Source organism: Arvicola amphibius, chromosome 13 (assembly GCF_903992535.2).
Source record: "Arvicola amphibius chromosome 13, mArvAmp1.2, whole genome shotgun sequence".
NCBI lineage: Eukaryota > Metazoa > Chordata > Mammalia > Rodentia > Cricetidae > Arvicola > Arvicola amphibius.
This window is the reverse complement of record NC_052059.1, coordinates 60961350-61032364: the sequence shown is the minus strand read 5'-3', so window position 1 is coordinate 61032364 and position 71015 is coordinate 60961350. Positions and strand designations below refer to the sequence as shown.

Genomic DNA, 71015 nt, shown 5'->3' with positions numbered 1-71015 from the left:
TCTGGTTCAGGATCCATCTGGAAGCCTGCATTGCCAAGGCCACCCTGGTTGTCTTAGTGAGCAGAGAGCATCATACGGGTCTAAAAACTGTCCATGCACAGTGAAGAACTGTGGGGGTGAGACACAGGACAGGATCAGGACCCACAGGACAGGATCAGGACCCACAGGACAGGATCAGAACCCACGGGACAGGGTCAGGACCCAAAGGACAGGATCAGGACACAGGACAGGATCAGGACCCACAGGACAGGATCAGGACACACAGGACAGGATCAGGACACAGGACAGGATCAGGACACACAGGACAGGATCAGGACCCATGGGACAGGATCAGAACCCACAGGACAGGATCAGGACACACGGGACAGGGTCAGGACACACAGGACAGGATCAGGACACACAGGACAGATCAGGACCCACGGGACAGTATCAGGACACAGGACAGGATCAGGACACAGGACAGGATCAGGACACAGAACAGGATCAGGACACAGGACAGGATCAGGACACACAGGACAGGATCAGGACACAGGACAGGATCAGGACACAGGACAGGATCAGAACCCACAGGAGAGGATGTTCCAGTCCCAGCCCTGCTGGAAACTCTCTAGGTGGTCTGCTGTGTTAAGTCCTTCCTTCCAGCCAGCCTCTGCTTCCTCCTCTGAAGGTGGAAGGGATGGGGAAACTGGTCAGCGAGAGTCACATTAAAAACAAAATCTCTCAGAAAAAAATATAAAGAATTGTCTCAGCACTGAGGAAGGGTCCCCGTTTCCTGGAATAGACAGTGTGATGGGTTTGTTTGATTGTGTGTTCACGGTGAAACTCTGGCACATTTGCTGAGTGTTGTGTGCTTGATTAGTTTCATCTGACTTGGAGAAATACTCATTTCTCAAAAGAGCCTGGTTGGAAAGGTTGGTGAAGCAACGTGTCTATTTTATAGGTGAAAGTTCTGAGACTTCAGCTGCCTGTTGATCTAATCAAGGCTGTCAGTGGTAAATTAGAGAGTCGGGACTTGGATGTGCGTGTTTTGGTTGTTACTCATTACATTTACCAATGAGAGAGAAATCGCCTGGTGATATGATAGATTTTCAACTTGATATCTAAATATCACACACCTGTATTTCCCACCAGTGTCCAGCCTACTTGGGGAAGAGCACTCGAGAGAACCAGCTTGGTCCATTTTTTTTTTTTTAGCTTGTCTTCATCCTGCCAGAGCAAAATTGTTGGCTAGAGTTACTGAGTTTGGAAGATGCTATTAAGTCAAAGCATGGCCAGAGGGTTTAGTGGCCCCACTTTTCAGATTTTCCAGAACGCCAGACAGGACCTCGTGGAGAGCAACTACTAAGAGCTTGACTTGTCCAGGACTCAGGATTTGTGCCTGTCCCTAGCCCATCATAAACAGCTGGTTTCTAAGGTGTCACTTCTGGTCTAAAGCCTGAGAACACCAGCTAACCCAGAGTGCTCTATTTGTGCCTGTCACTGATATCTGAGTTCTGGCCTATGTTAGGACACAAAAGGTTAGAAGGGAAAAAGAGAATCATCTCACATCAGTCCTCTTGGCCCACAGACATCCCGGACCCAAAACCAGCTGTGTACCAGCTAAGAGATGCTCAGGCCAAGAACAGCACCATCTGCCTGTTCACCGACTTCAGTTCCCAAGTCAACAAGTCAGAGGACATGCCACCTGAAGTGTTTGTCTCCAAAAACACCGTGCTGGACATGCGGTCTATGGATTCCAAGAGCAATGGGGCCATTGCCTGGAGTGACCACAGTAGTTTGAACTGTAAAGACGCCTTCAGACAGAATGCCTCCTACCCCAGCTCAGGTGAGTGCCACCCAAAGCTGTCCCCTCACTTCAGGAGAGGCCTAGCTCAAGTCTGTGGTCTAAAAGCTGCTTTGGTCAGGTACTCATCGGTTGTCAACAAGATCCACATCCTGTTTTACTAGTGTCCTGTCCTAGCAGGCCACAAATGCCTGGCCCTACAGCGGACGAGAGAACAGGACACAGGGCATTGGCCCAGTATTGGCCTCAGCTGGTCTCCCTGTTTTGAATTCTCACCCACCTTCCTGTCCTGTTGGAGCCACACTTGCCCTCTCTGTTCTCCCAGGCACAGTTCCCATGCCCTTCCTGCCGCACAGCTGTCTGCCCTGATTTCTATGTCTGCCTAGAATGTGTGGGTACAGAGTCCCAGATGCTGGAGCGACGTAAGATGTCAGATGTGGAGGGAGCACCCTAGGGAGCACCATTCTGATCAAGGAAGATCAGCTCTCAGCAGAGGGACATGTCAGCTATGTCGGGCTGAAATTAATATATTCGTTAACATAGAGTTAGGGAAACAGCCACCTCAGAGAAGGCTCTGAGGAAATGCGTTCACTCTGCGATGTAAAGGATAAGAAGGGACCAGCTGTGCCTCGGCCAGAGAGGACCCTGTGAAAGCTGTGAAAGGGGAAGGCTAGGAGCAAGGAAAAGCTGCAGGGCATGAGTAGGAAGATGTAAATCAGGGCCAGACCTCAGGTGGAGGCAAGAGGATCACAAGTTCAAAGTCGTCTTCACCTACACAGCAAGTTCAGTTTAAGGCCAGCCTGGGCTACCTGGGACCCTGTCTCCAAAATTAACTAAATACCATAAACTGTAAGGCTGCTTGCTGTACGGAGGGCGGACTGTAGTAGGTCCAGCAGGAGAACGGGAATGCAGGAGAGAGATGGCGGGAGCTCTGCCAGGTGGTGGTAGGGACTCCAGTGGCCAACACTACTTGGGCTTCAAGAATAGAACCGTACAAAGATGGCAAAGCAATGGGGCTTCAAGGAAGGAGGCAGAGCCTCTGAGTCAATGGGCTAGATACTAAGAGATGACAAAGGAGAAAATTTGGGCACCAGAACTTTTTTGGAATACATGAAAATATATGGCCCTAGTCACTGTGAATATGTCTCACTGCCTTTACTGGTCTCTGGACTGAAACCTGCCCACGTCCAGGGACTATTTTGACTCTGGTCCATGTAACGTAGCATATACTTTTACAGCCCATATTTGATGAAAGAATGAAAGAGTGTCCAGAAGGCGGGTGTTGCCCCCATTAGGACTTTTGTGCAGTTAAATGCCCCTGAGCAATATGTCCATTCCCCATTCTCTTCCAAAGAATCACGTAAAAGTCTGCATGCTTTAGACTCTAAGAAAATTGGTTTTTTTTCTTTTAGATGTTCCCTGTGATGCCAAGTTGATAGAGAAAAGCTTTGAAACAGGTAAGAGAAGGACCTGCCCAATTTTGCATGATGCTGGAGGAAATCGAGAGCCCATAATAACCTTTAGTGCATAGGGGAGGAGAAGGGATGAATCTGGGGATGGGAACAGCACTCCCAAACCTACTCCCAGCTGCCCATGATCTGTCTTGAGTCCCTCTAGCATGGTCAACTTCATTTTCCATTCTAAGTACTTAGCAAGATGCGTCTTCAGCTTCACTAGGCCAGGGAGCCAATCCAGGTCTCTGCACCTCCTTTATTAGCTCCTCTGTAAGGACAGCCAATGAAGCTGCTTACTGTGCAGCTGGGAAGTTGTGAGCCCTTCAGAGCAGCCTGACTAACCATGTTACTCTGAGAGCACTGTCCCTCGGCATTTTGGGAAGCTTTGCTAGAAAGGTGGTAGAACCCACACAGCCTCAGGTTTGTCTTGTCTCAGGGCCATCTCATTCCAGAGTTGTTGCTCCTGCAGTGTCACTGAGGGGCCCAGGCCCACAGGGTGTGACAGCCACACTGAGCACCCACCCCAGCCCCATCCCAGAGCCTACAGGGCCTCAGAATATTATGTGGCTAAGTTCTTTGGTAATTGTTGCCTTAAAACACGATGCTCGCCCTGGAGGAATACACAAAGACCTTTGCCCTGGGATGTGTGCAAAAGCTCAAAGAAATGGACCTTGGAGCTGAAGTCACCCACACCAGCCTGACCAGCTCTTGGGAAAGTCCATAGCGCCTTGCTGTACAGACCTCTTGTGTGCACACCCTTAACACCTATGACTTCTTGGTTTCCCAGATATGAACCTCAACTTTCAAAACCTGTCAGTGATGGGGCTCCGAATCCTGCTCCTGAAAGTGGCCGGATTTAACCTGCTCATGACGCTGCGGCTGTGGTCCAGTTGAGGTGAGACAGCATCAAAGCTTGGAGAAGGGGTGGGGGTGGGGGGTTCAGAGTAAGACCCAGCCCCGAGAGCAACCCCCCCCATGGGAATTTGCTTTTGAATCCTAAGACTGAACTACGGGCAGAACTTTTCTGTCACTTCCTGTCACAGCCGCTGTTGTGATGGCCTAACGGGAGTTTACCAGAATCCTCAGCTGGGCCCCGCCCCTCCTGAGACAGATGAGGAACAGCTCTGATCATCCTTATTTAGAAATGAAGAAAGTGAGGCCAGGTCACACCAAGGGCCACGCGGGCGATAAGTAGAGGAGAGATTCCGACTCCGATGCTTGTGTACCTCGTGCCTCCCTCAGCTTGGTGCTGGAAGACGCCATATTCATTATCCCTAAGCCTGGCTAGAGTCCTCACGCTTCTACCCTGACAAGGTCCCCAGTTACTTTGCACAGCCCCAAACACAGCCATCCCCACGGCATCCCTGAATCCTAGTCTTCAGGACCAAGCCTGACCTCTGCTCTTCCTCACTCCAGGTTTCCAGACTGAAGGAGGCTGAACTCCCAAGCTCTTTCCTCTCATCACCCCTCCTCGCCCTCTTCAAGTGAAAAGGAGCCCGCCCACCTCCTAAAGAAGGCTCTCGGGTCTGAGCAGCTCACAACCCCATCAACTCTGTCTCCTGAATCTGTGATGGAGACTGCTGAAGATCCGCTACTACTCCACTTCCTCACTGCTGCCGGCCACTCAAGACAGGCAGTGGCTGCTGCTTCTCCTGGATGTGAAGACCCTTCACACACACCCCTGCTCGCCCCCACCCCCAACCCTACCCCCACCCCCACCCCCACCCTCGCGACTGCAGCTCTAGTGAATGTTATAAAGAACAGGTTTTTGGTTTTGTTCTTTTAAAGCAACCATAAAGAAATACACATTATTCTTTCCTCAAGGTGTAAAAAACTTAACTCCTTGTCTAGACCCTCCCTGCTCCTGTGTGTATCTGAGCTGTACTGTATATCGTTCTGCTGTGCATGGCTTCATTAAAGATGACTCAGAAGAGCAGAAACTGTGACCCTATTTGACTGGGGTTGGTGGGGACATTTTCACGCTGCTTATCACCAGCTAGGCAGAGAGAAACCGAAGTGTGTGTGTCAAGCTGCCCAAGTTCTTCTTGGGATGAACTCTTAAAAATTCCACTAAGCAAGCTGTGCCAAGGGCCAGGAAGGTGTTTGAACAAGTGTGGGTCCCAGCTCATACCATGCCTTGGGGCCACTCATAACAGGCCAACAGCCTGGGGGAGGGGTGTCCTGACCTGTAGCTAATTTACCAGACAAGAATGACAAGTGTCCCCAACATTGTCACCCACTGGCTCTTGCTCTCCAGGGACTTTTTTTTTTTCTTTTTTTTTTTTTTTTTTTTTTTTTTTTTTTTTTTTTTTGCTGTCATGCTCAAAGTGTCTTGTCACTGAGAAGTGTTTCACCCTATAAATCTATGGCTGGGACTTGGCCAAGAGTAGATGTCCCAAACACTCAACTCTAGCGTAAGTGAGAGTCCCGGGGGCCTCAGAGCACCCAGCTCTCTGCCCAGCCTCTGCTGTCAGTCCTACCCAAGGGCGGGATTATGACGGGAATACACTCCAGAGACCAACAAACAACTGCTTGTCCAAGACCAAAAAGGAGTACTTCCTGATTCCCAGGACTGCCCCAGCCACCACCCAATCCTTCCACAGTTCGTGCATGTGTCTACAACCATGCTAGCCAGAAACAGGCAGATCCTCCCAGCTGTAACACAGGCCCGCCTCTTCTCATAGAGATGGGGCTACCAGCTTGAATAGGGGATGGAGGGCATGTCCCTCCCTTCTATGAGCTTCAGGGTCACCACCTATGAAGGGTCAGGTGGGACTGGAGGCCACCTATGGCAAAACCCATGTCCCAGAGAAACCACAGATTCTCATTATTCTAAACTGCCTCATCGCTAGCCTACACAGAATCCTTTCAAGATTACTAAAGGGAAAGGCCTCAGGAGACACCACCATGACAGGGCCACCCTCACACGTGGAGGAGGGGCTCTGAGGCCTCTTCCCCAAGCCCCTCCTCATCTGTCTGACACGATGCCAGGGAACTACCGCTGGGAATTTCTTTTAATTAAACCATTCTCTTCCCAGTATTAAATGAAAATGCCCCTGGGAAGGTTAGTAAAGCAAGCCTTTATCAACCATTAAAAACTTAGGGCAAATTAGTTTGTCTCCCTCCTCCTGGAAGTAGTAATTCACTTTGTTCTTATAAAAGAAAGGAAGGAAGGAAGGAAGGAAGGAAGGAAGGAAGGAAGGAAGGAAGGAAGGAAGGAAGGAAGGAAGGAAGATCCGGGCAAAGAAAGTGTGGCGGCTGGGGAGTAGGAGTGCTCCTGAAAATTGGCTACAGCTACACAGAAGCTGCAGGGGACCTGGTGAGCACGGGGTGGGCAAAAAGCCTGGAAGGCAACAGAGCAGCCAAAGACAGACCCCTCCTCTAGACCTGAAAGAGGCCCAGGCCTCTACTGAAGCCATCAGACAGCAACATCCAGAGGCCACTAGAACCCTAGGGTTACCTGGGAACCATGGTGAGATGCTGTGGCAGGGGCTGAAGATCCACCCACACCCCTGGAGTAAGGTTTCTTTCTTCCAGGCCCAACCCAAGCTAGGCTGGGTCAAGGCCCTGGCAGGCAGGAGGCCATCAAGAGATCAGTGTCAACTTCACTCCCTGTAAAATGGCCATCCAGTCAGAACATGAACATCCCCTCACGCTGGGGCTGTCTCCACAGGGGCTGAACAAGTGTTGGGAACAGGCAAGAGGCTCCTTCATGGCGGGTTCTAGGCCGACCACTGATTAGTCCAGAAGGAAGGGGTTAATGAGGACACCTGAAAACATGACAAAGAGACAATGTTCACAAAGCTGCTGCTGCATCCTAACCAGCCTGGACCAACTCACAGAGGGAGGGCACCCATCCGCAGCAAACAATTTGCCAGGGCCAGTTGTAAAATGTGTGCCTCCAGGGTCTAGACAAATGCCCTGCTCCTTCAGGGGAGTCATGTAGACCAACTCTGGCAGTGGAAAACTGGACCCCCATGTGTCAAGGCCAGAACATGGAAGGTGTCCTGAGACTTCCCCAGAGGTTTGCCCACCCCCTCCCCAGTGCAGCTGGGGTCACGGTTGAGCCAGACAGGAAGTGGACAGGCTGGACAGGCCTGTGTTAGGGAGCAACCACTCTGACCACCCAGGCAGCCGTCTGAGGCTTAAAGCTTTGTCTTGTTTCATATTGCTTTGGGGTACACCATGAAGTTCAACTCCCAAGTCTCATGTGAAACCCTGACACCACTTTCCTATCAGGTGACATCCGGGCAGGGAAGTGTGCCGGACTGGGTCTGCTACTGGGGCGGGAGGAGCGCCTTGCTCATCAGTATGTCCTCATAGAGCAGTACCTGGCACCTGACAGACACCAACAAATGAACCCATGAGGACCCGCACACTTAGTCCTGGGGGGAGCTGAGCTCCAGAGGGAAGAAGGAGGAAATTAATAGAGGACGTGGCTGGGTGAGCCGCCGCCGCCATTTGCAAGGCGTAGAGTAAGCCAGAAAATCCATCAGAATAATGAGAACTGGAGTGGTGGCCTCTTGAGGAGGGCGCTCCGTGCAAGCACCCACAAGCCCACTGAATCCTGGAGGACAGTTCCCAGGAAACACGGTTTCTAAATGTCTCAGCTCTGGTTTACGTGATCACTGACGTCCCAGGGCCAAAAGGTCACTTGGTGTCCACTTCAGTTTCTCCTGTGACCCATACTAGTCCCCTCAAACCTACTTCCCTCAAGTAACACGTGGGAAGAATGGCTTCTGGCTTACTCAGTACAAGGGGGTAAAGGCTATGTCCAGCCCACCCTGCCCTGGCCAGGATGTGAAGGCTGCCTCTGCCCACACACAGCTAAGGCTGGGTCCCCAAGGGATCCTTCCAGAGTGAGTGTGAGAGAGACTGTCAAATAAGGTGACTCTTGCTAATGCTTACGCTGGGGCAGTCTAAAGGACCACCAGCCCCTGCGTTGTGGAAGGCCACATGAGCCACACCGCCAGCTTCGGGCCTCTTCACACAGACACGAAAGGCGCAGGATCTCCTCCAAGAATCACAGACAGCTGCACCCTGAAATGGCAAGCTGGTCAGATACCGAATCAATAGCCAAAAGTAGAACAGGAAATGGAAAGAGCTTCCCACTTCCCTCCAGGTGTTTGGGGCTGAACAGCCCCCTCCCATTTCCGTGACGTCATGGTTGCTGACAGGGGCAAACAGGGCACCCTTTGAAGCTCTCCGCAGAAGCCACATCCTCTGGAAAGAGGAGTTAAAAATACAGAGTTGGAGATAGCATCTCTCCAGGCCACGTGCCCAGAAGAGGGAGGCTGGGCCGTTAGACCGCACCCCAACCACAGGTGCAGAAAAGAAGGCCACCAAGCACACTGGGAGGGGCTTGCAGGTCCTGGTGCTAACACCCATGCCTGACAACCGGCTGGGGAGGCACTGCTGCTCCATTCCCCAGAAATCACCCTCCCCAACCTCTACTGCCCTGAAATTAGACCGTTCGTGTATACTTAGTTCAAGGGAGAAAGCCTATTCCAGCCCACCTTGCACCAAACAGGATGCGAAGGCTGCATCTGCCCATACACACCCCTAAGGCTGGTTTCCCAAAGGTACCATCTGCAAGAATCCCCATGCTCTCTCGTTCCTACTCCAGACTGATACTTAAGTGTCATAGCCCTGGTGGACATCGTCTTTCAGGGTCCAAGGAAGCCGCAGAACCTGGGACCTGAAGTCTTCGGTACCCTGCTGTTGTAGTGTCGCAAGATACCCACACGGGGGCGGCAATGCTCCACCAAAAAAGTAGGCTCTCCCGTTTTCTGTTTTTATCTGGATAAGGAAAATCCCCACAGCCTAGGAAAAACTCTTTGCAAGGGAAAATAAAATGGCAGGTGACTTCCGTTTCACAAGCTCTTGCCCTGTGTCAGTAACTGCACCGGACTTCAGACTCGTGTGGTCCGGCTACCCTATAGAGAGCCTAGGGCCAGGCCCTCAGACAGCAGGGGGCACTGCCTGCCCAGGTTTCTGAGACTCACCTACAAGAGGCACCCAGAGAGAAGCCACCCTGCTGGAAGCCCGGAGGGCACAGTAGATGAAATGACTATGGGAACCTGGCTGGCCCAGGATCTGTGGCTTCACTCCTCCTAATCTATGAAGCCACAGCCTCAGTTTCCCACTTTGTACCAACATTGTCTCTTAGGTAGTTTAGGAACCAAGGCTCACGGTTCCTTTCTTCACACGGGATTCCTGTCAGGGAGCAGACACTGTGCCAGGTTTCAGGGACTCTGAGACTCCGTACAGATGAAGTTGAGGAACAGGCCAAAGGGATAGCCCATGACAGGCACTCACACGCGGTGTCCAGAGAGGAAGGAGTGGTGGGAATGGAGCACATGGGTTTGGAATTCAGGACTGCTGGCCTGGAATCTGGATGACACCTGTCAAAACGCATTGGGCTGAAAACCCTCAGTTTACTGCATTCCAGTGTGCATAAGTGAAACTCCGCAAAGCACCCGAAGCCAAGGAGCAAACGGTCCAGGCAGAATGTGAGCGACGCCAGTGGCCGGAATTCCACGGCTTCTGTTAACATCTCACTGGCATCCCCAGCAGGCAGGGGTTGTTCTGTAAGCTTCGCTGTCCTTCCTTCCTGGGGCTTTTATCTTTTCTCTGTCCCAGCTTTTCATTATTCTCTTGGAGACAGAAGCGCATGCCCACCTTCTCCTCACTGTTGTTGACGGGGCTGTGAGAGGTAATGGCTGTGCTAATGCCTGGTGAACTCAAATCCCAAGACAGACGGAAAGCAGTGGCATGTCAGAATGAGCAGGGGGATGGACCATAATCCTGCATGCAAGACTGACCTGCTTGGCCAGATGCGCCCATGCTCCCCCATGCTGAGATAAAAGCAGGCTACCGCTTAAAAACATCCATGCCCAGGTATGCTTGGGCTCACGGAGTCCCCGCTCAGCAGACGGCCACTTCTCCCGTTACCGTGACCCCAGCAGCTTCTCACTGCCACACAGGTTTGTCCTTCCACGGCTTCCAGGTCCCGGGAAGTCATGATGGAGAAATTTCAGGACCACAAGGAGGCCCCCACAGTGCTCCATGGCCTCCCTGACGCCTATCACTGTATCATCCCTGAGGAGACATGTCTTCCCTCCTCTCTGGTACCCTAGGAACATTCCTGATTGTAGGACTCCTTGAACCAGTAGCAGGACCCCCTGCCCTCAAAGTATCTCCCACAGGCAGATTTTCTTAGCAGCTCCTCAGGCCACGGATACCCCCATGTCATCCCAAAGGGCTCCCCACCTCTGAGAGAGGAGCCCAGGGTGTGCTTTGGGGATGTGAACAGAACCCCGTCCAGAGGCCACAGCATCACAGTTTCAAAGCCTCCTGAAATCCACTGTGGAGGTGACCAACCCCACCCTTTCTCTGAAACATCACATTAAAATCATCAACCAGGAAAAAGGAAAGCATTAGCTAGAGGAAGCGCATACAAATGAGAGGGGCGGCCCTGCTTCAGAGCGTGAAGGGGACCAAAGAGTGGGGTTTAGGTAGTGGGAGCAATGGTCTGCCTCACGGTCAGCCTAGGTAGAAGGAACTCAGTTGAGCCTCAAGAGATGGCTCTTAGTGAAGACTCTAAGACATTATAGGATGCTCTTCCTTCTCCTTGCTGACCCAAGTTATTGCGGTGATGCACCAGGTGACATGAACTGGCAGCATCCTTGTCTAGAACCCCTACTTTCAACAGCGTGTGCTGCTCAACACCAAAGCAAACATTCCCTCCTCTGAGCTTCACAAGCCTCAACAATAGGCAGGGTATTTATCTGCCCGGTTAAGAGCACTGCCTGCTCTTCCAAAGGTCCTGAGTTCAATTCCCAGGAACCACATGGTGGCTCACAGCCATCTGTAATAAGAACTGGTGCCCTCTTTAGGAAGAGACCTCATCAACTTAGACCATGAAACCCAATATGGACAAGTTCAACAGAACCGCCATATATGGGCTGCCCATGCATGCGTCAGCATTGCCAAAGCATAAATTTCCATTTCATTTCATTTCAATATTTTACAAGTTAGGAAGTGTGTGGATTGGCTTACAGAAGACTACGGTGGACCAGCCCTCATGCCCTGACTTCCCACCAAACACAGCGGACATGAAGCCTCAGGACTAGGTGCGGCCTTGGTGCAGGCGGGAGCTCCACCAGCCCCGGCATTCTGCTCCAGTGACCCCTATGTGACTGTGAGCAGCTACTTGTTCATCTTTGGGATTAGAACAGAGCCCTGCACACTCCACTGAGCATGGGCGGGAAGGGCTCACTGCTGAGGCGACATTTCCCTCACGTACAAATTGCACTAGCCTCGTGACGAAGAGGGTTGTCATGGTGGGGAGGGTGTGCCGTGGTCTATATGAAGGTCAGGGGACAATTTCGGGGGGCCAGTTCCCTACTTTCGCATGGACTCTTGGGGTCAAACTCGGGTCGCCAGGACTGCACAGAAGGTGTCTTTTACTCACTGAGCCATCTTGCCAGCCCTGTGTCAAAAGTTCAGTGATGAGGAAAAACAAAGACAAGCTGGCAAGATGGCTCTGCACATAAAGGTACCTGCTGCCAGCCCTGGTGCCCAGTTTGATCCCCAGTCCCTACAAGGAAGAGGGGAGAACCGGCTGCTACCAAGATGTCCTTCCCCTCACACCCTCAGACACGCATGCGCGTGTGCAGAAAGAAAGAGAACCATACCCTGTCAAAATGCCAGTAACAGCCATCACGGGATGCCCAGCCCCAGCTGATCCGTCTTCAACACAATTCCCGCACCTCGGGCTCAGAGAACATCTGAGAAGACGGGGCCAATGGGATTTTAAGACCCAGACAAGCAGTTAGTCTGTTTCCCTCGAAATGTGAGAGAAGCTATACCCGAAATCTCATCAACATGGCTGCCTAACAAGACGGGACCAGGACCGACACAGACAGCTGCGCTAGCAGAGGGAGGAGAGCACCCAGGCCCCGCCCTAGACAACGACTGACAGGCAGCTAAAGAACACTGAGAGGAGAAACCGTCTTCCTCGGGGAAGAGCCCCCAGTAGGCTATCCAACACCAAATGGTCAGCCCTGAAACCATGTATGCATATACACACATAGCAACAGTTAAAGAAAAGGAAGCCAGAGGCCATGACTTTGACAGAGAGTGTGAGGGATGGGGTGCACAGGAGCGGCTGGAGGGAGAAAAGGAAAAGGGGAAAATGATGAACTATTTTAATTTCAACTTTTTAATTTATAAAAAAATCTTTTAAATTGTTTTTAAAAATTAAAAACAAAAATTAGGGCTATCAAGATGTTACAGGGCACAAGGATGTTTGTCTTTCAGCCTAATGACCTGATTTCAACCCACATGGTAGATAGAGAAAACCAGTTCTGTAAGCTGTACACACACACACACATGCACACACACACACATACACACACACACACACACACACAAGGGTGCTTGTCTTCCAGCCTAATGACCTGATTCCAACCTACATGGTAGACAGAGAAAACCAGTTCTGTAAGCTGTACACACACACACACACACACACACACACACACACACTCACAAATCAACATTAAAGCATAGCTGATCGCCTCTGTTAGAGCAGCCGGAATAGGTCTCCTCTTGAGATTTCTCTCCTCCCACTGGCAAGCCGGGTGCTTGGCGAGAGCCCACAAGGCTGGATGTGCCACCGAGGGAGAAAAGCACACGTCAGGGTTCTCAGAGTTCCTCATTCCCATGAGAACTCACGTTTGTGGAGCAGCGACATGACAAAATGCCATCGCTCCCATGCCCGTCGTGTTAGCTCATCCAAAAGCCTAACGTAAACGCTTTCCTTCAGAAAGAATAAGATCACACCCTAACACTGGCAAACCAAGACTCCATGAGACTACCGTCCTCACGGGATTCCAGAACCTCATGGGGTCGTAGAACTTAAACGGCAGATGGGCACAGCCACTTAGTACCACGCCAAACACACATGGGCTCCATGTTGGCTCGCTCACCCTGGTCAGCAAGGCTGCTTCTTATCTTTACTGCCCCAGGCCCACTGAGCAAAGCCCAGGCGCCTAATTATTTACAGAATTTAGGGACAGAGGGCCCAGTAAGGTTCAGAACACGGTGTGTGGCAGAACACAGCCTCAGTTCAACACTCTCGACCACGAAAGCACAGCCCAGCACACTGCGCTGCCCACATGTGCCAAAGAGTTTTGTATGCATTCAGATCTATAAATCCAAAATTAAGCAAGTAAAATATTTTTGTCTAGTCTGACATAAGATTTCTTCTGGTTTTTTGTTTGTTTGTTTGTTTCTCACCGAAGTACGTGTACAAGGTAAAGGACTGCACACACCCAGGGAAAACTCGTTTTTATGTTAATTCTTTAAAAATTAGCTGTAGTCTTGTACTGGCTAGTTTTTATGCCAATTTAGCACAGTCTAGAGTCATTTGGGAAGGGAGACCCTCAACTGAGAAAATGCCCCTGCAGACTGGCCAGTGGGCAAGCCTGTGGGGCTCTTTTCATAACTGATGAGGAAAGTCCAACCATTGTGGGTGGTGCCACCCTGGGGCAGGTTGGTCCTGCTATATAAGAAAGCAGGCAGAGCAAGGCATCAGGAGCAAGCCAGGAAGCAGCCTCTGCATCCCTGGCCTCTGCATCCACTCCTCCCTGACTTCCATGGCTGACCAACTGCAAGCTGCAAACTGAAATCAACCCTTTCCTCGCCAAGGTGTTGCTGTTTGTTTTGGTCATGGTGTTTTATCGCACCAACAGAAACCTTAAAGTCATGGGGTTCTCAAGTAGTAGTCTAGACTCCAGAGCTCAGATCCCCGCCCGCCAGGATCAGTGAGCGCCCAGGAGCTGGAAACAAGCAGATGCTAGGGAGGGGATCTCTGACACTTCCGCCAGTGTTTTCCAGCCATCAGAAGGAAAGTGTTTTGTAGCCCCAGATTAAAGGCCATGATCAAAGAGCAAGACTGCTGAGGGGAAACATGAGAGACATTTCTATGTGAGGGAGACAGGAAGCGTGTAGGCAGAAGGCGCAAAGGGCGATGCTTCCTCTCGCTGCATGGAGCAGGGACAATGTACAGTGGTGGTTGTGGTAAATGCCTTGCAGTCCCACAGAAAGAGCACAGGAAGTGAAAGAAAACCACCCCAGAGAGGTGCCCTGAGCTAGAAGCAGCAGGGACCAGCAGGACATCCCTCAGTCCTTACAGTGGGGCTCCAAGCACACACTTTGACCTGAGTCAGCAAAACAAACCCTTCAGAATCAGGAACTGTGGGGAAGGAGGAATGCGGCATTTCCCTAACAAAGGGAACCCACTGCTAATCTTCCTGTGCACGTGGACTTGAGAGCCACAGAGCAAGCTAGCAGGCCTACAGCAAATTAGCAACCTATAGTGCATTTTCATATTTGAACTCAAGACTCCAAAGGTGATCTGCAGACTTTCATACTGTTGTAATTGGGGGAAATACACACCAAAGATGTGGCTGCCACCAAGGATACTTTGGGAAAATCACAACCCCTGAGACAAAAGCAAATCTGATACTTGGGAACTCAGTGCCTGTCCCACGTGGCGCTAAATCATTGAGAAATGCAAACCTGCGTGCATAGTAAAGACTGTCGTAATGTTTTCCTTGACAAAGTCATTACTCATTCCCAGCTGACTTGTTTTCTTGAAATCTGAGTGCTTTTATTTTGAAATAGCTATTTATCAAAACTAAACTAAACATTCCCCAGCTCTCCTGGTAGAGCTACCTGTGCGTGCATGAGTGTGAAACACGCTGGGCCTCTCAGGTCATCTTAGTGAATTTCTCCCCATGCTGTTCAGCCATGGTCCACAGAACCACTGCCAGGTTTTGTCATTATATCGAGCCCAGGCATCCTAAAAAGCTCGCTATCCCTGCCCAGCACCTCCCTCCATCCTCTCTGTCTTCTTCAGCAGAGCTGATAAAGAACGGAGGCTCAAGCTCTGCCAAGCTCCCAAGTGACTGCAGATAGACCAGCGCTCACGACCGGCGCAGCTAAGCTTCTGTGTGCACAGCAATCACCTGGGACCTTGTTAAAACACAAGCTTTACCTCTGTGCTTGGGTAAGGCCTGCGAGTTTCCTTTTCAAATAGCTCCTGAGTGAGGTCAGTACTGCTAATGGGAGAGTGCCCATGGAAGAGCATCCTGGCCACACCTTCAAATCATCTAGGTGACGAGCTGCCCCCGAGAGGGACTTGATCCAGTGTGGCCCAGGCAATGGAGCTGAGCTCCCCAGGCTGTGCTATGTACAGCCCACGGGAGACCTCGGCAGCGCAGGGGAACTCAGCAGGGCTGCTCCCAGATAAGGCAGACTTCCTGCTCCTCAGACGGAAGCAGAGCTCGGCTGATACTCAGTGCCCAGACTTCACCACCAGACCTGTGCTCTAAGCAAGCTCTGTCCTGAGATCTTCTGTTCTCTGTTTTCTCTAAGGCCGTGATCTGAAGTACAAATCTGAGCTTCAGTTCTTCACGTCCTTGATGGGAACGAGGGTCTCTGAAGACAGCTGTGTGATGAGACTGGGGAGCTCTGGAAGGCGACACGAGCTTGTTTTGAAGTTGGACAATGGCTCTGTACCTCTAAATCTAAGCATGTTATTAGAAGGACCATTCAGAGTTTCTGTCTCATGTCAGGAGCCATCTGGTATGGGACAGAAGGAAGACTTTAGGAAAAATTCCACTTTCTCCATGTCTATTTTGTCTATATCATACTCTCCTTTAGTGTATGTTTCTATGAATGATGTTTAAGTTTTCCACGATGAACAATAGACTTTCCTACAGATCCTTTTCCTGCAGTAACCTTTGAAGTTTCCAGGAAAAAGATGGGGCCCCACAGCAACAACTCCACCTGGTTGAGATGACATCGTGATGCTGACGGTGCTACTGTAAGAACGGTTTGGGGGTACCAGCTGCTGAAATGGTGCACCTTCTCATGGTATTCTGGCCAGAACTCCAAATAAGAACTTTGGGGAAAAAAACCGAGTCAACTACTTGGAAATCGTTTGCAACTATACTAGACAGTAATCTTGAAACTTAACCATCACTTTACTTTTGCAGGATCCCATAAAGAAAACATCGCCTCCATGACAGCAGGAAGCAATTCTAGAGGATGACAGCCCCTCCCAAAAAAGTTTGTTCTCAGGGTTGGGAACACGGTTTGGGGTGGTTGTTACTTGTATCAATCAGGTAGAGGGCTGGGGTGGAAACTATGTTTATTTTTAAAAAAACAAAAGGGGGGATAATAGTGTATAATAAAGTGAATATTTGTGAGCTATTATTTATGGATAATTTACATTGGTATAGTTTTTGTATATTGATACAAGTTCAAATTATATTTATTTCTGTTTACAGTATTTATACACCTATGCGAAGTTATTCTGTCACATAGTATATACATGCACGTTTCTACGTGTTTAGGACATTTTGTATATTGATACAATCTTTAGGATATATTTTTGTATTGTATTACATATTATTACCTCTGAACAAGATACTTATACATTGTTTACATTTTGAGGTCATTGCCCTCATTTGCACACAATTGTTTACAGATTATTTAATATGACATGAAGCCTTAGTCTTTAACTTATATAGGTATTAAATATTATAGGTCAATAATTGTTTGTTACACATACAGTCAGATTAATTAAATTCTTTAGATACATAGATTGTATTCTGCCTAGATAGGTAATCTTCAACCACTTCAAGGATCTGTAGAACATGGCATTTAAATAACTTAGGGTTCTGTTGACATGAGACATAATGGCTGACAGCATCGATCTATTCCCAAGAGAATTTTGAGCACCAAAGGCACTCCACTTGGAGTTTGTTTTCTTCTTGGCACAACTGGCACAAGTTTGGGCAAGGAACTACTCATGCCTCAACCACTGACAAGGTACATGGTATCCGGAAATGGATAAGCAGGATACAAGGATAAAGACTGTCAAATCTTGCCAAGACAGGGTAAGACCGTTCTGAAAAATTCCCTGCCTCTGAAAATGGTCTATCAGTTACGCTAGGCCTTAGCCAAAGTTGGTTGCTTCAATGTTGCAAATGAGACTTTGGGTGATTGCTCAGGTAGCTAATTGTCTCCGTCATATTAGACAGTCGTAGTTTCCTTTCTCTTATGATTTAGCCAAGCATTTCCATAATGCAAGATTTAGACTCCTTAAAATAGAATGTTTATTAAAACATTTGTCATATGTTCCTTGCTTAATAGTGCTTATGTTGTTTGTAATTTTATACTTGATATCTGTTCCTATTATATATAGTTTTGTATTGGGTTTGAATTGCTTTTGTTTAGACAAAAGGGGGAGATGATGGGGAACGTTGTTAGCCAACCATCTTTAAGAGGTGGGTCTTAGTTAAGGTGTAGCTTCGTGAAGACCCAGGGTAAAAGGTGTGCACCTCCAGGTGCTTGCTCTCTCTGCACCCTTTCCCACGGGACCTTGCTGTGCTTGGATTTCTCGTTTCCTGTTTCATGAGTGTTCCCCTTATAATGAATAAAATATGATTGTTTTATCCTTAGCTAGCCTGGTTATTTCAACACACATGCACATACCACAGTCCCACTCCACAGACAGACACACAGTCTCCCATACAGTCACACAGACACGTGACACTTGCGTCAAGTCAGAGACACACAGTCACACCGTCAGTTTCTACCTCTCTCTCTCCTCTCTCTCATGTGTGTGCTTGAGCATGTGTGCGTGTGCACATGCTCACACCCCTGAACAAGCATATGCATGCACTTTGCACCCGGCTTACACTGCCTAAGGGACACACGTTTCACCTTTCTCCAGAAGTATGTCCAAAGAGATGTTCTGAGAAAGCACACACGGCCCAGTTTCTGACAAAGCGCTCGGCGGTGGAGCAGCTCCAGTCAATGAAAGATTAGGAGAGGACATGGAGCTGAAGGGAAGCAGTCTCCACACGAGTGTGAGAAGAGAGCGTGTGAGCACACGGAGCTGAAGGGAAACAGTCTCCACACAAGTGTGAGAAGAGAGCATGTGAGCACACAGAGCTGAAGGGAAGCAGTCTCTACACGAGTGTGAGAAGAGAGCGTGTGAGCACACGGAGATGAAGGGAAACAGTCTCCACACGTGTGTGAGAAAAAAAATGGCAGTCGGAGGCATGGTGAAGCAGCAGAAAAATTGTTTAATTTGGAAAGTAAGGGTTACACTTAGGGAAGGCCGGTTTTGCATTAACAGGTGTGCACTGTGAAGCCGGACTGGCAGCAAAGGGAGGTCTCTGGACTCCCATTTCATACCCAGTCAGAGTTGTCGTCAAGCACAAATCTGAAGAATCAATGTTCAATGAGCTGACATCTCAAGAATTCTTATCCAGGGGTCATCAAAGAGTGAACCTGAAAGACAGAAGCAGAAAGGTAAAATGTCACGTCCCAAATCCTTCCATCTAAACTCTCAACCCGCGAGGCAACTACAGTACTCACTCCTAAGCATAAGACAGCATTTCAGCCAAACTACAATAACCAAAATGAGGCCAACTGTTGTCACGAGCACTGTGTGAGAGTAGTGTCTATAAAGACAGTGCTCACACCTCCATCAGCAGGAGGAGCTGAAGAAAGCAGCCTCCAGCTCTCCAACTCAGCAATCCTAGTTCTCGTCAGCACCACCGTCCTGCCCAGTGAGAAAACACTCAGGACAGAAGGAAGACTTCTCAAAACTTCACAAAGGGCCAAGGTCTTTAGAAGAAGTGATCTCATTTTTACTTAAAGTTACTTTGGGTGAGGTGGGAAACGGCTGCAGACATGGCTGGGTTGCTGCCCTGAGCTGGGCGGACTTCATTCTGATACTAAAACACTTGAGCCTGAGACTCCAAGGCCAGCCCTCATGAAAGGAAAGGGGCTCAGGAAAAAAAGCATCTTTGGCAGTAGTTTTCAGAAAACTCACTTCCCAAAGATCAATTCCCCCCTTTTGCAGCGAAGATGTACTTGGTGGGTATTCAAACATTTCAGGATTTCTGAAATGTTAGCTCAGCACAACTGGGCCCCATGGACAACTCAGAAGAGCGCTCTCAACTGTTAAGCGATCACAAACTGCCTCAGACACTCCTCCCTGATCGTGAGTCACACCAAACGGAAGACACCTACTGAGAAAGGTAGCGGGAGACCCTGGGGACACTGAAGACTACTGTCTACTCAGGTGAAATTAGTGCTGGGCAGAGCTCCCTCCTGGGACGTGCTCTTCCACAGCAAGCCCTCTACTCAGACACCTGAACTGCCACCATCAAATCCATCTTTCCTGGATTCTGATCACCCAATTAAAACTGAAACCGAGGCTGATATAAATCAGACCACTGTGCAGAACTCCCAAGAGCAGGTCAGTCTGGATCACGCTCATGTTACAAGGCCCCATCATAACGTCTGAAAACCAAGGGCACTCCAGACACCAACCAGGCTAACCCTTTCATCTTAGAAACGACAGAACTAGAACTTGATAGCTTGGACATTTTATCCAGAGCTGTGCTGTCCAACCTAGTAGCCAGCATCTACACAGATTTAGTAAAATTAGGTGAAGTTATGGTTGGGCCGAGGATGGAATTCAGTAGGCAGAGTACTTATGGAGCACACATGACACCCTGGGTTTGATGCTTAGCATCCATAAAATCAGGCATGGTGGCACATGTCTGTAATCCCAGAAGATGGGGGTGGAGGCAGGAGGATCAGGAGTTCAAGACCTTCCTTAGCAATATATTGAGTTCCAGGATAGCCAAGGATTCAGAACAGCCTGTCTAAAAAAATAAAAAGTAAATGGAATAAATTAAAATTTATTTCCTTGGTTAGTGGGTCACTTTTCAGATATCCACCAACCAACATGGATCACATGACTAGTGGTTACTGATGTGGGTGGTGCAGACCCAGAACAAGGTGCCAGTACACGGAGTCAAGTCTCCCAGTCTGCGTTCCCATACAGCTCTCCCATACCACAGTAAAGATGCCTGACTCTGCAGAACCACCTAAGTTTCCATGTCCATCTCTTCTTATGAACTTCTCTTCAGTTTTTTCCATTCAATAAAGAAAGCAACTTTAGTATTTTAACAAGCATAATAGGAAATATACATTATATACAGTATGTATTATATTTATAATACATATCACATATGTACTATATAATATATATTATAGTATATATATATATATATAATTATGTATATGTGTAAATCTAAAATCATCACTCAAAAGTTCTTGAAACTAGAGCACGACACCTGCATTTAGGCTCCAGGGGTCCACTCTTAAGTGCCCACTAATTCACTTAATACCAAGGATTAAAGTCAACTGAAATTTGGCCAAGGCTGTTTCCTCGTGGTATAACACAGGTGCGAGGCTCTGTCTCCCCCACCACAGGGCACACAAGAAAACTACACACTGATGTAAAGGTGCATATGGAAGAGACATGAAGCCTAAAAATGTGGGGGTGTGGTAGCAACAAAATATTTTATAGACGGTCGGTTCTATAACACCTCACATTTTATTATTTTATTGTGAACAATCCCACTTTAAAATTCCACCTTCAATGACCAGACAGTGGGAATATGAATAAAAAGCAACAACAGGAGAGGGGGGGGGCGGGAGGGAGCAAAGCCCAAATGGAGTCCACAAAACAGTGACCATCATAAACAATAAACAACATTAGTAAAAAGAAACTGTGGTGAGGGCCAAGCCCCCCCCCCACTGTACAGGCAGGAAAACCGAGGCCTGTCACCACCCTTAAGGGCCCCACCCTCAGGGCTGGAGAGATGGCTCAGCTGGAGAGACAGCACTGACTTTCAAAGGACCTGGGTTCAATCCCAAGCACCGATACAGCAGCTCACGACTGTCTGTAAATCCACCTTCACACCAGTGCACATTCTTTAAAAATAAATGAATAAAAATGTCCCCACCCTCAGGAACCTGGGTGTGCAGTGCAGGAGGAACAAGAGTGGACACTTTTAAAGCAATGTGACAAACACGGGATGTGAGAGGTGTGGACCTGAGAGCCCAGACACCAGGGTGACAACTTCAGGTCCCCAGGGGATGAGGACAGGAACAGAATTCCTGGCACTGATCCCCTGAGCCAGGTACAACAGTGACCTCCTGTGGCCCACACTCAGGAGGCCAAGGAGTGGATCATGAGTTCAAGGGTAGCCTTGGCCACAGAGCAAGATGTCTCACACAAAACTGAAAATAAATATAAGTGAGAAGAATCCGTGGGCAATGACACCTGCTGAGTCCAACAACCTGAGTTCCAGCCCCAGGGCCCAGGTGGCGGGAGGAGGGGCACAACTCCTCGTGGTCCTCTGTCCTCCAACCATGTGTCATGGCTGCACACAGCATGCCCACGACCACATCAGACTACGTCTGTTTCTCTCTCTACCTAAAAGACAGAAGACTTCAGCCACCAATTCAAAGTCAATTAATGCTTTTAACTATTAGGACTAACCGTAAAGAATTCATCTAGGGCTAAGGAGCTCAGAAAAGGTTACAGGACCCACTCATCAACTAAAAAATTAAAGATTTGTTGCCCACGACAGTTCATTGTTGGAGGCAATAAAGGATCTGGAATAAAGGCAACTGACAAGAAAGGGAGACCCCAGGAAGGCAACCCTGGATGGTGCTAAGGATTCCTAGCTCAGCACTGCCCACTGCTGGCCAGCATGCAAAGCAACCGCCAGTCAACATTTCAGCTCACCTGAGCCTCTGCTGCCCTCCTGTGACTGGGAAGGAACTAGCTTTTGCTGTTCCACCAAAATATAACTCTGTAACACACTCTCAGCATCTCAGCGAAGGAAATGAACATCCACTAGGTGGCAGCAGAGCTTAGAGGGTGACATCTAGGCTGGTAGGTAGCTGCAACACGTGGTCCCACTCCACGGGTGTGTGAAGGGAAGGGAACATGCCCTGGCAATGCTGCAGCATGCATGGGCAGCCCGTTTACATTGGGTTTCATGGTCTAAGTTGATGAAGATGACTGACCAGGTCTCTTCCTCAAGGAATAGGTTCCACCAATATACAAACTTGGATCGCTGGATTCAGAGTTCAGAGCTTTAACCATTATACCAAGGGAGCTGGTGCCCAGCATGGGAGCTGGTGCCCACCAGAGCAGCTGGTGTATAGGCAGCACTAAATGGACTGGGGTGGGTAACTGGGCAGGGGTAGATACTAACATGACAAACCCACATAGATGTATACACATATACATAATTAAAAATAAAAAAATTACTACTTTAAAAATTAAGAAAGGAATCTGAAATTGGTCTAGGAGATGCCTATACTTGTGGTCCCAGCATGGGGAGGCAGAGGACAGAGAATCAGCAGCCCAGGTCATCTTCCAGTGTGTATGTGTTTGAAGTGACCTTGGGCTACAAGGGACCCTGTCTAAAGCCCAAACAAACAAAAGCTCTCACAAGGCTCTCTGGATCGCTCAGTACCTGGCCTACAAATGGGAACGGCAAACTCATCTTCCTGAGGCTATCTGAAAATAAATGAGATTGCACTCAAAACATCAGTGGGAACTCCTGTTCCTCCTCGGCTCTGCTAAACCGCACTGGCTTTCACAGACCAATGACATCTTCTTTTGATCGGCCTTTTCCGGAATGTTTTAAATGTCACCTTCAAATTCATTAAAAATCTGTTACATTATAGATTTTTCTAAACGTGCATTCTCAATTGAAAAAAGAATGGTAGGCAGCAGCTGGATGATGGTGGTGACACCTTTAATCCCAGCACTCGGGGACAGAGGCAGGTAGATCTCTGAGTTTGAGGCTAGCCTGGGCTACAGAGCAAGTTCCAGGACAGCCAGGGCTACACAGAGAAACCCTGTCTCAAAAAAAAATAAAAAAATAAAAATAAATAAAAATAAATTAAAAAATAAAAAGAAAAAAGAAAGAGAAAAAAGAAAAAATGCTAGGCAGCAACATGAGAATCTAGCTCAAAAATGTGCTGCCCTATAGCCCCATATTTCATTTCACAGGAATAAGGAAGTCAACTCCTGTAGTGTCTCATAAATGTTTTCTCAGAGCATTGAGTGATTTTGCTTTTGTTTTACTTTGGTATTCTACCTTCTGAGTTAGTGTAAAGACTGAGACACCACTTGGAAACTATAGTTGGCACCATGAGTATACAGCTAAATTAAAGCCATATAGATGGGACCAATAAATGTGTGGGACAGGGTAGTGTATGTGACGTGAAAGATCTCAGGAAAGTGTGCTAGGCGGACCCTGGAGAGATCATCCCACTTTCCTAGGAGCCTCTTCCCTACAGAGACTGAACACTGCGACCTGAGATTGGAAGAGTCTGCATGCTCTGAGCCCATCCTTCCCAGCTGAGCAGGCGGCCCTGAGCTGTTAATATCATCTGCACTACATGGTTTCTGCTGAGCCTGCTTTTTCGTCTGTTCTGTCATAATTTTGAAATACTGAGTTCTTGGGAGCCAAGTCCTCCTCCAACCATGGCAGTGCCAGGAAATAATTTTCCATGATCTGCTATCTTTCTGAACCTTGAGAACACCCTTGAAATGTGTTCTGTTCCTTCCTAAATACATACTGTAACTCATCCAGAAAACACCTCAGCAAATCTAGTGAAGCAATCAGAAGGCACAGCTGTTGCAACACCTCCACAGAAGGCCCAAGAGTTACACCTAGAATTCATAAACCCAAGGTGGCAACACCGGAGGCTCCATTTCCTAGCGACACTCAAGGTACCCAACGGAAACCGTTAACTGGAAACTGGTGAGAGCTGGGATCCACTCACCGCTGCTTCTCCCAGGCACAGTCACTTTCCCCAGTCTCCCCCAGCACTCCGTTCCGCTCTCTGGGAACACTGCAATCAGGCTACGTTTTAACTATGAATTTATATGGGTCTTTACCTTACTTAAGACAGCTCAAGCTGACCTCCAACTCGATATGCAGCTGAGGATGAACTTGAACTCCTCCTGCCTTAGCCTCCTGGTACTAACTACTATGTCTGGTTTGTGCAATGCTGCTATTGAACCAAGGGCACTCTACCAAATGAAATACAGTCCCAGTGTGGTGGTGTGAAAGAAAGTGGCACTATTAGGTGTGGCCTTATTGGAGTGGCATTGTAGAAAGTGTGTCACTGCGGTGGGGGGGAGGGCAGAGAAAAGTCTTTGAAGTCTCAGAAGCTCAAGCCAGGCCTAGTGGCTGTCACCTCTTGCGGCCTGTAGATCCAGATGTAGAACTCTCAGCTCTTTCTCCAGCACCACATCTGCCTGCACAATGCCATGCTTCCTGCCATGATGATAATGGACTAAACCTCTGAAACTATAAGCCAGCCCGAATTATATGTTTTCTTTATAAGATTTACTGTGGTCATGGTGTTTCTTCACAGCAATAGAAACCCTAACTACGACACCCAGTTTTGTTCTTTTTTGTTTACACTTTTTAAGGTCTCAGCTGTTCACTTTTAAAGGCATTTTCCTTTCCTCCGTATTCCTTAATAGGCACCAACTAGAGATGAGGGAGGGATGGGAGCAGATCAGGTCTTCAAGAACTGAAGCTGTCTGAGGATGGTAGGATGAAGTAGTTCTCAACGTTTCAGTGACTAAAGCATCCCAAAAGTTACCACTACTTAAAATTAAAGTTTTACCTGAAGAAACAGAATTGTTTTAACATGGATTTATGTGCCATTTCCAGTGAGTGACTAGTTCCTGCTAGAAAACGAAATGTAGGCCCTGTCGAGCACTGCACACACACTCTGCAATGTGCCACTCTGGTGATTCTTGTCTCAGAATTCCCATCATTTTAGTACAAAAACACAGGCTTCTGTGTAGTGGGTAGAGGTTGGTCCTGAGATACCTTCCCCTAAAAGGTATTATTTTCTAAGATTCTCTTCTCCTACCTAGAAACAATGATACTAAACTTTACGGTGCAAAGACAAAAAGAGCACAGACATTCTTGGTGAGCTGCACGAGCACCAGGCAAAGCATCAATAGACAGAAGCCACTCTAGAACCACGTAACTGCAGTGGAGAAGCTACTGGACTGCTCTGGGCCCATTTTCTCATATATTGATGTGTAAGGAAAAACATCCAAGTACTTATCACTGCTTGCAGACTGCTGCAGAAGCATGGCAGTCTGAATGAGAATGACTACAGGCCCCTATGTTTGAATGCTTCCACCCAGTAGGTGGAACTGTTTGAGAAGGACTAGGAGGTGTGGCCTTCTTGGAGGAGGTGTGCCACTGTGGGTGCGTTCTGAGGTTCAAAAGCCCATACCATTCCCATTTAGTTCTCTGCTTCATGCTTGAGGCTCAAGATATAAGTGCCCAGCTATTGCCCCAGTGCCATGTCTGCCTGCTGCCACGATCCCCACCACTACAATCATGTACTCTGATCCTCTGCAAGCGTGAATACCACTTACTTCTACAATTGCCTCTGCATGATGTCCTTTCACAGCGATGGGAAAGTAACTAATGCAAGAGAGAGGGTGGAGAAGACGTCATCCACTCTGGGAGGGTAGGGGCAGAGAGGTTTTCAGTTCTGTCACGGGATCTAGGCCCACTTTTGTTTCTCTACCAGAGTCTGTAAAGTTTGTTTAGGGGACAGGAATGTCTTCAGTGCCCAACAAGGGATGTAGCAAATGATCAGTCTGGTTCCAAATCTCCTCCCAAGTTAATCCAAGTTTATTGTTTAAATTTGGGACACATGTTACTAAGTACCAACTGTCATTCGTTCATACTACTCTGAATGCCTATCAGGTAACAACGGCCACACCTAACATCAATGACAATCAAAATTGGAAAAACTTCAAGAACACATGTAAAAGCAAAGCCTGCAATTTATCATTCTTTAAAAATCTTTGGCGCACACCAGTAATCCCAGCAGGAAGGGGGCTGAGGCAGGAAGCTGACAAGCTTGAGATCCGCCTGGGCTATGTAGAGAAAGCCTGTCTAGAACAACAAAAATAAAGGGAAAGTTTTAAATCTTGAGTGTATTTCTTTAAGTCACTAGTAAAATACACTGCACTGAGCACACCGCACTCTGTACCTGTCTGCAGGACACGAAGACGTGCTGCCGAGAACAGCAGGCTGGTATCATGCCAACAACACACCCCGAACCTCCAGGAAATCTGCAACCCTCTCACAGCACCATGGAACTCTTCCAACGAGGAGAGAGCCAGCCCCCCTAATCCACCTGCTAAAACCAACCCACAGGACAAAGCTGTGATCATCACTTACGTTCTGCCGACTCCAGCTCCACAACTAAGGACCCAGGAGCACTTCAGCCAACGAAGTTCATGACGACAAGGTGCAGGATAGTGCTGGCAAAGAGGAAGTCAGCAAAGGCCCGTTCTGGAGAGATGCCTTGGAAATCCGCCTTGTTCTGCGGGTTGATCTGTATTCTCAAGCAAACTGAGTAAGAAACAAAACACAAAGTCATTATCTAGAAGTATAAAACAAATCATTTCTAATCAATATACAAACACATCCCAAGATGACAATTCTCCTCTACCAAAGTGAATGCACACACCCACGATGCATGCACAGGAATGACACCTATGATGTGCACAAGCTAGAAACAGTTCACACCTATTCACAGCACAGAGGGCAATTAGTACATGTGAACAAAGCAGTACAATACGATATGGCAAGGAAAGGGACTTCTGCTAGATACAAGCTAGCTAGATGAATTTCAATCCAGACATAAAGAGTTCATGCTAGGTGATTCCATATACACAGAACCACATACCAGTAATCCCAGAACTTGGTGGGAGGGCTGGGGGGGGGGGGACTGCCAAAAGTCTGAGACCAGTCTGGGCGAGAGTTAAGATCCTGTCTTAATGAAGAGGACCCTAAGAGAGACATATATAGAGCTAATCTATATGGGAAGTAGAAAGAGACAAGATCTCCTGAGTAAATAGGGAGCATGGGTATCATGGGAAAGAGTAGAAGAGGAGGGGGGAAGAAGGGAGGGGAGCAGAGAAAAATATATAGCTCAATAAAAACAATTTTAAAAAGATCCTGTCTTAAAAACGCAAAATAAACTAGGCAAAATAAGTCAAGATAGTGATTTTCATCTTTCGTGGATAGAGAGGACCCTGTATGGCACAACAGCCTTCTCTGTCTTCATCTGGGGTAGTTAAATCAGAGAACCTAAAAACCAATCCCAAGCCAGGCAATGATGTGGCACGCCCATAACCCCAGCACTTCCCAGGCAGATGGAGGAGGGATCCATGCAATGTCACCCTTCGCCACAGCAAGTTCAAGGTAAACCTGAGCTACATAAGACAACTAAAAATAGGGTGTGAGACAGCTTACTGGTGAGGGCATTTGCCAACAAGCCTTGCAGCATGCATGCACACATACAATAAATAAAACTGCAAAAACTAAATAGGAAATGCATTAAATTATAAACTTTTACAATGTTTTGCTGTTTTTTGGTTGATTGGTTTTAGTTTTCCTAGACAGGATTTTTTTTGTGTGTGTAGCCTTGGTCATCCTGAAACTCGCTCTGTAGACCAGGCTGGCCTAGATCCATCTGCCTCTGCCTCTGCCTCCCGAGTGCTGGGATTAACGGTGTGCACCACCACTGCCTGGCTCACTTTCACAATCTTAACTATCATTTACTAAAGGAAAAATAAAGGGGGAAAATGATATGTCGGTTATGCCAAAACTAAGCTTATCCACAGATATCTCTCTAACCCTAAGAACTCTCTTAATCTAGCTGATAAAGGTGTCTAATTGTACCTACGTGTGGCTATACATTACATACAGCAGTAACAAAAGTTGAATGACAACCCCATGAAGCACTAAACACTCTCTACAAGATGCGTGCATAATACACGGCAGAGACTGTAAATACAGCTGCTCATCTGCTCTTGCAGACCTCATGCCGTAGATAATTATCTTTGCTAAAGTTCTAGCGGCCACCTATCCATTTCAAAAGATGGCAGAAGACCCAACACAGGACTCCTGACTGATCTCTCCTGCCACATTTCTGTGTCCCTGAAGTCTCTAAAAAGGCAGTGGCCGGTCACCCAGACATGAAAAGAAGCTTCAGGGGTATTCTCTATTCAAACACCTTTACTGATGCAATAAAAAAAAAAAAATCACACCTGCTTCAGGCTAGCATCCACTTCATCTTTAACAAAGAAAAGTCCACCCAAAGGAGAGGAGTTCATCACCATAGCAACGGTTTCCCCCCCCCCGCCCCCCCCCCCCCCCAGGCACAGACAGACAGCACTGGTCTCTGCGAAGGACACTGGCTGGAGTAAGGGACCCACTTAAAACCTTGCTGTGAAGGGTCAGGCTAGACCACCTTCTGGGGAAGCAACTGTAATGTTATTTAATATTTAAAATGTCTCTATCTTTTGACTAAGGAATGTGTCTAACAAAACATAGTATGTTTGTAAATGTGAAAGAAAAAAGAAAAAAGGAAATGGTCCAAATGTTATCAAAGGGAATAATTATACTACAGACCTAAGATGAAATCCTATGCAATTATTCAGAATGAGGTAAATTCTCCATACACTGACAACAAAGCTATCTATCCACTTTCACTGAGTGAAAAGCCAAAAGCACTCACTCATTCCAGGTCCCTTTCTGCATGTGTCTATGGTGTTGTATATATTGTATGTACATGTTCATGTGTGCATGTGCATATGGGTAGGTGCCCACATACATGTGTGGAGACCAGAGGTTGAATTCAGGAGTCTTCCTCATTCATACCCACCTAATTGTTTTTCAAAGATGTACTTTTAGGGTGTGTGAGTGTGTGTGTGTGTGTGTGTTTCTCTGCACGCTGTCTCTGTGTGCCCCGTGTGTCCAGATGCTCCTGGAAGCCAGAAGAGAGCACCGGATTCCCTGGAGCTGTAGTTACAGGCAGCTGTGAGCCTTGGGTGTGGGTCCTGAGGGCCAAACTCAGATCCTCTGGAAGAGCAGGGACTGACCTTAACCACTGAGCCATCCCCCCCAGTCCACCCACTTTACTTTTTGGCAGGATTTTTCCCTGAACCTGCAGCTCATGGATTCAGCAGGGCTTGTTGGCCAATGAACTTCAAGGGTCTGCCTGTCTTTTCCTCTTCCCCCAGCTTGGGCTCCAGACAGGTGCGGCGGGCCCAGCTTTTCCTGCGAGTGCTGGGGACCCTAACTCAAGCCCCCATGCTCCTGCAGCAACTGCTCTGCCTCAGGCCCCATATTGCTCTTTCTAAAACCTTAGCTTTTTATATAATTGTTATGTTCATACCTTTATTTTACATATAAATAGTCTATCACTTGGTAGCATTTGATGAAAACTCCGGAGATAAAGACACAGAACTACTAACAGCATTGGGATAGAAAATGAGGTCGATTTGGAGTGACTATAAGGGAACAATAGGAAAGCTCTGTGAAGGTGGATACAACCATGGGCTGAGCTAACCCTAAAATGACCATGACTCCAGTTCAGTAACAGTGCACAAATCAACCCCACAAGCATCCAATGTGCCTCAGAGGTCATCAGGACCAATATCCCATTTTTGAAAAAACGTTTATTCTATGTGTATGGGTGTCTTGCCTATGCATGTATACACGCATCACGTGTCTGCCTGGTTCCAAGGTTAGTAGACAGCATTAGATTCCCCAGAACTGGAGTCACATGAATGGTTGTGAGCCACCATGTAGGTACTAGGAATGGAACCTGGGTCCTCTGGAGGAGCAGCCAGTGCTCATAACTGCTGAGCCATCTCTCCAGCCCTCCCAACACCCTATTTGATGCATAAAATGCCTACGTCAGCTGAGTTTTGTTTTGTTTTTTGTCAACATGACATAAGCTAGAGTCAGCTGAGAGAGGAAAACCTCAACTGGGGAATTGCCTCCGCCAGAATAGCCTATGGGCAGGTCTTTGGGGCATTTTCTTTCCTTTAAAAAAATTTCATTTTACTTTATTTATCAGGTGTTTTGTCTACATGCTTGTCTGTGCAACACTTGTGTGCCTGGTGACCCTAGAAGCCAGAAGAGCGTGTCAGACCCACTAGAAGCTGAGTTACAGACAGTTGTGAGTAGCCATGTGGATGCCAGGAATTGAACCTGGGCCCTCTGGAAAACAATCAGTGCTCTTAACTGCTGAGCCATCTTTCTAGCATTTTCTTAGCTGATGGTTAATATGGGAGGACCCAGCCCATTGCGGGCAATACTACCCCTCTCTCTCCCAGGCAGATGGTCCTGGGTTGTAAGGAAACCAGCTGAGCAAGCCAGGGAGAGCAAGCAGCATTCCTCTGCAATCCTTGCTTCAGTCCTGCCTCCACGGTCCTGTTTTGCCTTCCCTTGAAGATGAGCTGTAACACGCAAGCCACACAAGCCCTTTCCTCCCCATAGTGTTTACTACAGCAAAGCAAAGCAGGACCCTGTCTAAGAAGTGGTGGGAGAAAGGTGTGCGGAGGAGCCTCCAAGAATAGCCTGGGAAGTTTCTGAAGGATACTGACCATGCCCGGGGACAGATAAGCTGCCCCGTGAGAATTCAAACTCCTCCAGAACCTGTGTTACTCATAAACATGCCACATTCCTCAGCTGCTTTGGACACAAGAAATGTAAAGAAACATGCTTGCTTAAAACATGCTTGCTCCAGAAATGGGCCTTCAGTGTCTCCCCAGCACTTCCAAAGATGGGAACGGACTCTCTCCCGAGGCAGCTGCCCTGCCGGCAGTTCTGGTCCATCCACCCCTACATGCTCATTTACCAAGCATCCTTCTAAGTGCTGGGAATGTGGCACAGAGCCAGCCAGCCAGGAGTCTGGCTCCCATGGAACTTAGTCTGTGGAGACAAACACACGTGTTTCCAGTCACAAGTCAGCAACCAAACAAGAACATTCTGGGCAGGGCACACACCAAAGAAAATGGAGCAGGATAAGACGACTAGAAAATGTCTTTTTAAGATGCTACTAAAGCCCATGTTTGAAGCCAGCCACGTAAAGATCTGGGACAGAGCAATCAAGACAGTAAAATCAGTCTTGACACATCTTAGGCACAACAAGTCAGAGACATCAGATATCGGTGACCAAGTCTCAGGAAAGAGTCTGCACTTAAAGGGCAGTGTAACAGCACCGCAGGGTCCCAGCACCTGGTGACATAAATGACTCACATTCTTTAAAGCTTAGAACGGCAACGTGAAGAATGGCTTGTAGGACTAGAGATGAGTGACCTGGGAACTGAAGAGCTTAAGGTCAAGAAGATAAAAATGGGGGGCTGGAGAGATGGCTCAGTGGTTAAGAGCATTGGCTGCTCTTCCAAAGGACCTGGGTTCATTTCCCAGCAACCACATGGTGGCTCATAACCATCTGTAATGGGGTCTGATGCCTTCTTCTTCAGGCATAAAGTGATACATACAGATAGAACACCTATATACATAAAATAAATAAACAAATAAAAAAAAGAAGATAAAAATGGGCAGAAATGAAAGAGACAGAGGCACTCTATATTCTGGAGACGACAAAAGCTGGCTGGGATGTGGGAGTCAAGAGAAACTATGGGATCAAGAGAGACCCCGGGAATCTGGCTGAACAGTCTACTCAAGGCTGACATTGTATGCGGCTAGTAAAGAAGCAGGTGGCTGGGCAGGGAAGGATCTATTTGGGAAATATAAACTAGAGAGACAGGACAGACATCAAGAAGAGGAATGACATCAGGAACTGGATTTACTCATTTGCAACTCAAAGAACAGGCCCAAACTGAAAAGATAAATAACACGATAACTGTATGCACACAGATGGAACTTAAATTCACCTATGGTAAGAAATGCAAAATGAAACACCCAGCACAACGGGGAGGGAAAGGCAGTAGGTGAGAAAGAGCAAGGACCAGGCAGTTACAAGAGTGCGGGGGAAGCGAGTTTCACTCAGAAAGAAGGAGGCAGCTGAGCTAAATGCTAACGGTGACCAGTGAGGTAAGGAGAGGGAGATGCTCTCCATGTGGCATCATGGTAAGAGAGTCGGAAGTGGTGGGAACAGAGCACATGAGGCAGCGCTGAGGAGTAAGCGGGAAAGGCAGAAACAGCAACTATTCTTTCGGGAAGTTCTATGATGACAGAGAAGAAATAGTTGGCTGCTAGGCGTGGCTGGGGTTAAAGGGAATTTTTGTTTTGTTTTGTTCTTTTGTTTGAGACAGGGTCTCTCTACGTGGCCTTAGCTGGCCTCAAACTCACAGAGATCCTCCTGCCTCAGCCTCCCAAGCACTAGGATTAAAGTATGCACCACCATGCCTGGTTCAACTTTTTCAAATTAAACAACATTAGAGCATCTTTAAAAGATAAGAATGATCCAATAGAGAGAAAAATCCATGATGCTGAATGAAGAGATAACTCAGAAGTCATCGGGCCAACAGGAGGACACGAGCTCCCCTGAGTAAGCGGAGGAGCTGGCTGCTGACATGAGAGAGACATGACACACCCCAGTGGGAAGCAGAGAGCACAGGCATGGGGCAGGCGGGCTGCTGAGATTCAATGGGAGATGAAGGGGCTCCTGGCCACGTTCACTCTGCTACCGAAAACTAAAATAAACCATGAATACAGCCAAAGGAACGGAGAAAAGTGTGAGAGGTCACAAAGCACATGTTAGGAAAGTGAACACACTAGGGACACTGCAGGACCACTGGGCGGGCCGGGTACCCAGCCACCCCCATCCTCACCAGCGCCACTTCATCTACTGCCGCCAGTTCCCTTCAGACCGGAAGAGCAGGGGCCGCATCTGTGTTCCCCACAGGTGAATGTGCAGCACCCGAGCAGAGCCTGGCAAACAGCACTCCGTGTTCCTTAAATTAAGACACAGGCCACAGTTTAACACGCACAGTGCTAACCAAAGATGCAGGTGTGGAAGCACCCGCCCTGGCCTTCCAGAGGGCAGACAAGCACAACACATGCAGCCTGATGGAAAAGTCCCATCTCTCTTCTTCCTTAACTCCACATTCCCAACACAGAGTGAAGCAAGGACACAGAGCCCTGGGTCAGCTGGGAGGGTCAGCAAAGGTTCTCCACGGGGAGAAGCATCAAACTGAGAGGGAAAGAGAGCCAAATGAAGGCACAAGAGCCTGACATCAGAGCTCATGGGACGGTAAGTAACTTCCTGATACTGGAGCATGAAGGGCTAGGCTGAGATGAAGAGGAAGGAATCAAGGAGGCCGGCTCCCAGAAGAGCTTATGTGTCACGAAAAACAAACAAACAAACCAAAAACTCGACTTTGGGAACCACAGACAAATGTGGTTATGCAACACAATCAGGCTGGCAAGTCAGATCAAGCTAAATGAGATACCAGAGGCTGCGCAGTCAGGATGCAGCCTGAGGTACCAAGAATAAAAAGTAGTAATGGATAGGACATTTAGAAACAGGACAATCAGGCATGACGCTGGGAAATTTCCCATCTCCTGGACAGCAGCTAAGAGGGGTCCACAAATCTAACAGACACTCCCTCAAGTAGCCAGGCTCCAGTCCACATAAGCCAATGACTCCCTTAAGACAGAAAATACTCTGGATTAGTCTCCTTGTTTCTCAAATTCAAATTCCTTTGGGATTTCTTAACTGGGAGTACTAAAACTTTGTTTATTAAATGTCTTAAACTTATTGTTTGTGTGTGTGCGTGCGTGTGCATATTAAGTGTATGGATGTGGTGTGGTGCGTAGTATATGTACAAGTGTGTAGATGCACATGCCTGTGTGTGTATACTTTCAAAGGCCAGAGGCCACTGAGTGTCCTGCTCTTTCTCTCTCACCCTTTGAGACAGGGACTCTCACTGAACCTGAGCTGGCAGTCAACAAGACAGCAATCCACTTGATTCTGTCCTGCCCCCGGCCCTAGGGTTACAGGCATATGTAGCAATGCCTGGCTTTTGACTCGGTGCTGGGAATCTGAACTCAGATCTTCATGCTTGCTCTGCAAGCACACTAACCCACTAAGCTATCGTACGAACTCTTTTTCTCAAAAGGCAAAACCATGAACCTGAGAACCAAAGGAGTGAAGTTGCAAAGTGACATAGAACAATAATTTCACCGGCTAGGGATGAAGCTCAGTGATGGAGTACTTGCCTAGTAAGACTTATTTTTAGCCGTACTCATTTTAAGGACAGACTTAACTACTTCCCACTTACCAGTACTTGAAATGAGCAGATTTCAGTTAGGTAAAAAAAGGAAACTAGGAAAGCTGCCAACACTGGAATGTTAACTCAGAAGCGACAGATGTTCCTCCTCGAGGGAGAGCTAACCAAAAGATAAACAGTCTGCTGCGAGAATGAAACAGGAAAGGAAAATTACTCCCTCAAGGTCCTTTAAAAACCTACTACACTATACTGCTGAACAAGCTCATCCTAGTGGCTAGTAACCTCCACCCCCTTCCTGAGAACCTGAGTAAGTCGCCCAGCCATGAGGAGACAGAAGACACCACCATGTCTCATCAGACTTTTAAAAGCTTGACGGCAGCATTCTAAACTGATTTAAAACATACTGACCAATTTCCAAGAGCAAATGCACACACGCACGGATGAAGAGACAAAGCAAAAGAGCATCCTCCTCCAAGTCATGAGACAACTTACAAGTCTGTCCTTTACTTCCAAAAAAGAACTGCTGTGGACGGCTGGTCTGTACGTCCATTCACGATTCACTCAGTGTAGTGGATACACGTGGAGGTGCGAGGACGACTTGCAGAGGTCAGTTCTCTCCCTCCATCATGCAGGTCCCATGGGTCAGACTCTGGTTTCAGGCTTGGTGACAAGCACCTTCACCCACCGAGATATCTCACCAGCCCATGTTCTCGTGCTTAATTCTCAGATGATCTCCTACAGTAATAGGTCTCATACCCAAAGCATTCAGCACCACTTGGTCCTTTAAAATCCTCCAACGTGATTTCCTACAACCCCCCTTCACCAGTCAAACTGCCCGTTCCATTGTCTTCCAACAAAAAACACGGGGAAAATCAAAACAAAACTTCAGCAGGTGTAAGGTTTCCTGTCTCAACAATAGGAACAAAGGCTAAACATCCAAATTTCAAAATTTTCCTTAAAACAAGTTACCAGACAATGGTCTGGGCTAGCAAAAGAGGTTGGGTTTTGTAAACTCAATGCTACCAAAAGAAACATGGCGGCCAGGCTCCCGGCACACATCCTTACATTTCAGTAAGTAAAGGGACGTGGATCTCTGTGAGCTCAAGGTCAGCCTGACCAGCAATTCTACTCAGCCAGAGCTACACACTGAAACCCTGTCCAGAAAAAGATGGATGGATGGATGGATGGACGGACAGATGGATTTGAGGATTTAGCTCAGGGGCAAAATGTTCCTGAGTTCACAGGGTGTGGGGGATGCAAATGATAACTTTCCGCAGCAACAATGATCAGAAATTCTTCTTTTTTCCTTGAGCCCACTTTTATTTCTCTCATTCTATTGCCTGTTACCTAAAAGATTTGGAAATCTACTCGCTACTGACACCAATCTCACTACTAACAGTGTTCTTTCGCTAAGCAATCTATTCAATAACAAGCCATAAAGCTCCCACTGGAACCTGACAATTTTAGCCTTATCAGGCACCAAAAAACAGGCCTGGGAGCTGAAGAGCTATCTCCAGTTGGTAAAGTGTCTGCCTCAAAGCATAAGGACCTAATGGTTCAAATGCCCAGCATCCATGTAAAACCTGGTATGGTGGCATTCACATCTGTAACTGTAGATCTGGACAGAACAGGAGGAGGGACAGACAATTCACCACGCAACAGGAAGACACCCCTCAGGCTCTCTGGCCAACCAGCCAGTCCAGTCTAGCCAATGAATGCTGCTGCTCTTTGACCTCCATATATGCATGTATGCATACAGTCATGTACTGACACTTCACCATACATTATATATACACAGAGACCCATAAAGAATATTTTTGAATTTTTTTTAAAAAGCACTTGGCATAAGCAAAAGCCATCTGCAAAAAAGAAAACGAAAAAGCCAAACTCTTTGACTTTATCATGCAAACATAACTTTTCAGCATATCATTCTTTTCTACATGGTCCTGGGAAGCCAGCATTACCCAGAGGCTCTTGAAGACAGGGTAGTTTCAACAGAAGGCTTATTTAAAATCAGCTTCCAGCCCCGCCCTGTTTCTGTACTTCCATAACCAGAGACAAAAATAAAAATAAAAAAAATCAGAGGTACTCAGCAAAGCTCTTTCTCCTGGTTGGTTAATATCATCGTGAACAGTACTGGGTACAGTAAAGAGGTGTGTCAGGTCTGGCTGATGGTACCAACATATCCCAAGAAACTGGACCAAAATCCAAAGACTGTGACTACTGAATAAGCTAACTTTGCCGCTCTAGCTCTGACTGGGACACAAGTCATGATGCCCGGAGGCCTACAGTTCTGAAAAGCAGAATTATCCCCAGTGCGCCTGAGCTGGCAGTGTGAATCTGTACATGTAATGTGAGATCTGTAAATCAAATGTCCAGAGAAATCCAATGCTATATTTTTGTCTGTGCCTAACCAGGTCTAATTCATTGGGGGGTGAGGGTGGGGTATGAAGCAACAGAAAAAAAAAAAAAAAAAAAAAACCCAAAACACTGCTGACCATCATCCACTACAACATTCTTGAGCCAAACCTATTCCCAGGATTCACTCGATTCCATGGAGCAAGTAAGGTCAGACTTCAGATGAAATTCGTGGAGCCAATCCTCATTAAATCTGGAAGTCTACAAGATTACCAAATGCAGAAGACCAGAAAGAAAAGCTAATACACAATCGTATGAATAAAAAATTGAGCTCCGAGATGAGAAACACAGGGGAACATCAACCACAAGAATAAGTGGGAGCAACTAAAAAGCCAGCACCCACTAGACAGAGTCACAAGCAATCACCAATATTTACATCCCTATACCTGCCTTCCCCTGGACGGAGTGGGAATTAGGCCAAGGTGACAGAAAGGGCTCAGGGTTGGTTTTTTTCATTAAAGGATCTACCAACTTTAAACTTGTATTAAAGTTACATCAAAGTTGGAGTAGGATGTTTCCTTAGAGAAGTATTGCGGTGGATCACCAGGAAAAAAGTTTCTTTACATCTTCAGTTCCAGCTCCTAGGTAGCTGTTTGGCATTAGAAACGTAACAGCATTTCTGAGCCTGTTTCCTGAATCCCAAGAAAAGCATGCGTGACTTCACAGGCGACGGCCATCTATAAACTACCAAAGGGCACTGTGAGGACGGCGCTGCGCGCCAAAGTGGAACACTCCTACCAGCACACAGAATCATTACCCGCTAGGATGAAGCTGCCCACACAAGAGATAAAGCCGGAGAGGAAAGAGTTGAAGGGGAAGGTGCCCACGAGGAGACAGTAGCCGAACTGCAGCGCCCCGGTCAGCAGTATATAAAGGAGATAGGCGTCCAGCAACTTCAGCCGCTGCGGAGTGGAGCTCAAGTACTCCTCCAAGAACCGCGAAATGACGGACACCACCGACGCCGACATGACGAACGCAGGACACTTCGGCCACCAGACGACCACAGCGGGATGCAGCTCGCGCGTGCGCGCTGGCGGGCCCTAGCCACGCCCACGCAGGCGTATAGGTCGGCCTGGGCGCGTCACAGTTAATGCGCAGACGCAGATTGCATCCCTAAACTGAGAACTACAGCCGGAAATAGATTAGTGCGCCTGCGCCTGGGCTTTCGTTGAGCTGGAGACGTGTACTATACCCTTACTTCCGCCCTGCGTTTGTTGACGCCTACTGTTGCTCTGGCGACGAGATTTGTGACAGGAACAGGGGGAAAGGTTTTACCGCGGACAACGTAGCTTACCAGAAAGTTCCGGCTCTCTTTGATCCCATGTCCTCAGTGGTTAAACGTGGGACTCTGCTTAGAGACCAAGCTGGCGGTCTAGGGATCCAACCTGCCTAGCCCTAATTCCCTCAAACGCTCTGTCTGCAGATGCCTATGACAGATCGTTAGAGCAAGTCAAGTTCCTTCGCATTGAGAACTATGTATATCCGGGGCAAGCGCCAGTTTACACTGGCGGGTGAGGGTTGACCTCTACAGGATCCTGAACTGGAAGGCCGGATCTGGCCCTACGAAGAACCTAAGCCAGCAGGTATCCATTCATTCGACAAACGTTTGTTGGCTATCAACAAGGACCAATAACTTGTGGTTAAGTTGTAGGGACATTCAGGTTAATCAAACACAGACATTGTCTAAAAAGGGAGGTAATCACTTGGATGTAGAGTGTAAGGTCAAAATCAGCAGCAATTCGTACCAAACTGACGTCTTAAATCTATTATAATATCCCAAGATGTCAACGTCGAAAGGCTCGCAGGAGCACGTCTCGTTCAACCTGACCCTCTCCGAATCCTTTTATAGAAAACGATATGAAAGTTTGAGGTTTTAAGAAAACTTAAGCTCAGCCTTCTGCTTTGCATTGCCTTACAAGTTCACAAAAACCAGACCTTCAAAACATAGTATCTCTCACCATTCGGTTGCAAAGTCTACCCGCACATAATTAGTACTTCATTTCAGCGTTTAAGTCTCACTTTCTACAGCGCTAGATAAATGGGCAAAATTTCTAAAACGGCAACTGAACAGCATTCCCTTGCTGTCGCTTGTTATTTGTATGTAGCCTGGAAACACTTAGCACCACTTCCTATGGTAAGTAAAGGCCCTTGCGTAGGTTCCGGCGAACCATCTGTGCCCTTGGGAAATCTTAGTCTGTTAGAAGAGGTAAATCCATATTCACAAACAAGGAGCTTGCATTGCTTAAAAAATTTAGCCTCGGTGCCCTTGTGTTAGTGTAGAGCGGGTAGGGGAAGGAAGAAGAGCCAGACTGGTTCCTCTTCCACATACTATGACATACGTCTATCTGCAATTGCACTTTTCTCACTGTCTAGTCGCTTACTGAGACAAGCACCACCATTCTGCAACAAAGCCTTTCTAATAGAATGAACTAAAAATTTTCCTCAACTACCTGACTTTATAAGAAAAATTTTGTGTTCAGTGTATGAGTTTTATCTAAGCTATCAATGGGCGGGGGGGAAATCATACTATGTTGGTTTTGAGTAGTGTGAGTCAGAACATTAATACGTGTAAAAGTTCATGTGCCGAGCAGTAGATAAAAGAGCAAGTTCCAGAGTTGGACAAAGATGATTTTGAACTTTGATTCCACCTGCTACTAATTATCTAATCTCGACCTGATGACTTAGTGCTTAATTTGTGGTTTCCTTTTCCTCTTCTTTTTGGCAAGGTTTCTCTATGTAGCCTAGCTCGGAACCTACTATGTACAGCAGAGTGGATTTAAACTTGCAATCCTTCTGCCTCTGCTTACCAAGTGTTAAAATTTCAGGCACGCATCACTATGACACCTAGGTCTCATTTTCCACTTCTATGACATGGAAGTAACAATACCTGGATCCCCACAATGTTGTATTGGGGTTAAATGAGATACTGTAAAACATTAAAGATTTAGCAAAGTGCATAGCACACGGTAAGTGCTCGGAAAATGAACTATGATTCATTCTGATAGGAACTGTTTCCTCTGTTTCTCCAAATAATTCAAAGTTAGCCATACTGCCGAACTCCAATAATCTGGGCATACAAAAGATGGTACCAGGACTGCAAGTCAGATGGCTGGCAAAAGAAACTGGATTTAAAATTAAGTCAGACATCAGAGAAGACTTTAGAGGCTTCATGACTAAGATGCCCAACAGTGTAAGATACGGAAGAGTGGAAGGCCAAGAAAGTGCCCTTGGGCAAAATCCGTGATTTTACATTTTTTCTCTGATAATAAGAAATTATATTCTTTCCTATGACAAACATGAATCCTAAGTCTGAGTAGGAAAAGACTCTTGTAAAGAGAGTCTCTCCATGGAGAAGAGACTCTCTCAGTTCTTCCCCCTTTGTATTTTACTTTGGCCTTGACTCCTTTTCCTTCTCTCTACTCCCGCATGTAACCATCCACTTTTTAAACTTTGGCCCCAATTAGACCAAGACCCTTCTTTCCTTGTTCTCTAATTCAACAAATAAAGCATGCTGCCTATTTGTTACATGTTTCTGGGTATCTAGCATGGTAAGCAAACACTGGACCTCTGACCTATACCTCCAGCACAGGATTCTTTTCAAAAAGAAAATTATAGCAGAATCACATCTCAGTCAACACAATGTGAGTTTTTCTCAACTATGGTGTTTTCTATCCAAGTTCTAGTCGAGCAACAAATGTCTCTAGTGAGCCTGTATCCTTTTACCCCATCATCCCTGCAATATAGCAACTCGGAATCCTTCTCTGATTTCCTTCTCTCCTAGCTCTTTTGGGAGTCCCATAAAAGCTTCAGTCTTGCCAGGTGGTGGTGGTGCACACCTGTAATCCCAGCACTTGGGAGGCAGAGGCAGGCGAATCTCAGTGAGTTCTAGGCCAACCTGGTCTATAAACTGAGGTAGGCCTACACAGAGAATCCTTGTCTTGAAAAACCACACACACACACACACACACACACACACACACTGAGAGCACTTCAATCTTGTCTTCTCTGGCAACAAAAAAGAATTTGTCATATTTTCCTTTATGAGAGTATCATTTACCCAGGGAAGAAGATTACTAAGAATTGTTGAGCTCCCTACAAGAGGGATCTGAAAACACCATGCTAAGCAGCACTACCCTGTTCGGTAGAATATCCTTTAATGAGAACGCCTGTGCCAATCAGTGTGGGGACAGCTAGACACATGTGGCTACCCGAGCAATAGAAATATAGCTAGGAGTAATCAAGGAAAGTTTGTGGTTTGTGTTCATTTTAAACTAAGCCAAAGGTGGGAGTGGTTGCTCAGCAGTTAGGAGTGCCTGCTGCTCTTATAGAGGACCTGAGTTCAGTTCCCAGTACCCAGGTCAGGTCGCTCATAAATGCCTGTAACTCCAGCTCTAGGGGAATCTGACATGGTGTTTTGGCCAGTGTGAGGATCCACTCTCATGTGTACATAACTCACCACCCATCCTACACACACATAAGTGAATCTTTTTTAAAAAAATTAAGCCACATATGCTATCATTGGATAGAGGACGTTGAAGCTGTTTTATTCACCAGTCCCTTTGTTTAATCTAAGACTCACCTTGTTCATTCAAAAGTCATCAGCACCCATTTGAAGGATTGATTCATTCCTTCCAGGGCTGGGCTTAACCAGCTTATCCATGGTTAACCAATTAGTTTCTGTCCCTAAAGAATACATTAATAGGGCTGCTGGGATCTCAGTGGTTAAGAGTACTTGTTGCTCTTGTGGATGACCTGGGTTTGGTTCCCAGCATCAACAAGAAGGCTAACGACCATCCATACCTCCAGTTCCAGGAGAATCAGATGCATTCTGACTTCTTTGGATAGCAAGCATGCTTGTGGTGCACAATTGAGCAAAACACACATACACATAAAATAATCTTTTAAAAAATTAAAGAGACAATAGTACATTTAAAAATTATAATCTTGTAAATAGGAGGGTGCATTTTTTCATATGTGCACATCTTGTGTCTTGACTTCAAGATAAGAAGGGAAAATACATTTTTCTCTCCAGAGGCCTGTCTAGATAGGTACCAAAGGTCCATTTCATTGTATCTAGTTTTAGCAGATCCACCCAATCCTGAGTTATCTCAGTTCTGGGGGTACCTTAAGGATAACTTTAATTGCAAAAGACATTTTCCATATATTCAAATTTTTTCCTTCTAAACAATTATTATAACAGGAAATTCTGCTAAAGCTTACTTGGCACATGTGGAAACAGAATGCAAATGCTCTCTGTGCTGTGGTAATATGTGCTCTAAAATCTAGAATATTCCAGTTCCACGTGATCAGCCTTGCCTCAAAAGGACCCCCATTTTATAGGTTATCAGGAAAATGAGAGCTTTAGTTATCCTGTGAAAACAACCCCGGATTTCTATCTAGTGTCACTTATATTATAGCCCCCAAACCCTAGCTAGCACTTAGCCCTTCATTCTGTAGACAACCATTCATGCCTCTGCTTTTAGTAAGAAAATGTTCACCCAGCCATTCAAGTACCAAGCACCTCCCCTGACTCACCTGATGCTGAGAGCAGAGTACTAGATAGGTAAGATTCCCCATGAAACTTAGTCTCTAGTAGAGAGAAACATAGATGTTCATGATCCTTTCAGGTGTTCTGAAGTAAATACAGTCATGTGGTAGAGAGATGGAGGTATCTTTGTTGAGGGGGGGGGGATGCTCTAAGTTCTGATTACATAGTTACCAGCTTTCCAAAGCCCTCCTAAGGAAGTCGGTGGGGACCACCAAGCAGTTCATTTCCTGTCTTTTTATCATTGGATTCTTTGTGTCAACATGTTTGTCTTTGAACATAAGATGTGACATTTTTAGAGAAAGTAAATTTGCTGAATGTTTCTTTGAATTATCTTAGCTAATCCTCATAAAGCACAATTCAGAGGAAGAAGCAACCTGATAAAATGACTTGCCCAAGATCAGGAAACGGAAATTGGGAAAGCCAAGAACTTGAACTTGGCCCAGATTTCTGACCAGAAGCTTTTAGCTAGCTAGTGGGTCTCCTGGAATATCATTAATGCTTTGAAAAATTGCAGCTTTCCAGCCTCAGAACAAACTAATGTATTAGGATGTGAGGAATTGGAAGTCCAAATTGTTAGCAGGCTTCCCAATGGTTCTATGTACTGAATTTAGGACCACTAAAAGAATGAATGAAAAATTCTGAAAATTCTAGTTCTCTTAAACTTTAAACCCTTATAATGATCAGTTTAACACTACTGTTTTAGTGAAGAAGAAATCTCAGAATCTCCTAGGCCTTTCAAGAAGACCAAAGAAAAAATACTTTAGGACTTGGAACATAGCTCAGCAGACAAAGTGCCTGCCTCGAAGGCAGGAAACCATGGATTCAGTCCCCATCCTGAACCATCGTGCCTGACAGCACATAACATAATCCCAGTACTCCAGAGGTAGAAACAGGAGAATCACAAGGTGGAGGTCATCCTCAGATGTAAATCAAAAGGGACACATAACACACACACACACACACAGAGAGAGAGAGAGAGAGAGAGAGAGAGAGAGAGAGAGAGAGAGAGAGAGAGAGAGAGAATCTCAGAAAGAAAGAAGGAAAAAAGAAAGGTATTTTTGTAAATTTCTCTTTCCTGAAGTGTGGTTTTAAGCTAATGGAGTGGATAATCTGAAATGGAGCAGTTCTGGTGATATCACAACCCCCTTTGCCAGTTCAGGTGAGTTCTGCAGCCAGATTCAAGATTTGAACTCCTCCGCAGAACCCACCTGAAATGTGCTCAGAGCTTCTGGGTTAAGACACATCGTCACATCTCATATTCTGTATCCCACACCCACATACATAAAGCATGCCCAGCATGCCCAGCATGCCCAGCCTTAATGTTAGTTCTTTAGCTGGTCCTCCTCTGGGAGGGGAGTTCCTCCAAAGAGGAAGCGGGATCGAGCTATTTTTCCTTGGAAACTAGGTTGGTGACAGACATCCCCAGAGCAGAGGAATGCTTACGTATCTTGACAGATGTCACAGCTCTGTTTAGAGCTGTAACTACAGGATGTCCCAAATACTGCATGGAGCATACTTAGTTTTAAAAATTGTGTTCTGTCTCAAATTCAATTTTAACTAGGCATTTTGGTTTTGTGGTTTTGAAATCTGAAAGTCTTGGGTTACAATATCCAAGGCCCCTTTTTAGGGAGCAACCTATGATGTTTCCACGAACATCTAAACCATTTTAACAGACGAACTAGGAAAGGCAGGTGAAGCGTCAGGGACCTGAGCTATAGAGGGAAGCTCCGGAGTGTGAGAGAAAGTCAGGGCTGTTCCTTCCACTCTTTAATTGTGGGTGAGATGGAGGCGGGGAGGATGGCATTTCAGTGAGGAACAGGGAGTTTTAAACCTGTCCCTCTCGCTGTCCCCCAAAGGTGGGTGATACGGATTAGGATCCTACTTTTGCGAGACCCTAGTGTTCAGCCCAGACGCAGGCCAGCGGGAGCAAACATAAGGAAGTACTCCACAGGTTCCAGCCCAGAAGTGGTGCTGGCCGGTGGGACCGGGGCGCGGGTTCAAGAACCCCACTAGCGGCCCAGGCCCCGCCTCCGGCTCCGCCCCCTTTGTTATCCGATACTTCTCTGGGTCAGCTGGTTCTGGCGTCAGGCGGAGGGATGGGCTGGCTCAGCTCGACCCGGCAGGGCTTGTTTACTATGGCTGATGATCTGGAGCAGCAGTGAGTTACTCCTGTCCGTTTCTCTTTCTATCTCTGTCTGTCTGTCCGGGTCAGGATCCGGGGACTGTCTGTGGTTGCAGACAGCTTCAGACTTTCCGGTCTTTCCTTTTCAGGTTGGCTTCCAGGGAGGGTTGGGGTGCGCTGAGGAGGCTGCGGAGCTGGGGGAGCGCTAAGGGTTGAGCTTGTGTGCAGCCTGGGGAGTCGGACTTTCCACTTAGTCTTCGCGAGCACCCCTTGGTAGCGCAGTTTGATTGGTGGTAATGTGCAGTGGATAAGCTTGCTCTTCCCGCCCCCAAATCAAGCTTGAGAGACGCGGACATGGGGGCAGCAGCCGGATGCTTGTGGAGACTTGCCCCGGGACCAAAGTCGTGGGTGTGAAAGGCCTTAAGAAGAAGTGGGAGGGAGAAGTCCCCCACTGTGCCGGGATTAGTGTGGACCTGGCTTGCAAGTTCTTTTAGCCCTTGGCCGCCTTGACACGTTCTGCCTGCTATCCTAATTGATGATGTTTTTAATCATTATAAACACATGCTTACTGCAGTGGGTTCAGAATTAGGTTTGTTAGATTGAGGGTGGGGGGAGGGTACCGCTCACCCAAGGGCATCAAGTTTGGGATGCCACCTGTGGGTGGTGTGATGATGGTCTAACAGGACCAGGAAAAAGTTACTTGGAGAATGACTCAGCTCCAAGGGTTTCATGGGAACAAGGCCTTCCCTTGACCTAATATTTGTCCTTTTGGCAGAAGGAATTAACTTTGTAACAATAGTAAATAATAGCGTTGGGGACTTAAGGAGAGTATTGCTTTCTAAGAGGAAATTTACGATACCTACAGAGACTTGGGAAAGAACACTAGAGCCAGAAAAGATGCAGGTCACTCAGCTCTGTTTAACAAATAAAGCAGAAGATACTGGTGCCCACAGAACTGTAGAGGCTTGCTCAGAATTACAGGGGTCTAGAACAGGCTTTGTCCCAGCACAGAACTGCTGTGTGTCCCCGTGAGGATGAGGCACTACCCAGGCCAGATGAAGGGGCTCTGTGCAGTTGGCCTCACTTTCCCATCTCAGCCCTTCCCTTCCTAATAGCACCAGCACACAGTGAGACAGACAAGTGCCTGTTCTCCGTCTGGGTCAGTGTCTGGAGAAGAAAGGCAAAGGTGTACACATACCCTGTACTCCCCATCCCCACCCCTTTCAGGACTGTGGAGCGCACTGTCTGGAAGACAGCATTTCCCATGAGCTCCTGTAGGCAGTTACAGAGATATGTGGGGTTCAGTGCCATGATCTGACTGGTTATAGTCTCTACAATGCAAAGTTTTGAGACTGGTCAAGAGCTGTGTCCTTGGTCCTGGTGCTTCATCCAACAGGGAATTCTGGTAGACGGTTAAAAGGGTCCTTGGTGTCCCTAGGATTAGATTGGTTGAGACTTTCATATGATCGAAGCCACTCCCACACCAACACTAGGTTTTCTTTCAAACCTTACACTTTCACTGAGAGCAGCTACCTAAAAATAGTAATAATATATATCAAGGTAATAATCGGCTGAGGGGTTTATCAGCTCTAAGCCTTATTCTATATGCTTTAGATGTTAACTCACGGATCTTTTTAGAAACTTGTGAGGTAGATACAATTACCTCCCATTTGCAGCTGAAGAAACGGACACAGAAAGCTAATGTGTCACTGTCTACTGCTGGTAAGTGGCCTTGCTAGTATTAGAACTCTAGTTTCTGGCTTTAGATCATATTCCCTTCAGAAAATAGATGCAAATAAAATGTGGTTATATACTCCAGTGTTCTGATGTGCTTCAAACAGCTGGGACTAGAAGGTCCACGGAGGAGGTATTCGTTGTCTAACTTGCTGGTGACTTCTCTGGGAATCAGCTTTCTCACCTGTGAAGCAGAGGCTGAACTAGGTGATTTTCCAGAAAACACCCTAATGTAACATCTGTGCTTCCCTTGATGTTCAGGGGGCCCACTGTGTACGTTACGAGCAGCCGGAATGGTTCTTCCACAGGGTGGCCTTATGAGCCTTCTTATGCTCTTACCCACAAGCCCTTGCTGCAGCTTCTAGCAACCATCCTATAGCCTTCACCTAGGCAGAGTTCACAACAAGAGGAATAGCATGGAAGACAGGGGAAGTGGAGTAGAAACTGTGACTCACTGAGCAGTTCAGTTTGTGGCAGGTACTTGACAAGGTTCCTTTCCTCTCTAGACCTCAGAGCCAGTCTATTATCAATGGCAGGTCTGTGATTCAGAGCCAGGAGTTCTGTTCACTCCAGAACTGGGGCTTGTAACCTCAATGGCTTAGTCACTGGGTGTGAAGGAGAAAGCAGGATGAGTTACCAGTTTTACTCTAGGGCATAGGTAAGCTTTCTTCTCACTTTACAACCTGAAGAAGTAGGCCAGAGTCACCTGTGTCTCTTGGTGGACAGTAGGACATGAACCCAGATAGCTCTCCCCTGCTCCCTGCCTACCCCAGCTCCAAGTTCAGAGCTGGTGGATTTCGCAATCAGGGACTAACAGCGGCCCATACTTCCAGAAGCGTGTAAGACAACAGATGGCATGGGAACTTGTCTGTCCTACCCTAAAAGAACAGCTAGTTCTGGGGGTGACAGAAATAATGGAAATATTAAAGTCACTCCCTCTCCCTTTGCAATCTCCTTGACCATAAATTCTGATAACCAGTAACGAAGGGGACCTGTGGCACTCCAGGAAGATAATAGACGGGAAAAGTCATTTGTATACATGGTGTTGAAATATCTATCAAGGGCCATTGTTGTCAATAGCCATTTGCCAAGGAAAAGTAACAGTGCATGGGCCTGCTAGGGCATTGCTGATGCTGAAGGCCATGAGGAGCAGGCCTCCTGTGCTGGGAAACATCTCGTACCCTGATAACTCATGGAGCTATCAGCAAGACTGGGAACTTTCCAGTGTGGCCAACAAGTGTCTCTCTGTCTCGTAGGCCTCAGGGCTGGCTGAGTAGCTGGCTCCCCACTTGGCGCCCCACTTCCATGTCTCAGCTGAAGAATGTGGAAGCCAGGATCCTCCAGTGTAAGTAGAGGGAACCGTTTGCTCCTCCCTTTAAAATGTCTAGAAAAGATACAAGATCTTCTCCAAGCTGGGTCCACTGAGCCCACCAATTCCTGATGAGCAGTATATGGGCCAGAGGAAAGAAAATTGATGGTTTGAGGGGAGGGGCAGACAGAGGACACAGTATTTCATGACAGTGGTCCCTCAACTCCCTATCCCTGTGGTAACCCCTTCAACATCCTCCAGTTTCACCTTAGGCCCCATACATTCCAGTGTGCATTAGCACACACAGATCTTTTGCCCCATTCATCTTTTCCCTATCTCTTCATTTTTCCCTCTCTTCTAAACACATAACTAAACACATTTTAATTCACCGCCTTCCTACTTGAGTGTCAGCAATCATGTGTTTTCTAATATTGCTGTTTCCTGCCTTCTACTAGATGTAGCCTACCAGCTGCCTGGTTACCACAGTTATTTGGAGTTCACACAGACCAGATTGCGTGAGCAATATTGAAGAAGGTGACCCATGAGCAGCACTAGCCTTTGGTTCCAGCAAGACCCCAGGCTCATATCTCCCCATAACCCCACCCCATCATGACCAACCCTGTTGTTCCACCCAGATGGAGCTACTGTCTCTGGCCTGAAAGGAACCACAGCTCTCAAACCTCCATCCAGATGCATCTGATTCACCCAGGAAGCCCTTTCATATGACTGTTGCCACACTAGCAAGAAGAAAAACACTGCCCCACCTCAGTGTCTAAGAGGAATAGGCCCTTGGCTCAACCCACTCCCATCACCACCTCTACCTAGCTAGACCACAGTTCTCTTTCTTCCTCTCCAAACACATGCAAATTCAAGAACAAAGAGTCCAAGGGTTGTTTGACATCAGGGACCCAAAGGGAATTGGGCACAGCATCTTGATCCCTTTTATAGCCTACGTACCAAATGGTCTGCACATTTCCCTTGAATTTGAATTCATTAGTTTATGAAGTATAAAAGAAAACTTACTCTGGTACTTATTAAGTCTTTTAGAATGACTGTATAAAATTGTTGTCATTGGGAAGATATCATTCTCGGTTCCCCATACTACAAGAACATCTGGGGATTTAGGGCTATGGAACAGAGTCAGTGGATAGAAATCACTAAAGTCAGGGAGTTCTTTCTGAATGGATTCAGCGAGATTCTTGGTAAAGAAAAGTCCAGAACTACACATCAAATCAAAGGTAGAAGCCAAGGGACTGGATCAGATCTGAAGACAGGGCTGGGGAAGGGGCTCGTCCTACTAACCTAGGGTTCAGGCTAAAGCCACTCTAAGGAGGCTGGAGATAGATGGGAGCTGTTGAAGGTCTCTTTTTGTTTCTGAGATAAAACAGTGACCAAATCAAACCTGGGGAGGAAAAGTTTCTGTGGCTCACAGAATACAGGGTGGGAGCATAGAGGCAAGAACTGAAGCCGCGGCACAGAGGGCTTCAGCCTACTGGCTTGTTGGTTTACCCTTAACTCTTCCCTTCCCAGGTCTCCAGAACAAGTTCCTGGCCCGTTATGTTTCCCTCCCAAACCAGAACAAGATCTGGACAGTGACTGTGAGCCCAGAGCAAAAGGATCGCACCCCTCTGGTGATGGTACATGGCTTTGGGGGCGGCGTGGGCCTCTGGATCCTCAACATGGATTCACTGAGTACCCGCCGCACACTCCATACCTTTGATCTGCTTGGCTTCGGGAGAAGCTCAAGGCCAACATTTCCAAGGGACCCAGAAGGAGCTGAAGATGAGTTTGTGACCTCAATAGAGACATGGCGGGAGACGATGGGAATCCCCACCATGATCCTCCTGGGGCACAGTTTGGGGGGATTCCTGGCCACTTCTTACTCTATCAAGTATCCTGAGAGGTAATATTAACTACCCTCGCCCCTCATGAACGGACTCCATGCCTTACCAGGCGCATTCCAATATTGATTTCCAGTAAAATTCTCCCTTCCCAGCAGTTTAAGAGGCACGAGACCTCCAGGCAAATACAGTGTACCCTCTGTTTGTTTCTTCTCTTAATGTAGAGTTAAACACCTTATCCTGGTTGACCCATGGGGCTTTCCCCTACGACCAACTGACCCCAGTGAGATCCGTGCACCTCCAACCTGGGTCAAGGCTGTGGCATCTGTCCTGGGGCGTTCCAACCCACTGGCTGTTCTTCGAGTGGCTGGGCCTTGGGGTGAGTCACCTCCAGGAGAGGAACTCTGTCCTTAAACTGAGGCTACCTCATTCACTGTTGCCTTGGTGCACCTGGTCTCCTGCCTTGGTGCACCTGGTCTCTTGCCATCCTCACTTGTTTATAAAACAGAGCTTGACCTGGCATTGTCACTTAAAACTGATCATCAGGACAGCATCTCTTTATTGGAGGTTTCAGATGATTGTCATAGTTTCCCTCCATCTGCATCAGCAGAGAGAACAGAATGACTGCCTTATATGTCGGCAGATCCCAAAGAAAAAAAGGGGCTATGGCGTGTGGCTTCTGTTTCTCTGCTGTGAGTTTATATGACAACCTGTCTGTTGCAGTAACTATCACTCGGTCCCTTTCCATTGCTCAGCAGCACCTACAGCAAGGAGGGCTCTGAACCTCAGCTTCTAACATAGTACAGTGCAGACAAGTCCCTCTGAACCGTGCGCACTGCTCTAGAGAAACGCCATATCTCCGTTCTGGGTTTCTTAGCATTGAGAAGGTTCTCTATGCAAAAGAGACAGAAAGCAGGCCACACTGTAGCGTCTGTCAGAGGCTCCGCAGTCTCATCTCACACTGCCCACGTGCTTCCCTTTGAGGAGCTTTTTACACTGCTGAAGTAAAAAGCAGATTCCTTTTACTGAAAAGATTGGTGACCCCTGTTTTGTGCTGATAGCTTATATTTGTATAGAAATGTCCAGTAGTCGCTAGTTGCAGTGGCTGAAACAGAACGGCTCCTAAGGAAGAGTGGAAAGTGAGCCTGATGTAGAAGTTTAGCCCAGGAGTTCTGGAGGGAGAGGGGCAAGCAAGTGACACGGGTGCCAAAGGGGAGCAGGCGGGCAGAGGGTTGACCTTAGTCCAGGTGGCTCCAGCAGACACTCCTGCCATCCTTCCTGCTCTAACCATTCTCCCCTTTCCTGGCCTTGGATCTGGCCAGGTTCATTCAGGGCCTCGGCTACCGTATTGGCTGGCTGCCTGGCAGCCCTGGAATTGTATCAGAGGAGGGCAGGGCCTGTGGCTATATTCCCAGTTCTTCCCCAGACACCTCTCACAGACAAAAGACCTGCCGGGCAGAGAAAGTGGCCAGTAGGTCCAGTCCTCCAGTCCGCCGGCATATGCTGATGGCGTACTTGTGCACTGTGGTGAGAGCGCAGTGTCCCGAGCCTGGGCCAGCGGCGCCGTTAAGGTCACTCTCCATGTATTCCGGAATTCTCCATGCAGCCTGGAAGTGAGAGAGTGCTCGGAAATGGGAGTTTCATCCGCTACCTTCAGAAGAGTAAAAGACTATCAGGGTTCCCATGAGGCCAGGGAAGGAAGGGACACACCTCAGACTGTAAATGAAAATTCTTTTAACTGCAGACACTCACAGAACTTGTGAACCTGTAGGGAAAATCATCTGGCTCCTTGGGGATGTTACACTGTCTCTGAACTCATTGGTGACGTTTGAAGTCATCTGCTTCTTCCCAGCAGACTTCTTCACCCTTTCTGCCACTGCCATGTTAAATGCATAAAGGAACCAAATGCTTAGATAAATTTGGTTCAGGTTGTTTAAACACGAGCAGACAGGAGTTTATTCTCTGTCCCCACCACCACCACCCACACTGGCCACTCCATGGTTTTTCATGGTTTGGATTTGGATGATTGTTGTTGTTGTTGTTTGGTAGGAGCTTAAACAGGGTCTCACTGGATCCCCTAATTGACCTTAAACTTGAAACAGTTCTCCTGCCTCTGCTTGCTGAGCGCTGGAATTGCAGGCACATGCCACGCTCACAGCATCATGCTTTTGTTTCTTCAATCCTTTCCCAGGGCCTGGGCTGGTGCAGAGATTCCGTCCTGACTTCAAGCGCAAGTTTGCAGACTTCTTTGAGGACGATACCATCTCAGAATACATCTACCACTGCAATGCACAGAATCCCAGGTGAGGGCAGCTCCCAGGACCAGCCCGGGGCGGGCAGCCTAAAAAGCTGCACAGTTTTGTGATCTAGTCTTCCATAAAACTCTGACTCAGGGGAACATGAGCACCAGCAGGCTTGATCATTTCCAGAGAGTTCCTAGGGGTGGCCACTAAAGGTATAGAAGATAATAGATTTAATTGAAGAAGTTGTCCCTCTCTACAGACCTCATGTCTTCCCTAGGAATCGGCAACTGGCCTGATGAGAAATAGTATGGAAAACATTTAAAACATTTAAAAAAAATGAAAAACTGATTTTTTTTTTTAAAAAAATGTTGTTGGTTTTTGGTTTGATTTTATAGGCAAATGTGGTTTTTGTTTGTTTTTAAGGCAAACAGAGAAAGAAACATCTTTGCCTATCCACAATCTTCAATTTCCAAATTTCCTCATTTTCAGTTTCATGTAACATTGCTTCAGAGAGACTCCTAGAATGTGTCCCTTTGTATAAATATACATGACATATCTATAAGATACATGTCTGGAATATATTCAAAGAAAGAATGTGCATTTATTTCAGTTATATACACCTTGAAATAGCTTAGAATGGGCATGAAAAATCCTTCCACTTTTTTAAAAGTGTAGAAGTGTCCTGAGAACTGAGAAGGTCTCAGCTCTGACTACTCACAGGCAAGCTCCAAAAGCCGCTGACCTGCAGGTTTGACAGCATTGACAGCCAGGACAGAGCCAAGAAAGTAATCTTCCACAGCCAGACTGTGAGAGGCTGATACCAGCAGGGCACACGGGTAGCACCACCCTGTGGAGACCTCACCCTAACCCTGCAGGAGCCATAGACAACTACCCACCTCTTTCCAAGCCTGTCCACGTCACCGTGACCCCAAGGTTGTGAGGGAGGTGAGGCTCGACTTTTCAGCCATACTGTGAGCATTAGTCTCGATGCAGCGTGGGAGCCAGTATTGCATGTGATTATAGCTAGTAGCAGGGTTCCAGCTAAACAGTGTGCCATAGGAACCTCAGCAGTTAAAGTGGACACCCCCAGCTTCCTGCTTTGGACTCTGCTCAGTCCCCGTGGGCTCATCATCACTCCCATCAGGTGGCCAGCTCTCTTTCTCTCCCTCCAGACATTTTACAGCACCAAGCACTTTTACTCTAGTTGACAAATTTTCAGTAATTCCCATCAGTCCTTTGGAAAACATGACTCTGGCCCAAGGGAAAATGTCTGAATAGTGTCTTCTTCATCCACCTAGACTTGGGAGCTCTGTATTCTTCATTCTTTTCATCTTGTGCTGAGAAAGTGGGCATAGTTTCCTCCGGTTTGTATATGAGAAAACTGAGGTGTGTTCTCATTACACGACTCGCTAAGAAGACACGATTTAAATGCATGTCTGACAGACTGCAGAGTCTGTGGTACCATGTCTCCTAAGATGTTCTCTGCTTCTGCTGGTACAGACAGAATTCATCCTGCAGTGCAAAGGAAACCAGAAATGTAACTACACCGAACAGGCAGAGCCCAGGAGGGAACATTGTCCTCAACCTCCCTACCTCCCACAAAAAGCTACAAGCGAGTCAGAAAGTTGGCTCCTGTCCCAGCCTCACATAAACCTGATAGGGAGATTGAATTCACATTTGTGATGTCCCCCTAGCAGCAGCTGCTGATCCCCAGTCTCAAAAGCCTGGTGCGTTTTCATTCTTCATCCCCGAGTGTCTTTAGCACATCCTTCTCGGGCTAACGCTCACTCCTCAGGGCTCACCTCTAGTGAATTCTCCCTCTCCTCAGCATTTAAGCCCCTTACCCATGTTCTGTAGCTCTGACTCCTTTTAATAGTCCTTAGAACAGCGGGGCGTCAGTGGGCATGCCTTTAATCTCAGCACTCTGGGAAGCAGAGACAGGTGGATCTTTGTGAGTTCAAGGCCAGCCTGGTCTACAAGAGCTAGTTCCAGGACAGCCAGAGCTGTTATATAGAGAAACCCTTCTCAGGAATAATAGTAATAATAATAATAATAATAATAATAATAATAATAATAATAATCCTTAGGACATTTTGAGTTAAAGCATAGTCTTCAGATTATTTATTTAGCCACCACCTTCCAAAGATGTAAGCAACAGTGCTAACTCCAAGCAGGGTAGGCCCAGCATCTGTCCCATTCCTGTGTCCCTTCACCCAGCCCAGGTGTAAATATATATTACGTAAATACTCAGTGTGTTCTTGAACAGCTCCCTCTGCCATGGGGGTTTTCACGTCATGCCCTGAGGTATGTCGCTCATCTCCTAATCTCGTCAATATTTAATGAGCCAGCACTGGCTATGAGAAGATTATAAAGACAGTAAGGTCCAGCCCAGCCTCTGAAAAGCAGCAAGTTGACATTTTCTGCTTCGGGGTTTGTTTATATGTCAATCACCTTACTGTTTTGATCCCTCAGTGGGGAAACGGCATTCAAAGCCATGATGGAGTCCTTTGGCTGGGCCCGGCGCCCCATGTTGGAGCGAATTCACTTAATTCGAAAAGATGTGCCCATCACCATGATCTATGGGGCGAACACCTGGATAGATACCAGCACGGGGAAAAAGGTGAAGATGCAAAGGCCAGATTCCTATGTCCGGGACCTGGTAAGTTGGCTTGCCAAGGAGTGGGAGTTGCAGCGGACAGTGGGTGACAGAGGGTGATCAAAACCAGGACAAAAATTATACAGATGAGACAGAGCACTGGCTTTGAAAATTCGCCCCTCCCCAGCCCCCTGCTAGGTAGTAGGAATTTCCTTTTCTGTGCAGTCCAGTTCAGGTAATAGGTAGGTTCCTGCTGAGCAACCAGGCATGTGCTTCCATTCCAGACCTCCAGCCTCCCCATCGTCCCTCCTAAACCACAGCAGTGAGCAGCAGGCTGTGTAGCAGAGGTTTCAGTGAAAGCCTTCCTGCCACACTTGTCTCCTGCACCTCCCCTTCCTAGGAGTTGCACAAAACAAAACAGATCAGTGGTGGGGCTTGTGAGCAGGAAAGACACAGTGGATGTCGCCCTAAAATAAAATGGGCTTTTGACAGTCACTTCACAAAGGAGTGCACAGTGTTTAGAGAAAAGGCGGAGTCTTGCTTCTGAGAAGAGCTAAGGGCAGCAGGCAAGCAAGATTTGAGGGAAGGGTGGGAGAGAACTGGTGGGACCACTTCCCAGTGTGGGGACTTGAGAGCTGAGCCCCACTGTCGTGTCCACAGGAGATCGAGGGAGCATCGCACCACGTCTATGCCGACCAGCCACACATCTTCAATGCTGTGGTAGAAGAGATCTGTAACTCGGTCGACTGAGCTGCTCTGAGAAAAAGAGGAGGAAGCCAGAGTTACTGTCATCTCCCTGTCTTAGTCAGAACCTCTGTCCTTTCCTTACCAACTAACACGTGCCAGCCAGGCAGAGTCGGGCTGTTCCCGAGATAGGACCACAGTGAAAAAGAGCACTTTTGATCCCATGCTGAGGGCAAGAGGCAGAATCCACAAGAGGCCTTGAACTCCCCACTCCGGGGAAGAGCATAAAGGGTTGCCTAGTGCCTCCCACTCTCTCCACGCCAAGTGTTACCAGGTGGTGATTATGAGCCATGCAGTCTCCCTGCATGGCCTTCCCTTCCTCTGGACAGAGGGGGGCTCCCCGCAGCCTTTCTAGTTTGGGAATGTGTCAGAGAGTAGGTTCCATGCAGGAACGTCTTCCTTCTCCATCACTCCATACCTGCATCTAAACCCAGTTCCCGCCTACCCACCAAGGGCAGCTCTGCTCACCCGCACAGCCCCTTCCATGACCTTCTTGGCAGAAGAGGAAGGATGGACCACATGAGGGCAGGATGGAACACGGCTCTGCATGCTGGGTTCCAGCAGAACTGGGTATATAGCCCAGGTCTGCTGGCTTCCAGCACATAGTATAAGCTTCATTCACTAAGGTTCCATGCAAACACCTCTGCTGTGGAGCTGGTTCAAAACTAATCTTGCTCCATATTCTAACCTGTTATACAGGCATACTATTATCTTGCGCTGTGTCTCAATCCTGGCTTCCTAAGTTGGGACACTTGAGACTCTTTCCCCTTCCTCCTCCCACTGTGAGGCTTTAAGCCTCTCCTGTGCCTTGGGCCCTAAAGCCCCATGTGTAGTACAGAGCAAAGATGGCTCCTGGTGAAGGGGAAAGGCCCTTCTGCCCGGGAGTCGTGTCTGGACTCATGAAGTCCACAAGTATCTGCAGCATTTTCTACCTAGCCCCAGAGCTGAGGTCCCCTGAGAGCTCCTGCCCGTGGCTCACGGAGGAGCTATAAGCCAGCAGTTCTCTGTCCTCCTCAGCCACTGCCTGACCCTCTGTGCCTGCCATCTGTCACCATGGTCTCCAGCTCACTCTGCTTCAGAATTACCCATCAGCCCTCTCCCAGGGATCTCATTCCAGGTGCTGCTCTAAAGCTCTGGGTGCTAGGCTGGGCCTGGCCCCAGAAGCAGGGCAGCTCCTGCCACTCCTCTTTTATAAAGCCAACCCTTTAACCAGAATAGTATTAACTCCTGGTGCTTTGTACTGCTGGTCCAGCTGCCTCGGGCTCTTTTTCTAAATTAATAAAGAAGAGTAAAAACTGTTTGCTGTGATGCTGTTTAATATTGAGCCAACAAGACCACTGGGCGGCCCTGCCTCGCAGCCGTCCGTATAGTCCCCAGACAAGAGAATGAAGCCAAAATGGTACCACTCATGTGCTGCTGCCTCCCATAGACTGTCTCAGACAGCCTGCTCCTGACAGAAGGGGGCTTAGGCCAGAGCACAGCTGGCTTCAGCCCCAGTCAGCAGGAGAACTGTGAGGCGCTGGGCACGTACTTTGCCCAGTCAGCCCCTGTCAGCCTAGGTCTAGGCCTTCACAACCCTACTTCCCAACTTCTCTCCGTTCTGAGTCTCAGCTCACATTTTCCTTACACAGAGAAACCTGCCTTTCCCACACCTCCAACCTAGAAGTTCCTATTGTATGTCTGCATTGAGACTCAATTGCCCCTCTTTGAAATTGTAAACGTGAGACTGAAAAGAGCTGCTTAGTGGCTAAGAGCCCTTTCTGCTCTTCCAGAGACCTAAGTTAAGTCCCCAGCACCGGTGTCCCATGTCTGTCTGGCAACTACCAGTTGTAACTCCATTCCCAAGTGGACCTCTGGCTTCTGTAGTGATTTGCATGCACATGCCCACATGGATGTGCATATATGCATGCATGCGCACGCCCGCGCGCGCACACTCACACACACACACACACACACACACACACACACAGGATGGAGCAATGGCTCAGCAGCTAACAGCACTTTCCGCTCTTGCAGAGAACAAGTTCGGTTCTCCAACAACTCACAAACACTTGTAATACCAGTTTCAAGGCATCCAGTGTATGCTCTAGCCCCTGTGGATGCATACACACACATACCCATAGATTTTAAAATCTCTGAAAAAAGCTCAAGGCTATTGTCACTTGTTTAATATCTGTTGTTTCTCCCCTAGATGGAAGCTGTGTAAGGACAAGGGACACATTTGGGTACATTTTTCCATAATAGATCAAGTCAAAGAAGTGAGATATGCCAGATAATCTAATCAATGTTCAGTCATCAGCAAAAGTACCTGCACTTGCTGGCTAAGTCAGCCCGGAATGTCAGCTCTAACTGTAACTGATACATGCTGAACTCATGGACAAACAGACACAAATGCCTTCTGGGGTTATTACAGAGCCTGGCCTGTCCCAGGGCCATCTTTGCTGGAGGTGGTTGTACAGTGGACATATTTTAACACTACTATACACATGTCAGCTGGAGAGATGGCTCAGTGGTTAAGAGCACCGCGTGCTCTTCCAGAGGTTCTGAGTTCAGTTCCCGACAACCACATGGTTACTCACAACCATCTCTAATGAGTGTAGAAAATACAGATATCAAGGGACAAGGACTACAAAAAAATGAAAGACATGCTCTCTTCCTTGATAAGAAATCCCAGTCTCTGTGGAGAGAGACACTTAACCAATTTTTTAAGTAATTAAAAACGGTAGCTGGAAAAGTAATGAGTGTTAAGGGAGCCTGTTGCAGAAGTGATGGCAGCTGAGCCTGAGTGGAGGGTGGCAGGAGGGAGAGGACACTGCGAGAGAGAAAACCCACTGGCTCTGGGATGCTTTTGAGGAGGTTGCCATGAACCTGCTCACACAGATCCATGGCTGTGTAAAGAATGTGTTCATTCTCACTTACTGAGGAACAGAAAGTGTTTATGCACTTTGTTTCCTTTGTGACACAAAGCTCTAAAATTTAAATTATATAATTGCAAATGTCTAATAGAATGGAAAAAGACAATCTGATTTTAGTTCCTTGTCCTTTAATTAATTCTATACCTTAGAAAGCTGTGCTACACTTTACATCCTGACTTTTAAAGTGGGGAATAAATAATTTCAGTCAACATTAGTTTGATAAAACTATTAATTCTATAACCTGCCTTTATAATGCTTTGTTTTAATTTATAGTACCTGGTCCTACTTATGATAAAGTATAGAATTAGTTATTCTATATAATTAAAATAACAAATATCCTAAGTATTGTACATTCTTTTTATGATTCATTACACAGTTTTGATAAACTCTGCACTGTTCTAGGTAACAAATGTTGATTTCTTAATCAAAGAAAGTGGTTTGACTCCTTTGAGGTACAGTCCTACTGATTCATATTCACTAAAAAGAGAGCAATAGGTCTTGAACACTATAATGTGCTAGCCTCTGTATACCTAAGACTGGGTTTGTGTGATGAATAAAATAATTTCCTCAGCAATCATATTCAAAGGGGATCTTTCAAGAGGACAAATGAAAACTGTCAAGATCCCAAAGTAATTGTTACCTAGTGCTTCCTCGGTGCCGTAAATGTTTATACACTGTGGGACTTCGAAAAGAAAAGAAATAAGGAAAAATATAAACCAAGGAACTTCTTGACTGCCTACAATTGAAACGCAAGGATATGGAAAAGGACGAGGCAACACCAAAAAAAAATCAGGTCATTGAATCCTAGCTTTCAAATTTCATGAAAATGGAGATAGCAACAGATTGCATGCAGTAAAAAAAAAAAAATCTTGAATTCTCTTTTTTAAAAAATGTTTGATCAAAGAGAGCAAAGTCAATTCTGTACTATTTCTGTTTTACATAAATAAGCTTCAGGGAACAAAAATAATATTTAAAGAGTTTTATATTAACATTTAATATTAACTTACATAAAACACAAATTTAAAAAAGAAATATAATTTAATGAATCTAAGGGAAAGAGTATGCTGGCAGTCAGTAACTTTTACATCTGCTTCTAGTTTTCAGCCAGTATAGTTATAAATACTTTAACAGTTTATAGAAGGTCATGACTGAGCTCCCAAGGTCCAAATGAGGAACAGAAGGAGGGAGAACATGAACAATGAAGTCAGGATCGCAAGGAGTGCGGCCACCCACTGAGACGGTAGGGCTGATCTAATGGGAGCTCACCAAGGCCAGCTGTACTGGGATTGATGGAGCATGTGATCAAACTGGACTCTCTGAACGTGGCGGACAACGAGGGCTGACTGAGAAGCCAAGGACAATGGCACTGGGTTTTGATTCTACTCCATGTACTGGCTTTTTGGGAACCTAGTCTGTTTGGATGCTCACCTTCCTAGACCTGGATGGAGGGGGACGGATCTTGGACTTCTCACAGGGCAAGGAACCCTGACTGCTCTTTGGACTGGAAAGGGAGGGGGAGGGGAGAGGGGAAGGGACATGGGAGGAGGGGAGGAGGTGGAAATTTTTAATAAAAAAAGAAGTTCATGATCTAAAAAAAAAAAGAATGTGTTCATTCTCTCACTGGGAAAAAAGGGGGGAGGGACAGTAGAAGGGGGCACATGGCACACAGTGCATGTGGAGTTGGTTCTCTTCCACCTTGATGTGGGTCCCAGGGATCAAACTCCAGAAGTCATCAGGCTTGCAGGGGCCACCTCTCCTCTCCTGTCGAAGAATGTGTAGGGGGCTGGCAATGTGGCGTAGTGAGTAAAGGTGTCTCCAGTCTGAGTTTCACTCCTGGAAACCACACGATGGAAGAAAACTGACTCCCACAAGTTGTTCTCTGACCTCCACATGTGTGTCATGGCATGTGCCTTACACGCACACTCACGCACGCGCGCGCACACACACACACACACACACCATCTGATGGCTCCTCCTCACATTTCCAGGGCTGGGACTAGGAAATGACTGTGAACAGACTACCTAATTGGCACCATTCATGATGGGCTCCGAGGACTTACAGTGCCATGTCCTCAGGATCCTAAAGGCCTGGCAGTCTGTATGGAGAACTTGCCCAGATAAAGTGCTTTGAAGACACAGGAGGTGCTGGGACTACCAGGAAATATGCTGTATTTTAACTTTTTCATCAAGGTAGACCAAAATCAAGTCTGATTTTATTGTCAAAAGAATGGGAAACTCCTGAGGAGTGCATCTCTGCTCTCTGATACATCACTACGCTTTAAGAGCACAGTGGGCGGTGTGCACAGGCAGAGAAAATGACCCTATATGACTAGTGTCAACATAGTGTCCCAAATAGTTTGCGATGAGTGTATGGCGTCTGCCACTTTAGACATCCTGTGACCTTTGGATTCTCAGAGTCCTCCTTGGATAGGATATTAATTACGCTTTTTCATTGGAACTTAAAAGATTGTTTTGACAGAGGTGGGTGCGGAGCACAGACCATCGTGATGGGGAAGACACAGCAGCAGGAGCCTGAAACTGTCAGCCATGGCATCCACAGTCAGGAAGCCGAGATGAAACTATTGCCCCTCTCACTTTCTCCTTTTCATTCAGCGTGGGATCCCAATTCATGAACGAAACCTCTCACATTCAGGGAGAGTCTTCCCGCCTGAGTCAGACCTCTTTGGAATTGACAGACGCACCCAGATGTTTGTCTTCCTGGTGGTTCTGAATCCAGCCATCACACGGATATGGTAGAAAGGTTCCTTGTCTTTCCTCTTTCCTCTCTGGCCTCCCGTAAGGACCTGGTCTACTTTGCAAGACGCCCGAGAGTTTGAAGGTGAGCTGCAACCCAAGTCTGGTGAAATATCTCGGAACAAACCATCTCTAATTATTTTTAGGTTTTATTTGTCTTGTTTTTTGCTTCTTGAGTCAAGGTCTCATTGTACAGCCCAGGCTGGCCTAGAGCTTGCTGTGTGGCCCAGACTAGACTAGAGTTTAAATCCCCCTGTTTTGTCCTCGCCAGTGCTAGGACGCAGGTGTGCCCCACCATGTTCAACTGTTTCTCATAGTGTTAGTTCAGTACTATTGCGTCACAATAGTCTCTGTCACTATCCTGTCAAAGGTCACTCGACTGAGACTAAGAAGGAAAATCAATGCCCCTCTAGCACCTTGAGCGCTATGAGAATAACTCATTCCTAGAGAACACTAATGATTCATTCATGGTCTGGGTGCACAGAGTTCTCTTCTCTAGCCCAGAAAAACTCCATACCCCGGTTGGTGGCTTTGCCAAAGGACTGAAGTCCACAGACCTTATCTCACTAGAGAGTGGTGTCCCTTCTTCCTGGAATATCCCGAGACCTAATTCATTGTAATTCAGCAACCATATATTTTAGCTAACACACACGAGAACAAATTGTACAAAGTAACAGCTGAAAAAGATTAAAAAATGGGCGTTGCAACTTGCATTGATGTTTTATTTTCTTAGTTTGAAGATCCTGACTTTGGAAAAAAAAGAAGTGTTTGCAGCATCCAGCTGATGACATGAAGTGTCCAGGGCCCCAGTGTGTGGTCCAGGCTAACCAAAGGCTTTTGATCTAAAGCAATCACCACACCACAACCTCCCAGGTAGCAAGGACTGCAGGTGTGCGCTACCGTGCCCAACTCAGGAACAGGATTTTTATCAGGGCTCACAACTCATCAGAAGAGATTTATTGACCTCTGATGAATTTGAACAAAAGTTAGTTTAGGTATCATGTATTTTTTCAAAGTAGGGAAGTGTGCGTGCCTGTGCAGGAGAAAGAGGAGAATCGCCCTAATGGTCTCAGAAGCTCCTGAAAGTGCAACCCCACCAGCCAAAAACCCTGCAGTGTATGTGTGGTAACACCATGTCTGCGCCCCCACTCACCAACGCTGCCGCTGTGTCTGGAACTGAGCGGGAAACGGCGCAGTTATTTTTTCCGTGGACTTGGAGACACAGGGCAAGGCTAGGCTGACACACTCTCCACCAACCGTCATCCTCACATCAAGAGCATCTGTCCCCATGTGCCCAGGAACCCTGTGACGTGCACCATGACGATAGTGATACCTCCCTGGTTTGACTTGATGGGACTGAGTCCAGATGCCCCAGAGATGAAGTTGGCATCAAGAAGGCAGCAGAAAACGTCAAGACTTTGATTAAACATGAGGTGAAGAATGGGATCCCTGCCAATGAAATTGCCCTGGGTGGCTTTTTTTTTTTTTGTCCCTCTTCACAGTCCTTACCTGCCCCCACCTCTGGCTGGCATCATGGCACTACTGAGCTGTCAGCTGCCTTGTATCAGAACTTTCCCCAAGCAGCCAATGGAAGTGCCAAGGACCTGGCCATCCTTCAATGCCACGGGGAACTGGATCCCATGGTACCCATTCAGTTTGATGCCCTGACAGCTGAGAGGCTCCAGTCTGGTGTCACAGCTGCCAGGGTCCACGTCAAGACATACCCAGTAATCATGCACAGCTCCTGTTCAGGAGATGGCAGCTGTAAAGAATTTCTGGAGAAGCTTCTGCCTCCAGTCTAACGAGTTGCTGGCTCCCGTTGCAGTCCTCCAGCTCACGAGGGACCCAACAAACAAGCAATGCACCATCTTGGATCTAAGCCAGTCAAGCCATTGTCCGTCTGTCTTCCCTTCCCCCCGACCCCCCCCCCCCGTCCTCTTCCCACAGTCCTCTGGGGCAGGTGGCCGAGGTTGCCCAGGTCTTCCAGCTGACCTCGGCCATGCAAGTCAACAACTGGAGTGGGATGCTTGCCTGCTTCCCTAAAGGCAGGCACCAGCAGCGGTATTGGAAGGGCTGTAGGCAGCAGGAGAAAGGGGCCCAGCTACTGACGCACTCACTCAGGACCTCACTCACAACCGCTCCTGCCACTTCAAGGTTTGGCCCCTGGGGACCTCATAGCCCCCTACCCCAGTGATTCTGCTGGGATAATCGCCCCTCCTGCTTCATTGCAGCTGCTTCTCAGTCACAATCGCTTCCGTGGCCCGGGGCCCTTGCTACTGTGGGCTGCCTGCTCCAGGGCAGGCAAATTGGTGAGGAAGTAGAGTCCCTCAGTCCCCATCACCCCATGGCCCTCCCTTGCAGGCCTGGAACTTGCAGGATTGGATTGGGGTTCAATAGCCTCCTGCCTCCTGCTGTCCCACCCCCACTATGTCCCCACTCTCGGGCCAGGGAGGTGTGTGAGGAGGAGTTGTGTCTTGTCTTCTGGTCTCCATGTGGTTTGGAGTGTTTTTCTTGTTTTGTCCTGAATTCCGATAAAATTAAAGAAATTGTTTCCTCAACTCTCAAAAAAAAAAAAAAAAAATCAGGGAAAGAGAAAAGTTTTCCAAACAAAACTATGGAGCAACATGTACTATCAGTGGTGCCCTGAATGAACTGCAGCCAGGAGCTGCCCCGTGGCTCTGTAATAATTGGCTTTGCAATTTTTTTAGCTCTAAAATCTAGCGCTGTGGCCACCAGTAAGACACACGTGCTCCTATAAACAACCCTAATGAAACTCAGTGGGTCACACCCAGAAAAGAAAACCAAACTTGGAAGTGGAAGGGGACTAAGTGGAATGAGGAAGGGGCCAATGGGAGGAGAAGGACAACAGAAAGCAGGGTGTGATGAACGCGGGGTGGGGACGTGGACGAGGATGTATAATGAAGCCCGTGGTTGCCTGTAAATAACGTGTCCTGGAAACAGATCTAAAAAGACAACAGAACTAGTTTGAAGCACAGAAGGAAGCTGAGTGAAGAGCGTGGGACTTCTTTCGTAATTCGGATCGCTATCTGATCAAAGGTAAGTCCCAGCAGGGTCCTGGGCCTCAAAACATCAGGACATAAACTATCTCTTGATATAAGCAGGTCATCCAGTCAATTCTTGTCATGTGGATAGTTTCTCTTACTACTGTGTTAAAAAAAAAAAAAGTGTCAGGCATAGTTTTTGTGGCTTTCAGAAAGTTAGATTTCAACATTTTCCAGGAAAAATCACCCAAGAGGCTCAAAAGTGGTCAGGGCATTGTTATTTGCAATTGTATTTGTTATTGTGTGTGTGTGTGTGTGTGTGCGCGCGCACACATGCACACATGATGTGTGGTATGCACACGATGTGTTTGTGCACATTGTGTATGAGTATACATTGTGTTTGTGTGCACAGTGTGTGTATATGTGTGTGCATGCATGTGCGCATGCCATGTTGTGCATGTGGAGATGAGGTGATACCGTGGACTTGGTTCTCTCCTTCTGCATTCACTTGTGCTCCGGGAATCCAGCTCAAGTTGTCAGGTTCGCATGGTGAGTGCCCTCACCTCCATGAGCCATCGTACCTAAGCTTAGGGTGTTCTTTTGTTTGATTTGGGGTTTTATTTGGGTGGTGTATTTAGACAGGGTCTTTCTACACAGCCTTGGCTGTCCTAGAACTTACTATGTAGACTGAGCTAACTTCACAGAGATCTCCTGCCTCTGCCTTTCAAGTGCTGGAATTAAAGGGGTGCACCACCCAGAGTCTTCTTAAACATGCAATCCCAAAAGATCTGCAGAGAAAATGTAAGAGTATTGACCCATAAGAAAAATGCCGCATAGATTATTGATTGTCTGATGTGATCCAGTTATAGGCCGAAATGAACAACAAATCTCTCATATGAAAAAATAAATAAAACTGGCAAAAGTCAAACCAAACAAAGGCTTGAGTAGGCTGGAGGCTCAGTTTATGATATAAGGGAATTAAACTGATCCAAACACCTCTCTATCGTTAGGGTCTTGTTCCCTGCATTCTCCAGGGGCCCCAGTGACTCCACTGTACCTTAATCTGAGTGTTGGGGTCAAAAGAATAATCATTTATATAACAGCTTTGTTTGTTTCATGTGAAAAAAAAAGGGTCCATTAGAAAAAAATAATAAGAAAACATCGAAGATGTAACTCAGTGGTGGATAGTTCGTCTAGCATTCTGGAGGCCTGGGTACAATCCCTAGCATACATAAAGGTCAGGGGGGACAACAAGGCAAGATCTTAGAAAAAAGAGAGGAGGAGGAGAGGGAAGGGCAGGGAAGGGGTGAGAGAGAGAGGAAAAAAGACTAGAGGAAGGGGAGGAGAAGGAGGAGAGGGAGATGGGAGAGAAAGAGGGAGGACACAGAAAGTGAGAAAGGAGGAAGGCTAGGAAATAAACATTTGTCTTTGTGTAAAGGGCATCTGAATGAGTAACTCATAAGATACGCAAATGATGAATGAGCGTGTGGCAAAGCTCGCCCCTCAGGAGTAGCCAGACAAACAGTTCAAACCCCTGAGGCTGTTTACAAGCACACCAGCAAAAGTGTACAATTACTGGAAACAGTCAGTACTAGCAATGGCAAAGACAAGTACTGCCACAGAAAGTCGGTGCGGAAGAAATCGTTTCCATGGTTTTTGAAAAATGAATAGGTGAGTGTCTCTGCCTTCAAAATTTTCCTCTGGTAAGAAAGACAAACAAATAGTAATATGCAAATAAGACCAGGCGCTGCTATGGAAGAAAGAAAACAACAGTAGGAGGACCAGAAATGTCAAGCAAGGAGGGTCTTTCTGTGTAAGAGAAAAAAGAAACCTCGTCTAAAGAGATGGGAGCCCGGGCTCTGAGACGGACACGTGCTAGTGTGACCAGAGGTGAGGGACAACAGAGAAATCTTAACAGCACAGAGCGTGAGCCAGTTCGGAGTAGGCAGAGACTCCTCAGAAAGGAAAGAGGAATCACCCTTCAGCTCCTGGAGCATGGTCTGCCCCAGTCCATCACAGTCTCAGTACACACGGTTGTACTTGTCTGTGACCCCACAGGCCCAGCCCTGAGAAGCAACTTGTCTGACATTTTTCTTTCTCTCCTTCAATGAGGTTCATTTAACTTTATCCAAAGTTACTCTTCTGCAACTGGGAGAAAAGGGCAAACTTTCTATGCTAAACTTAGGATCTTCAATAACCAAGGGATTAGAAACTTCCAGTCGGAAAGCATTTAGCAGCCAAGGGATTTGGAAATGTTTGGGGCCCTGTATCATAATATAGTTATGGGCCACAAGAGAGCACACACAGCTTTACTCCAGAGAGGGAAGTAATAACAGAGCAGTAAGGGCTCATTAACAGAAAGTTCTGATTAAGAGACTAGAAACTCTGGCCTGGGTAGAAACCTCTGATTCAGGATGGACAGGGTCGATCACTTAGCTAAGAGACTACCTCTCAGAGAAGCAAGACCACCCTAAGAAGGCTTGCTCCCCTTGAGCCATGCTGAAGAGATGGGTGGAATAATAAGCCCTTTAATGAGGTGCTATCCTTGTCTTCCCGGGCTCTCTGGCTCCCAGCGCAACTTCCACACTGAGAAGCCACAGAGTCCCATTGGATCTGTCCATCCTTCTGAAAGGTGTAACTTTTACTTCTGATAGTTTGTCTCTTTTGCTCAAGAGCTGGCCAGAACCTAAGTATGCTTCCTCTAAAACAATCAAGTATTTCCTTGTCTCCCATAGAAGGACATTGCTTGTTATATCTAAGTTAAATACATCCTGCCACACGTCTGAGCATGTCTGCTGCTCAGAAGGGAAACAGCAGTGTGTGGCTGTCTACTTGTGACTCCAGCTGGTATTGAAGAGTCCAAGAAATAAATGTGGATTCCAAAAATGAGGAATATATATATATAGTTGCAAGTCTGGGAGAATGAGAACAGACCATCAGCAGCTTTTCCAGCAGATCAAGGATCATTCACTCACAGGGAGCTGTTTTCTCAGATGTTTGGGAAGCTTAGGTCATTTTACGACTGGCTGTTTCATTTACAAGACCAGAATGCCCCCCTATAAATTTAGAATGGTGTCCTGGCCAGTCCTGATAAACGACAGAGGTGAACTGAGCTAACCTTTAGGAGACAGAGATAAGGTGACCTTTGGGTCAGATACTGTCTCCGTTATGGACAACTGGCACCACAGCAGGGTATTTTATGGGATACATCTGGTCAAGAGACTAGCTGACCGGACTAAGATCTCAGACCTCCTTATCACAGCTGTCAAATTGATGAAGTATACCTTGTGAGAAAACCTGGGAACAGACAAATGGAACTGTCCCCAAGATGACCCAAGCCCCTACCAATAGAATTACTGTTACTAAGCCCCCCTCCCCATGTAACCTGTAAACCTATAAAAGCTGAATAAAGAGTTGGATCGGTGTGATCAGTTGGCGAGACCTGCTGATTCACCCACAGACGCCTGTGAAATTAATAAAATAACCTCATGCTAATTGCATCTGTTGGTTTGGGTCATCGAGTTAAGGGGGAAATCGCCACCCTTGAAAACGAGGGTCTTTTCAGTATTATACTCTTTCTTATGACTGACTCTTTCCATCACTTCTACTGTATGCCTAGATCTTCTTTGTAATTACAAATGTAGTTTTAACTTTTTCCGTTTTTATTATAGAATGGTCAGGTTCCAAAAAACTTCAACAAAAATGGAATGAACATCCCCCAAACCTACCGGATGTAGGGCCCGGGTCTGCCCTTGTCCCTGGGGCTCATCTTGAGGACAGTTTCTGGTCAGATGACTAAGCATCCTGTTTGTTCCTCTGCTCCCTCTGCCCCGCCTGGTGATTTGCTGTAGGGCATTGTTGACTCTATTGTTGGTATGGTAATTTCCCACCTGCCTAGGTGGAAGTCCTTGTGCAGCAGTTAGATAAGGTAATTTCCCACTTGCCTGGGTGGAATTCCTTGGGCAGGAGTGGGGTATATAAGATTTTCCCCAAGGCTAAATAAACGGCATTCGGCTGATCTCCTTTCGAATGACCCAGGTCTCTTTGTGTGTTCTTTCAATCTCCAGGCCCTTGTCCGACTCGCATAAGGTACAGTGGCGCGCGAACTGTACCGAGGGGGTAACACAGAATTGGGTGTTACAACCGGATAGTACTAACTAAAAATTCTTAATAAAGTAAGAACTGTATGAAGTGTAAAATATTAACAAGAAGGTCAATTTAGTGTACTCAGTATTGAAAGAGTAAAATAATCCCAACCCTGAAATTGGAGAAACTAAGACATTCGCATTCAGTTGATACTGAATATAGATTCCATCTGAAAACAGCAACCATTGGTTTGTCATTTCAGGTACCTTGAAAGAAAGAGCACTCCCATCTTTCAAGAAAACTAAGCACAAAAGTTTACTTTAAAATTACCACTGCTTTCATAAAGGAAAGAAGCAAGCAGAGAAGCAAACACAGGAGATCTATTCAGCACACGGGTGAGAAAGTCAACAAGGAATGGAGACCTTGGAAAAATCAGACAGAAATGTTGGAAATGAAAAACTCTATGAGTTAAATTAAATCACCATGGAAGTCAATAGCTAAAATGTAGAAGGAAGCGGCGGGGCTGTGTCCTGCCACCCGGCTAGCTTTACCCAAAATAATTACACGGAAACTGTATTCTTTTAAACACTGCCTGGCCCATTAGATTCAGCCTCTTATTGGCTAATTCTCACATCTTCCTTTAACCCATATTTAGTAATCTGTGTAGCACCACGAGGTGTGGCTTACCAAGAGAGATCTTAACCTGCGTCCATCTCAGAGAGGAGAAGCATGGAGACTCCCTGAAGCATCTCCCCAACTCTACTTCCTTGTTCACACAATTCTGTTCTGTCTACTCCACCTACCTAATTTTCTGTCTCTTAAAGGGCCAAGGCAGTTTTCTTTATTAATTAACCAATGAAAGTAACATAGACAGATAACTCTCCTCCATCATTTCCCCTTTTTCTGTTTAAACAAAAAAGAAAGGCTTCAACTTTAACATAGCAAAATTACATATAACAAAATAGTTATCAAGCAAAAATTACAGTTACAATATTTAAATCTATTTTATCTTTTATCATAACTAAGGAAAACTATAACTACTGAACCATTCTTTAACTCCATCAAAGATTCCAGAAGGATATAAGACTATCTAAGTAAACAAGAAATATGCAACTTTCAAACTCTAGAAATGACAGAGACAACTCGCTGCCTGGACAGTCACCCAAAGTTCCTCTGTACCGTTGGGGCATCCATCTTCGGGCTTCAGGCCCACAGTGTCCAGCAGACATTTCCATGAAGCAGGAAATTCCAAAGACAGTTCAGTCACTTTCTGCTGTGTCCTGCAGAATGTCTTGCAGACTCTTTCACGAATCAGGAACCCAGAAAGACCATCTCACCTTTAGGCAAGTTTAGCAGTCCTCTTTCTGCAGGTTCTTTGTGTCCAGTCTATCCATCAGTCCAGGCAAGAGCAGTTTCTTGCCCAAATGGCTATCAAACTCAATAAGGAGCCTCTTCGATGCCCATCTTCCTCTTGAAGTAGATTGGTGCTGCCAGGAGCAGACATGTCTCATTGTCATGAAAAGTCCTAAGTTATTAAGACATTTAAAATGCAATATTCTGTAGTCTTTGGAAGATAGGAAGTATGCCTATCTAACTGAAATATATCTCTATATATCTAGAAAATCTAACTAACATGACTACAAGCTTAACTATTATCAATAATTATTCATTAACAACCTATATTTCCTAATTATACATTACATTTTTAAATGAACTACACAATCACAATACCTTAATCAAGATCAGACATACATATACATATAACAAAATTGACCTTAAAATCCATACCAATGCAAATTATTCATATCTATATCATATCCCCCTTTAAATGTAAAAGAACATTTATAAACAATATTTGGGAATGTGGGCGTAGTTATTTCTCTCCAAACTGCTTCCTGCTGAATGGGGGCGCTGTTATTTAGGTCTTTCATGGTATAACCTGTCTGCTAGGTTCATCTCAGTTGGCAGTTGAGTGGAGTAATTTTTTGAAGATGTTCACAGCAACCTTTCAGGAGGGCATGGTCTATCATACCATATTGGGATAGAAGCAATCCACAGAGTCTCGTCCTCTGTGAAAACAAAAGAAGAAACTCTTTTCCAAAGCATCATGTTCTTAGATCCAAATCCTGAAGTCATACCGTTAAGATGTCCATTCTGGTCTAGCCTGGCAGCCCATATAATGAAATGTCTCTCTGTATTTAGTTCCTTTACAGTCAAAAAAAAATCAAAGAAAACACAACAAAATACACAATCCAGACTCTCTGTGAATTTTCCATTTTTACATGGCTTATTTTTACTCTATCACTTCTTTTAATCTATAACTATCTGTACTCTGTCTCTTTAAAGACTTTACCCTTTTTTTAAGGCATTAACTTTATTTTTTATATTTTTTTCTTCTCTCTCAAGCCTACATACATTCATCCAACATTGTGACCCATATGGGGGTCTTCTATGTCTGAATCTGTCCTATAGTGAATCTGTAATTTTTTACTATCCAGGAGCACTTTTGTTTTGTGCTTTTAAATCGCTATGCACTTAAGAATCTAAGCTGTGACATTCCTAGGTCAAAAACAGGTACTGTGAGCTTGCCACGCCCAGTCCAACATGGCGGAACCGCTTATGACTCTGAATCGGTTGCAGCTCTGAGCTGCAGAGCTGCGGGCTGCTCTGGATGTTGGCTCCACCTCTCTCCAATTTCAAAATGGAGGACATACCATTTTCTGCTAGCTCTGGGGCGGCCAGGTAGGAGCCGCACTCAGCACTTTAACTCTGAGACTGAGCATGCAGCACAGAAACTCTTTTCATCCAAGTTACAGCCAAATCTGACGCGCAGAGCACTGTGCAGCCTGGAAACATCTCTCTGTGGCGGCAGAAATCCGCCATGTTCTCCCGCTCGCCTAAGCCTGATTCCGCCATCTGCCCAGGTGCAGGCAGGGAGCAGGGAGCCATTGGCCGGGTCTCAGTGCACTCTCCTTCCTATCCCAAGCGGGAACACAGATATCCAGGCCCATAAAAGCCACTGAAATGCTTTATAACCAGAGTTTGCACTGGTGGCACAGCACCAGGAAGCCGCGTTTTAAAATGACTCAGCTTTTTCTCTGCTGCTATTGCCGAAACAGGCAATCTTTCTACAGCACGTCCAGGCAAACAGCAAAAAGCTGTGTTAAACTCTCTCTCTCCTTTATTTAAAGCCCTCTCAGGTTTTTAAGTGGATTTAATCACCACGTTGGAGCGCCAATCTGTAGAAGGAAGCGGCGGGGCTGTGTCCCGCCACCCGGCTAGCTTTACCCAAAATAATTACACGGAAACTGTATTCTTTTAAACACTGCCTGGCCCATTAGATTCAGCCTCTTTCTCATATCTTGACTAACCCATATCTAATAATCTATGTAACACCACAAATGGTGTCTTACCGGGAAAGATTCAGCATGTCTGACCTGGT

The 71015-nt window shown here is 46.8% G+C and overlaps 2 protein-coding genes, 1 pseudogene and 1 gene segment (V, D, J or C); 3 read left to right on the top strand and 1 right to left on the bottom strand.

The window, feature by feature from the left end:
* LOC119800474 overlaps positions 1-4971 on the top strand; it is a 600210-nt gene extending 595239 nt beyond the window's left edge. The window contains 4 exon segments of the C gene segment in view: positions 1568-1825; positions 3196-3240; positions 4025-4132; positions 4654-4971. Of these exon segments, the coding sequence occupies positions 1568-1825; positions 3196-3240; positions 4025-4131 (410 nt within the window).
* A 13413-nt stretch (positions 4972-18384) lies between these two features.
* On the bottom strand, positions 18385-37731 carry Dad1 (defender against cell death 1). Its single transcript, XM_038310548.1, has 3 exons — positions 37437-37731; positions 26442-26615; positions 18385-18612 (listed from the first exon to the last, which is right to left on the bottom strand). The coding sequence occupies exons 1-2, from the start codon at positions 37645-37647 to the stop codon at positions 26485-26487; spliced, it is 342 nt and encodes a 113-aa protein (XP_038166476.1). The 5' UTR covers positions 37648-37731; the 3' UTR covers positions 18385-18612; positions 26442-26484.
* A 286-nt stretch (positions 37732-38017) lies between these two features.
* Abhd4 (abhydrolase domain containing 4, N-acyl phospholipase B) lies at positions 38018-56114 on the top strand. Of its 4 annotated transcripts, none has more exons than XM_038310375.2 (7): positions 38018-38262; positions 47340-47428; positions 48923-49295; positions 49458-49612; positions 51425-51536; positions 53949-54135; positions 54733-56114. In XM_038310375.2, the coding sequence occupies exons 2-7, from the start codon at positions 47389-47391 to the stop codon at positions 54820-54822; spliced, it is 957 nt and encodes a 318-aa protein (XP_038166303.1). In that variant the 5' UTR covers positions 38018-38262; positions 47340-47388; the 3' UTR covers positions 54823-56114. The 4 variants fall into 4 exon arrangements, with proteins under 4 accessions (XP_038166303.1, XP_038166300.1, XP_038166301.1 ...); XM_038310372.2 differs by lacking the exon at positions 38018-38262 and adding an exon at positions 44314-44385; XM_038310373.2 differs by lacking the exon at positions 38018-38262 and adding an exon at positions 44383-44498.
* Positions 56115-61603: 5489 nt separating this feature from the next.
* Positions 61604-62287, top strand: LOC119799722 (annotated as a pseudogene).
* Positions 62288-71015: the final 8728 nt, after the last annotated feature.

Excerpts from the sequence above, each read along its gene's own strand:
- Dad1 (XM_038310548.1), bottom strand. The coding sequence starts at position 37,647 with ATGTCGGCGTCGGTGGTGTCCGTCATTTCGCGGTTCTTGGAGGAGTAC. Across the intron at positions 26,616-37,436 it reads GGGCAGCTTCATCCTAGCGG|TTTGCTTGAGAATACAGATC; the intron begins GTAATGATTCTG and ends TTTCTTACTCAG.
- Abhd4 (XM_038310372.2), top strand. The coding sequence starts at position 44,324 with ATGGGCTGGCTCAGCTCGACCCGGCAGGGCTTGTTTACTATGGCTGAT. Across the intron at positions 44,386-47,339 it reads GCTGATGATCTGGAGCAGCA|GCCTCAGGGCTGGCTGAGTA; the intron begins GTGAGTTACTCC and ends TCTGTCTCGTAG. Across the intron at positions 49,296-49,457 it reads TCTATCAAGTATCCTGAGAG|AGTTAAACACCTTATCCTGG; the intron begins GTAATATTAACT and ends CTCTTAATGTAG.